This window comes from Caretta caretta, chromosome 13, assembly GCF_965140235.1.
Source record: "Caretta caretta isolate rCarCar2 chromosome 13, rCarCar1.hap1, whole genome shotgun sequence".
In the NCBI taxonomy this organism is placed as follows: domain Eukaryota; kingdom Metazoa; phylum Chordata; order Testudines; family Cheloniidae; genus Caretta; species Caretta caretta.
This window is the reverse complement of record NC_134218.1, coordinates 42,345,972-42,413,011: the sequence shown is the minus strand read 5'-3', so window position 1 is coordinate 42,413,011 and position 67,040 is coordinate 42,345,972. Positions and strand designations below refer to the sequence as shown.

Here is a 67,040-nt window from a genome sequence, read left to right as displayed (position 1 = left end):
ATGATAATTTCTGAAAATCTGATTTCATCATATAAAATAAAAGGTTCTCACAATCCCAAAGGATCAGCCACACACACACAGGTCAAAATATAACTTGGATCTTACCCAAAATACACGCTTATAACCAATCCTTATTAACTAAACTAAAATGTATTTAAAAAGAAAAGAGATTTAGTGTTGGTTAAAAGATCAATATACATACAGACTTGAGTTTAATTCCTGAGTTTCAGATACATAGAGTCGTTGAGTTTTGTAGATGCAAACAATTCTTTTCAGATCAGTACAGAGCTATTAAGTCAATGTCCATTATGGGGCACCAGGAATTCTGGGATCTCATTCTTTGTGGCTTGCAGCTTTCCCCATGAGCATCCAAGCAGATATGAGACGAACAAAGATCCTGTCCCAGCGTCTTTATACTTTTCCAGAAGCCTCTTGACCATTCAGTTGTGGGTAAAATACTCTTTTGATGTGACTCCTTATTTTCCTAACATCGCTGGCAATTAGCATAGGGTAATCTATCCATTAAACAGTTCATATACAGATTAACACAACCTCAAAGAGACATATAGACAATAATACTATTTCAATAAAATGTCAACATAAATGTTAATATGCCTTTTGGATCTCAAGTCAAAGCAATAGTAACAGGCAAGAATTGTTTGTTTACATCACAAGACCTGAGTAAACACCTACACCATTCCACTGCTCTAACAATGCAGGTTTGCACTTCAAAGTTCTATTCTAACTAGCATTGACAGGTTTCATCATTGAATAATTCCAATGATCACTTGCATACTATTCTCACATGCTTTTACAGGTCAACTCAGGGTCAGTTAGCCTGCAGGATTTTGCTTAGCCCTTTGATGGCCATGTGTTATACTTTCAATGAGATATTATGTTATACTCATAACGTCACAGGTTTCAGAGGAACAGCCGTGTTAGTCTGTATTCGCAAAAAGAAAAGGAGTACTTGTGGCACCTTAGAGACTAACCAATTTATTTGAGCATGAGCTTTCGTGAGCTACAGCTCACCTCACGAAAGCTCATGCTCAAATAAATTGGTTAGTCTCTAAGGTGCCACAAGTACTCCTTTTCTCATAACGTCACAGTCCCTCCTTCCTCCTCACAGCTGGTGCTGTTCAGATATTCCCAAGGAATCGCCTCATGCCGGGTACATTTGTCTATGCTGTGTTTGCACAGCTCCGAGAAGGCAGTTGAGGTCAGCAAGCTGAGGCATCTACAGGATCCTAGGCTGGTGTGTGTGTCACAAGCTGTGTCTGAGCATAACAAAAAATCAGGCTGAGATGAGCCAGGCACCCACTGCATCTCAGAGTCTGGTTGCTATCGGTGTCAGAAATTCACCTCACCCCCCGAGAATCATGAAGCTGCAAGTCCCCTGGGCCTTTCTTCATTTGTACTGTAAGTTTCTGCTCAGAACACTTTGGGCTCTTCCAAGCCAGCTGCTTTGCTTGTCGGACATTGAACTAGGAATTACTGGAGATGTATTTGATTCAGTTCCCAGCTCTGTCTGATTCAGAGTTACAGCATGGGAGGGGACTGCCAATGGGACCCAACTCTGTCTCTGATCTACTTACATAGTCATATTGCCTTGGTGTTTTTTTATAGCATTTCTTGCCTCTTTTCAAGACTGGGGAAGATTCTAGGTAGAGAGATACTGTGCATGGGACAATGGATGGATGGAAAGGTGCTTCACAGGGAAGGATAGGGAGATAGCACATAGGGAAGAATGGTCAGATAGGTAGACAGGCAAAGTAACTGGCAATTTGTTTCCCTCCAGTCTCTTGCTGCAAAGCCTAAGTGGATCAGAGCCCCCAGTCACCAGTTACTAGGGAAGGGGAGGTCTGCACACTGTTCTGCACTTTCACCACCAAGTACCAAACCTTCCACTGGTACCAGCAGCTCCCTGGACGAGGCCTGACCTACCTGCTGGCTGTGAGCCCTCAGGAGAACGCTATCGAGCAGCGGTTCGTGGGGCAGCCCCTGGAAGATGGGAAATGCAGCTCTCTGCACATCACTGACTCCCAGTTGGGGGCTCAGGCAGCTAACTCTGTGCAGTGAGTGCAGAGTGACACAGGCAGAGTTGGGCTCAGGAGAAAAAACCCTCATCCTTTGACAGGCAGCTCGGCTGAAGAGCTGCAGCAGGGATGGATCCCCAGCTGGTTTAAAGTGACTGTTCATAGAATCATAGAATATCAGGGTTGGAAGGGACCTCAGGAGGTCATCTAGTCCAACCCCCTTGCTCAAAGCAGGACCAATCCCCAACTAAATCATCCCAGCCAGGGCTTTGTCAAGCCTGACTTTAAAAACCTATAAGGAAGGAGATTCCACCACCTCCCTAGGTAACGCATTCCTGTGCTTCACCACCCTCCTAGTAAAAAAGTTTTTCCTAATATCCAACCTAAACCTCACCCACTGCAACTTGAGATCATTACCCCTTGTTCTGTTATCCGCTACCACTGAGAACAGTCTAGAGCCATCCTCTTTGGAACGCCCCTTCAGGTAGTTGAAAGCAGCTATCAAATCCCGCCTCATTCTTCTCTTCTGCAGACTAAATAATCCCAGTTCCCTCAGCCTCTCCTCATAAATCATATGCTCCAGCCCCTTAATCATTTTGTTGCCCTCCGCTGGACTCTTTCCAATTTTTTCACATCCTTCTTGTACTGTGGGGCCCAAAACTGGACACAGTACTCCAGATGAGGCCTCACCAATGCCAAATAGAGGGGAATGATCACGTCCCTCGATCTGCTGGCAATGCCCCTACTTATATAGCCCAAAAATGCCTTTGCCCTTCTTGGCAACAAGGGCACACTATTGACTCATATCCAGCTTCTTGTCCACCGTAACCCCTAGGTCCTTTTCTGAAGAACTGCTGCTTAGCCACTCGATCATTAGTCTGTAGCAGTGGATGGGATTCTTCCATCCTAAGTGCAGGACTCTGCACTTGTCCTTGTTGAATCTCATCAGATTTCTTTTGGCCCAATCCACTAATTTGTCTAGGTCCCTCTGTATCCTATCCCTACCCTCCAGCATATCTACCACTGCTCACAGTTTAGTGTCATCTGCAAACTTGCTGAGGGTGCAATCCACGCCATCCTCCAGATCATTCATGAAGATATTGAACAAAACTGGCCCCAGGACTGACCCTTGGGGCACTCCGCTTGATACCGGATCCATTGATCACTACCCGTTGAGCCTGAAAATCTAGCTAGCTTTCTATCCACTGTGATGGACTCATACCAGAAGGATATAAGAGAGTGGTGGAAGGCAGGTATATCAGCCTCAGAATGAGCAGGTCCCTGTTCCCTGGATAGCCATACAAAGGATCTGAGTTACTACAGAGAATTCTTTCCTGGGTATCTGGCTGGTGAATCTTGCCCATATGCAACGGGTTCAGCTGATCACCATATTTGGGGTTGGGAAGGAATTTTCCTCCAGAGCAGATTGGAAGAGGCCCTGGAGGTTTTTCGCCTTCCTCTGTAGCATGGGGCACGGGTCACTTGCTGGAGGAGTCTCTGCTCCTTGAAGTCTTTAAACCATTATTTGAGGACTTCAATAGCTCAGACATAGGTGAGAGGTTTATCGCAGAAGTGGGTGGGTGAGATTTCTGTGGTCTGCATTGTGCAGGAGGTCAGACTAGATAGTCATAATGGTCCCTTCTAACCTTAATATCTATGAATCTATGAATCTACTCCAGGCCAGTCAAGACACCTGAAGCCAATTAACCGGTTAAGGACATTAGGCTAAATAGAGACAGCTGGAACCAATTAAGGTCCCACTCTTACTGCTTAAAAGTTCTCCTTTCCAGTTCTCTGTAGAGACAGCCCAGGTGAAGGGAGCTGGAGGAGAAGAAGAGGCATCGCTGAATCCTGAGGTAAGGGTGAAGCTGGAAAAAGGGGACCATGGGGAAGTGGCCCAGGGAATCAAAGCAGTGTCAGTGGTGAAGGGAAAGCCGCCAGCTGCTGCTACCATTAGGGTCCCTGGGCTGGAACCCGGAGTAGAGGGCGGGCCTGGGTTCCCTTCTTTCTCCCCATATTCTACAGAGCTCCCCTTGAGAGGGGAAGCAGGACTCGGTCCAGGCAGGAGGCCAAGCTGAGCACACTGAGCTCTACGGAGCAACAGAGACTGCGGGGTAATCCCCCTTTCCATCTCCCATACTGGCCTGTGATGAAAGTAACTCAGTACTCTGTGACTCTTACCACTACACTGAGAAAGGGAGGTCACACTGGGGACTTACAGAGTTTCTGAGGCCACTGAATCTGCCCAAAAGCACAGGACCCACCAATACAGGCTCAGAACTTTGTCACACCACCTTATAGTCCATTCATCCAGCCCATACTTCTTTAACTTGCTGGCAAGAATACTGTGAGAAACCATATCAAAAGCTTTGCTAAAGTCAAGGAGTAACACATCCACTGCTTTCCCCTCATCCACAGAGCCAGTTATCTCGTCATAGAAGACATTAGATTAGTCAGGCATGACTTGCCCTTGGTGAATCCATGCTGATTGTTCCTGATCACTTTCCTCTCCTCGAAGTGCTTCAGAATTGATTCCTTGAGGACCTGCTCCATGATTTTTCCAGGGACTGAGTTGAGGCTGACTGGCCTGTAGTTACCCGGATCCTCCTTCTTCCCTTTTTAAAAGATGGGCACTACATTTGCCTTTTTCCAGTCGTCCAGGACCTCGCCCGATTGCCATGAGTTTTCAAAGATACTGGCCAATGGCTCTGCAATCACATGACTCAGAGACACTGAATCAGACCCCCAGGTGGTGCAAATCAGCAATATCTTCATTTACATCTCTGGGCCAAATCCTGATCATGTGCGACTCAGACGCTCTCTATTGTAGCTAATGGGGCAGGTCCTCAGGGGGTGTAAATCAGCGGTAACTCCATTGGAGTAAAGGGGTGAAGTGGTGCGTGGTTCTGAATCATTCCTACCATCTTCGAGCTGGGATTCCCCTGAAGCCAAGAATTTCACGCGCTCCCTTCTCTAACCGGACAGTAGATGGCGCTAGAAGGCTCACCCTCCTCCCCTGCAGACCCTGGTTAATTCCCGCAGCCTGAGGTCCGGGCTGTCCTCAATGTCCCCAGCCCAGCCCAGGTCACAGAGCTGCCGTTCCTCCCCGGGGCACACAATGAAACGGCAGCCTCTGTAGGCGGAGAATCCTTCCCCTTGAGAAGGCTGAAACCTGAGGGGAGGGAGAATTCTCATTTCCACTGGGATCCTGAAGACCTTCCTCGGATTAACTCTGCCTCGGTATATTCCTCTGCAAAGGAGAGGAGAAACAGAGCTCACCATGGGCTCAGAGAGTGGAGCTGATCTGTGGAGCCTTCTCCTCACCTTTGCTTTTCTCTGTGAGTGAAACAATATTTTCTCCTTCTACAGGGCAAAACGATGCAGATTCTTAGACGTCAGTGATGGGCAAGATCTCTTATCTCTCCACCTCTCTATCTATCTAAGAGCTACTGCACCTGTAAAGAGAGAAGGGTCTTCCAAGGGGACATATCTCAGCCTCTGATCTATTTGAACAGTAATATTGTTTTGGAGTTATTTATTAGCATTTCTTGTCCTGCTTTATAAGGATTAAGGAAGAGTACAGAAAGAAAGAAATAGATGTTGATGGAAAGGTCTATTTCTACCTGTATCAATATACAGACATGCAGATATAGATACCGGGGATGGAACAATAAAATGATGGATGGACGGAGGCTGCAGAGAGAAGGCTGGATAGATAGAGGCATAGATAAACAGGCAATGCAATACAATCTTATATTCCTCATGATAACTGCTGTTATATTGTTTCCCTCCAGGCTCCTGCTGCAAAGCCCAAGTGGTTCAGAGCCCTGAGTCGCTGGTTACTGGGGAAGGGAAGGTCTCCACAATGTCCTGCTCTTACACCAGAACTTTCCAAGCCTTCCAGTGGTACCAGCAGCTCCCTGGGCAAGGGCCGACTCACCTGTTGACCACAAGCTCTAATAACAATGTCACTGTGGGGCGATTCATAGGCGAGCGCCTGGAAAGTGGGAAACGCAGCTCTCTGCACATCACCCACTCCCAGCTGGGGGACTCAGGCAGCTACCTCTGTGCCGTGGATGCACAGTGACGCAGGCAGAGCTGGGCTCAGGGCAAAAACCCTCAGTCTCTGACAGGCAGCTTAGTGGAGGAGATGCAGGGACAAATCTCCAGATGGTGTAAAGCAGCACAATTCCATTGCAGTCAGTCACAGAATAACAGAAATGTAGAACTGGAAGGGACACTAATTGGTTGTATAATCCAGTCTCCTTCATTGAAGTAGGATTGAGTATTATCTAGACCATCTCTGACAGGTGTTTGTCTTACCTGTTCTTAAAAACCTTCAATGATGAAGATTCCAACAACCTACCTAGACAATTTGTTACAATGCTTAACCACCCTGACAGAAAGCTTTTCCTGATGTCTAAACTAAATCTTCCTTGCTGGAATTTAAACTCATTACTTCTTGTCCTGTCCTCACTGCTTATCACCTTCCTCTTTATAACAACCTTTTACCTACTTGAAGACTGTTATCATGTCTCCCCTCCTTCTCTTCTCCAGATGAAACATACACAGTTTTTTCTATCTTTCCCTATGGATCATGTGTTCTAGAACTTTAATAATGTTTGTTACTGCCCCCTGGACTTTGTTCACATTTTTCCTGAAGTGCGGTACCCAGAACTGTTCACGATACTCCAGTGGAGGCCTTATCAGTGCTGAGTGGAGTAGAAGAAATACTTGTCTTATCTAAAACACTCCAGCTAACACATCCCAGAATGATATTCACTTTTTCTGCAACCATATTATGTTGCTGACTAATATTTAGTTTGTAAGCTACTATAACTCCCAGATCTTTTTCTGCAGTACTCCTGTCTAGGCCGTCATTTCCCATTTTGTGTTTGTGCAATTGATTTGTAAGTGGAGTATTTTGTATTTGTTCTTACTGAATTTCATCCTACTAATGCTGACCATTTCTCCAGTTTGTCAAAATCATTCTGAATTCTAATTCTGTCCTCCAAAATGCTTGTAATCACTCCCAGTTTGGTATCCTTTGCAGACTTTACAAGTGTAATCTCTGTGCCATTATCCAAACCATCTATGAAGATATTGAATAGAACGAGACGCGGGACAGATCCCTGCAGGATCCCGTTCAATATGTCCTTGTAACTCAACTGTGAACCATTGATATCTATTGTATGAGTACAGTTTTCCAGCCAGTTGTGCACCTGCCTTATAGTAGGTTTGTCTAGGTGATATGTCTCTGGTTTGTTTATGAGAACGTTATGTGAGACAGTATCAGAACTCTTACTACAGTTGAGACATATCACATCTACTGCTTCTCCCCCATCCACAAGGCTTGTTATCCTATCAAAGAAGGATACTACTTTGGTTTGACATGATTTGTTATTAACAAGTCTATGTTGACTGCTACTTATTGCCTTATTTTCTCCAGGTGCTTACAAATTGCTTGTTTGATTATTTGTTCCATTATCTTTGCAGATACTGAAGTTAAGATGACTGGTTTATAATTCCCCAGGTTGCCCTTATTCCACTTTTTATAGATGGGCACTAGATTTGCCCATCTCCAGTCCTCTGGTATCTCTCCCATCCTCCACAAGTTCTCAGAAATAATCACTGATGGCTCAGAGATCTTTTCAGCCAGTTCCTTAAGTATTCTAGAATGTATTTCATCTGGCCTTGCCAACTTGAAGACATTTAACTTGTCTAAGTAATTCTTAATTTGTTCTTTTCCTATTTTAATGTCAGATCCTGCCCCATTTACACTGATGCTCACTATGTTAATGGCCCAATCACTTAACTTTTTTGGGGGTGAAAACTGAAAGGCATTTAACACTTCAGCTATTGCTGCATTTTCTGTTATTCTTGTCTATCTCTCCTTACTGAGTAATGGGCCTACCCTGTGTCCTTGGTCTTGCTTCTTATATATTTGTAAAATACTTTGTTACTCTTTATGACCCTACCAATTTTATTCTCATTTTCTGCCTTGGCCTTTCTAATTTGCTCCCTACATGCTTGTTTTTTTTTTCTTTTTAATATTTATCATTTGTGATTTAACCCAGTTTCTACTTTTTGCCTGACTTGCTTTTTGAGTTTCAGGTCATTGAAAACCTCCTAGTTGAGCAGGAGTGGCCTCTGACCATACTTCCTAATCTTCCTATACCTTGGGATAGTTTGCTCTTGTGCCCTTCATAATATCGCTCTAAAAAACTGCCAACTCTCCTAAATTCTTTCCCCCCATAGATTTGCTTTCCGGGGGATTTTACCTACCAATTCTCTGAGTTTTCAAGGGGACAGATCCTCAGCTCTTGTAAATTGGCATAGATCCATTGGAGTAAATGGGTGGTGAAGCTGTGAATGGATGGCTGTGTATCATTCCCATGACCTTCTACCGAGGATTCCCCTGAAGCAAAGAATTTCTTCCCACCCCCTCTCTGTCCCAGGGCAGAAGATGGCGCTAGAGGGCTCACCCTCCTACGCTGCAAACCCTGGTTAATTCCCACAGCCTGAGGTCCGGGCTGTCCTCAATGTCCCCAGCCCAACCCAGTTCACAGAGCTGCTGTTCCTCCCCGGGGCACACAATGAAACAGCAGCCTCTGTAGGCGGGGAATCCTTCCTCTTGAGAAGGCTGAAACCTGAGGGGAGGGAGAATTCTCATTTCCACTGGTCTCCTGAAAATCTTCCTCGGTTTGACTCTACCTCGGTATATTCCTCTGGAAGGGAGAGAAGAAACTGAGCTTACCATGGGCTCAGAGAGTGGAACTGCTCTTTGGAGCCTTCTCCTCACCTTTGTTTTTCTCTGTGAGTGAAACAATATTTTCTCATTCTAAAGGTAAAAAGATGCAGATTCTTAGAAGTCAGTGTGGGGCAAGATCTCCTAGCTCTTCTTCATTTCCTTGCCAGTAGGGATGGATGGATGGATGGATGGATGGATGGATGGATGGATGGATGGATGGATGGATGGATGGATGGATGGATCTATCTATCTATCTATCTATCTATCTATCTATCTATCTATCTATCTATCTATCTATCTATCTATCTATCTATCTATCTATCTATCTATCGCACCTGTAAGGAGAGAGGGGCCTGCCAATGGGACATATCTCAGCCTCTGATCTATTTGAACTGTAAAATCCTTTGGAGTTCTTTGTTAGCATTTCTTGTCCTGCTTTTTTTTAAGATTTGAGGAGTGAACAGAGAAAAATAAAGAGATGTTGATGGAAAGATCTGTATTTTGAATCTGTACAAATGTACAAAAAGGCAGATATAGGGGAGGAAAACAGAATGATGGATGGAGGCTGAAGAAAGAAAGAGGGATATAGCCATAGATCAGGGGTTCTCAAACTGGGGTTCAGGACCTCTCAGGGGATAAAGAGGTTATTACATGGGGGGAGAGGGGGAGGTGGTCACGAGCTGTCGGCCTCCACCCCAAACTCCACTTTGCCTCCAACATTTATAATGGTGTTAAATATACAAAAAAGTGTTTTTAATTTTTAAGGGGGGTCGCACTCAGAGGCTTGCTACGTGAAAGGGGTCACCACCACAAAAGTTTGAGAACCATTTCCATAGGTAAACAGGCAATATAACACTGTCATAACCTTCATGTTAACTCCTATTATTTTGTTTCCCTCCAGTCTCCTGCTGCAAAGCCCAAGTGGTTCAGAGCCCCGAGTGGCTGGTTACTGGGGAAGGGAAGGTCTCCACCATGTTCTGCTCTTTCACCAGCGCTTACCAAACCTTCCAGTGGTACCAGCAGCTCCCTGGGCAAGGGCCGACTCACCTGCTGACCACGAGCTCTAATGACAATGTCACTGTGGGGCGGTTCATAGGCGAGCGCCTGGAAAGTGGGAAACGCAGCTCTCTGCACATCACCGACTCCCATCTGCGGGACTCAGGCAGATATCTCTGCGCGGTGAATGCACAGTGACGCAGGCAGAGCTGGGCTCAGGGCAAAAACCCTCAGCCTCTGATAGGCAGCTTGGCGGAGGAGATGCAGGGGCAGATCCCCAGCAGGTGAAAAGCACCGTAACTCCATGGTAGCCAAGGGGACTCATCCTCAGCTGTTATAAATGGGCAGCGCACCAGTGGAGTCAATGGGGCCATATCGTAAGGCGAGGGGGACTGGAACCCAGGTCTGCAGATCCTGGGACAGCTGTGTGAATAGCAGCGTAAATCCGGAGTCGCTCCACATGTGTTTATTGAGGTGTCTAGATTACAAGAAATACGAGACACAAATTCATTTTCTTTCCTTTTCTTAGCATGGGATACTTTCTAAAGGACAAAGAAAAGGAGTACTTGTGGCACCTTAGAGACTAAATAATTTATTTGAGCATAAGCTTTCTTGAACTGTAGCTCAGGAAAGCGCATGCTCAAATAAATTGGTTAGTCTCTAAGGTGCCACAAGTACTCCTTTTCTGTTTACGAATACAGACTAACACGGCTGTTACTCTGAAAGCTTTCTAAAGGAAAGTTCATTACTAAATATTTCCGGTAGGAAAACATGTTCCCTTAAGGGAGCCGAATGCAAAATATCTCTGGCTTCAAAGCTGTAAAATCATCCTCGTTTCTATGGCAACAATAAACAAACAAAACTAACCTAGCCCCTGCCCCCACTCTCCTTCCTTCAGAAACCGCGACTCCTCTAGGAAAGTCGGAACAAAGTTTGCTGCTCCGACCGGAACGCTCCAGAAACGAGCGTGCTGTCTGGTGTTTCTGGACATCTAGTTCTCTCCCTCCCTCCCCCCGCTCAAGCCGCCCCCCCGCCCCCGCCCCCTCCCGGACCCTGCGAGACTTTCTAGCAGCTCAGCGGAAAGGCAGCTACCAACCAAGCTCGGAGAGATTTGATGCTTGACGCCAAGAATCACAATTTAATTCGGAGCGGAAGCAGCGTTCCCGGATTCCTTCAGCCCTCAGAAGACAGAGGTCGGCTTCCCTCTGCGAGGAAAGGACCTAATTCGTTTCTTTAGACATTGCTGGGGGCGGGTTGGTGCCTGAGTGGAGAGAAAACGGAGCCGCTCCGAGAAGAGGCGCAGAGACACCGAATCTTCATTGAGAGGATGCTTAAAACCCTGGTCTCCATGACTGCGCTGCTCCTTGTCTCCAGTGAGTCAGATTCCCACGTGGCATTTCTGGGCATTATTCCCCTCCCCCGTATTTATTAATTTTCACCTGTGTCCAGGTGTCCTTCTAGGAGACACTTCACGCTGCTGCTTCTGCTGCTGCCAGTTTCCCTGTTTGTGTCTGGGGGATTTTTCATGCTCTGGTTTTATTTTATTCCCAGGCGGAGCGGTGGACAGGAAGGTTTCTCAGTCTGCTGCGCTGTCCTTCCTGGCGGGGGGCAGGGCTGACCTCCCCTGTAACCACAGTGTCGCTGGCTACGAGAGAATTTTTTGGTACTCTCAGCGCCCCGGAGCTGCCCCTCGAGCTGTGATCTCTGGCTACAAGTCCGCGGAGACATCGGAGCGGTTTGAACTGTCGATTGACCCCCCCCCCCGGCCGGTCCGCCCCGCTGCGCATCACCGAGGTGGCGGTGGAGGACTCGGGGGTGTATTACTGCGCCGTGAGAGGCACAGAGAGAGGAAATGCAGGGCGAGCTGAACAAAAACCTCCCCGAGTCTGAGAGTCCTGGGCAGGAAGAGAAGGAAGCTCACACGGATAATCAAATTGCGGGCTGAGATCCTCAAAGGGGCCAGGAGAATGGACGCATGGAACTCCAGTGAGCAATAAGCGCCCAACTCCCTTAGGCTCCTTTGAAAATCTCAGCTTTGAACAATAGCATGTAGAAGTTCATGACTGTATCCAAAGTGACCCAGATAATTGCAAGCCTAATTTCTATGGTCTTCCAATTAAAAAAAGTCTCCGAAGGGTCAAATTTTCAAAGGTATTTAGGGACCTAAAGATCCAGAGAGGCACCTGGAGAGGCTTTAGGCTCCCAAATGCTGTTTTGACCAGAGCATCTAGTCAAAGTCTGGGGCCCTGTGGACCTACCTGTTGTGATAACAGGGTTATCAGGGACCATCTACTCTAACCCGCTGCCTACGTGCAGGATTTGCATGGTTGGTAACCGATATTTATTTGCTGCGTTTTTAGTGATTGACCAGGAACGTACAAATTTCTGCAGCTTTCAAAGCAGAGGGAATAAAACAGAAGGAAACAGCTTCTCTTGCTAACAGCGCGCTTCCGCCAGCGCTGGCTTTTCCCTGGAAACCGCTGTGCACACAGGCTGCTGCTTGACTTTCGCTCTCCTCTCTGTTCATGTCTGTTTCCCGTTTCTCAGAGTTCCCTCCCCCCTCCCCCGGCATCATTTCAGAGAAATTCAGGGTGGGGAGGGCTGTGTCATCAAACAGAACATTCGGTGTGATTATAGTATATCCTGCCACGACTGGGGAGGGGGAGAAATGGAGCACCTAGACCTAGGGAAACTTTTGGAGGAGGCAAGCCAAGGTTCTGGGGAAAATTGGTCCCTCTTCTCCGATCGCAAATGAGCCGCACTGAACTCCCCTCTTGTCATAAATATAAAGGGAAGGGTAAACCCCTTTGAAATCCCTCCTGGCCAGGGGAAAGCTCCTCTCACCTGTAAAGGGTTAAGAAGCTAAAGGTAACCTCGCTGGCACCTGACCAAAATGACCAATGAGGAGACAAGATACTTTCAAAAGCTGGGAGCAGGGAGAGAAACAAAAGGGTTTGGGTCTGTCTGTGTGCTGTTCTTGCCAGGGACAGAACAGGAATGGAGTCTTAGAACTTTTAGTAAGTAATCTAGCTAGGTATGTGTTAGATTATGATTTCTTTAAATGGCTGAGAAAAGCATTGTGCTGAATAGAATAACTATTTCTGTCTGTGTATCTTTTTTGTAACTTAAGGTTTTGCCTAGAGGGGTTCTCTATGTTTTTTGAATCTAATTACCCTGTAAGATATCTACCATCCTGATTTTACAGGGGGGATTTCTTTATTTCTATTTACTTCTATTTTTTATTAAAAGTCTTCTTGTAAAAACTGAATGCTTTTTCATTGTTCTCAGATCCAAGGGTTTGGGTCTGTGGTCACCTATGCAAATTGGTGAGGCTTTTTATCCAACATTTCCCAGGAAAGGGGGGGTGCAAGTGTTGGGAGGATTGTTCATTGTTCTTAAGATCCAAGGGTCTGGGTCTGTAGTCACCTAGGCAAATTGGTGAGGCTTTTTACCAAACCTTGTCCAGGAAGTGGGGTGCAAGGTTTTGGGGAAGTATTTTGGGGGGAAAGACGCGTCCAAACAGCTCTTCCCCAGTAACCAGTATTAGTTTGGTGGTGGTAGCAGCCATTCCAAGGATAACGGGTGTAATATTTTGTACCTTGGGGAAGTTTTGACCTAAGCTGGTAAAGATAAGCTTAGGAGGTTTTTCATGCAGGTCCCCACATCTGTACCCTAGAGTTCAGAGTGGGGGAGGAACCTTGACACCTCTGTTTACAATACCCAGTGGAACTCACCCCACCCCCACCTTGGGCAGATGCTATTCGGTTTTGTTTTAGGTGTGCGGTCTCTTAAGCCTTTCTTAAAACGATCTTACCTGAAGGGCACGTTCACATATCAGTTTGCACGAGGGTTTAACTCAACCCCCTAACAAGGTTTTTCCCAGTTTATAAGGACGCCGTTCCATCTTTGGAACATGGGACTTAGACTTTAAGTCATGAAGGCACTGTTGAAAATGTTACCCCCAAGCCCCAAAGGTGTAGCTGCACCTGCAGCGATGTAATTCCAGAGCAGCTCTGTTGCTGCGGCGGAGTGACTCTGGAGCTACTCCAGGTACGTGAGCGAGGGCCCAGTTTCACCCCTTTATTCTGTGTATGGCTCTCAGAAAGGGCCTTGATACAAGAACACAAGAGTGACCCTCTTCTACCCAGCCCCATCACCCACCCAACCAAAATTCTTCTTCTGCTATTATATTATTAATCGTTAGCATCCCTAAAACAAATGCACGTGAGACAAACAGAAAGGATATTAATACAACCAAAACCTCTGACCCTCCAAGCAGAACTGCTACACTTCACATGGTAAGAGCTCTGAAGTCCTCTAAGGACGTTGCTGCTGCCGCTATCCATAAGGTGTGGAAGTCATTCCCATACGAGGCGGTGGGCAGAAGCAAGATAAACCCATAAAAACAAAGAGAGAGAGAAAATATTTTAATAGCCATGTTATAGCATGGTAAATCCTTATCTCTTAATAAACTGGATTTTTTTAAAAAATATTTTTTCTAATTAATTATATTAGCCCGTTTTATAGCAATGTTGAAACCCTAATTACAGTCACTCCATGCAAATGTTCAGCTCCCCTCTCTCAGCAGTTCACCGGGTTGCCCGGCAGAGGGCACTGCGGAACCAGCAGGAATGTCCCCTGTATAGACATGATGACACACGGAGCTATTTCACCCCCCTGGCTCTTCATTCGTGAGGCCACCTGCCTCCTCGCAGGGGCGGCGAGGAAATCCTGAAGGCAGCTACGACCAAACAGAAAGGGGGGAGGGGGTAAATTGGCAGCGGGAGGCGCTCACCACCCCAGCTCCCGCGGAAGCACGGCTTCCCTACTTTTAAATCTCCGGCCCTCAGGAGAGCCAGCGTTGGTTTGCAGCTGCAAGAAAAGGAGAAAGCGGACAACTCGTGGGACTGGTCAGAGAGGAGCGAGGAAGCTCCCGGCAGACGAGGACCAGAGACCCCGAGAGGATGTTAACAATCCAGTTCTCGCTGGTTGCGATGACTTTAGTATTCAGTGAGTTGGATTTCCTATTTCATTTCTGAATGTCTCTCCCCATGATCTCGTCCTTCAAATATAAACAATAATTCTCAGCTAAAATAATCTCACTCTTTTCTCTGTCTCCGCACATCTCTTTCCACTATCCATCCATCCATGCATCCTTCCCACAGCAGCACCTCTCTCCCTCAATCTCTCCTTCCCTCTCTCTCTCTCTCCTTTTACGGTCCTAAATCCCCTACATTCCGTGAGCGTCTGAACATTTTCAAAGTCGCCTGACTTGAATCTACTCACGATGCGCCAGAATCCCTTGGGTGGCTTTGAAAAAATCTCGGCTGTCACATCCTTCACGCCAACGAGGATTTATTTTTTCCCCTCCAGAAGGGGCCACTGGAGTGTCGGTGATGCAGACGCAAGGCCCCATGACCGTGTCCGAGGGAGGAAGTTTGAGGCTCAATTGTAGCTATGATGATGCCGCAGTGTATGCCGTCTTCTGGTACGTGCAATTCCCCAGCCAGCCCCCCCGGCTCTTCCTGAGGGACCTGGGAAAGGAGGACTCGGATGAAGGGATCAGAAAATCCTTCAATGCCACCCATGAGAAAAAGCACAAATCCTTCCACCTGTGGAAACCGGCCAGTGAAGTGCGCGACTCCGCGACCTATTACTGCGCCGCGAGCGACACAGTGACACGGACCGGCAGGAAGCTGAGCAAAAACCGCGCAGGGTCTGTGCTGAGCAGCGGGAAGGAGGGCACCGGGGTCTGGGGGGGGCGGGGAAAGGGAGGAATGGTGCAACCACAGAACTTGGATCAGATCTCTCTGGTCACCGGCTAGCTCTGGGCTTCACCGGCTTGATCCAGTCCAGGGCTTCACCTTTTTTTAGACATTATACGGAATAGCATGAAACAAAATTAGCGTAACACCGATAAAGTCAGACAAACACACACACAAACGCTACCGAGATCATGAGGGGAAAGTTCATAGTCTACAGGGAAACTGGCACTTTGGGGTGGAGGAATATATAAGTGTCGAGTAGAGAAAAATCGACCCATAGACAGACAGACAGACAGCAACATCCTTCTCCGGCACTAATGCTGCGGGGGGAGCTGGTTTATTGGCCGAGCACCCCAATCTCATTCCGTTTGAATAACTCCCCACTGTTTGGCGGGAGTTGAAAGTAAATCAGTGAGATTTCGCTGCAGCGGCCTGAACGCCTGATAAAAATCGGTGATTTGCACCGTCGAGACCGGAGTTAACCTGTGTCACAGCCGGCGGTTCCCAAGCGCAGAGAGAGGAGCCACGAGCCACAGGCAAGGCATCATTGCACGACTTTGGTTTCTACCGCCCTGCCAAAGCGTCTTGGGGCTGTAGCTGAAAGGAAAAGGCCAGAGCTCCCGTCTCTCTGACTGTCTCGGGGGCTGGTGAGAGACAAAAAGGGCAGCTCCCTCCCTGCAGGCACCGTTGTTAATGTTTCGCAGTGGAGTGTGGCTTCTACATTTCGACACAGACACATCGCGGACACAGGAGGGCTGCAACAGCCCCCGTGTTAGCCACTGTGCTGATTGTTATCAGTGAGTAAAATAACAGTTTCCCTCAACCTCTGTCTTCCCCAACCCCCCTCTCTCCTCCACCCTACATCCCCCCACCTCACCAAATGCACCCCCCATCTCTCCTCATACACACTCTTCTTCTTCTGTCTCTCGATCCAGCCACACCTCTCTCTCCTTCCCCCAGCATTCTCCCCCTCACTGGCACTTCGAAACTCCCGGGGCAGCCACTGGATGGGGGCTGGCGAAAGGGGATTTAACCCTAGGGTCCCTCGGAAGTTTCGCGCCAACCGAATCAATTCTCTTGCTGGTTTTCGCTCCTAGTGGCCCCGGGGAGAGCCAAAATTCAGCAGCCGGGCTCCGCAGAAGCTTTGGAGGGAGTCGAACTGGACCGCACGTGTTCTCACCTCACCACCAAGGCGACTGACAGCACAGTCTGGTACCGGCAGCTCCCGAACACGGGACCCCAGTTTGTAGTTATCGGATACAAGGAAACCACGAAGACCCCCGAGCCGGCGGGAGCCCCGCACATCTCCGCCGACAGAGAGTGTCCAGCACCCTGGCCCTGCGCCCTGTGAGGCTGGGAGACGCTGCGGTGTATTTCTGTGCTCGGAGGGACACAGTGGGACAGTCAGGGGCGGCCCCACTACATGGCAACGGGAGAGCTTCTCCCTTCCACATAGCCACTGCCTCGTGGGAGGTGGGTTACCTGTGCCAACAGGAGAGAGCTTAGGGCACGTCTTCAGTGAAGTGCTACGGCAGCGCCGCTGCAGCCCTTTAGGTGTGGACAAGCCCAGAGGGATCAGGCTGCTGGAAACCTCTCGTTCACTGGTTCTCCACCAGGAGCCCAGGGCCCCCTGGAGGGGAGGGAGCAAGCCAGTTTCAGGGGGTGCCCATGCAGGGCAGAAACCCCAAAACCCACCGCATGGGGCTGAAGCCCCGGCCCCGGCCCTGCCACCCGGTCTGAACCTGAAGCCTGAGCAATGTAGCTTCATGGGACACCCTGAGGCCCCAAGAAAGTGCCCTGCTTGCTACCCCATAACATAGGTCCTGGGTTTATACAGAAAACGAGTTGTCGAGGCACTGGTCGGCTGTGGAGTTTTTATACGTGTGTGTGTGGGCGGGGGGAGGGACGGGGGGCTGAGAAAGAACAAGGTTGAGACCCTCTGTTCTAGTTCAGACTGGGCATGTTCAAAAGCTCACCGCCTATATCCGTACAGTCCCTCTCGCAGTGACGGTCTAATTGACATGGTCACCGCTGTACTTGTAACATTACCGCTACTTGCCTCTCCCCAGGTTGCTCTCTTCAGAGTAGACTGTACACATGAGTTATTGCCCGGCCCACATGCACAAATCCAGGTTCTCTCACCCCCTCACCCCCCTCCAAAAAACACACACACAAACTCACTATCCTGCTGGTAATAGCTCATCCAAAGTGACCACTCTCCAAGTTTAAATCCAAGTTTAACCAGAACGTCTGGGGGCGGGGGGGGGGGGGGGGAAGGAATAAACAAGGGGAAATAGGTTACTTTTTATAATGAATCAACCATTCCCAGTCTCTATTCAAGCCTAAGTTAATTGTATCCAATTTGCAAATTAATTCCAATTCAGCAGTCTCTCGTTGGAGTCTGTTTTCGAAGCTTTTTTTTGAAGGATAGTCACTTTGAGATCAAAAATCGAGTGACCAGAGAATTAAAGTGTTCTCCGACTGGTTTATGAATGTTATAATTCTTGACATCTGATTTGTGTCCATTTATTCTTTTACGTAGAGACTGTCCAGTTTGACCAATGTACATGGCAGAGGGGCATTGCTGGCACATGATGGCATATATCACATTGGTGGATGTGCAGGTGAACGAGCCTCTGATAGTGTGGCTGATGTGATTAGGCCCTGTGATGGTGTCCCCTGAATAGATATGTGGGCACAGTTGGCAAGGGGCTTTCTTGCAAGGATAGGTTCCTGGGTTAGTGGTTCTGTTGTGTGAAGTGTTACTCTTCTGTAGAAAGAAAAAGAGTGCTTGTGGCACCTTAGAGACTAACCAATTTATTTCAGAATAAGCTTTCGTGAGCTACAGCTCACTTCATCGGAGGCATTCAGTGGAAAATACAGTGGGGAGATTTATATACACAGAGAACATGAAACAATGGGTGTTACCATACACACTGTAAGGAGAGTGATCACTTAAGATAAGCTATTACCAGCAGGAGAGCAGGGAGGGGGGAGAGAAAAACTTTTGTAGTGATAATCAAGGTGGGCCATTTCCAGCAGTTAACAAGAACGTCTGAGGAACAGGTTTCAGAGTTCAGAGGAACAGCCGTGTTAGTCTGTATTCGCAAAAAGAAAAGGAGTACTTGTGGCACCTTAGAGACTAACCAATTTATTGGAGCATGAGCTTTCGTGAGCTACAGCTCACTTCATCGGATGCATACTGTGGAAACTGCAGCAGACTTTATATACACACAGAGAATATGAAACAATACCTCCTCTCACCCCACTGTCCTGCTGGTAATAGCTTATCTAAAGTGATCATCAAGTTGGGCCATTTCCAGCACAATTTACATTGGTCAAACTGGAAAGTCTCTAGGTAAAAGAATAAATGGACACAAATCAGATGTCAAGAATTATAACATTCATAAACCAGTCGGAGAACACTTCAATCTCTCTGGTCACGCAATCACAGACATGAAGGTCGCTATCTTAAAACAAAAAAACTTCAAATCCAGACTCCAGCGAGAAACTGCTGAATTGGAATTCATTTGCAAATTGGATACTATTAATTTAGGCTTAAATAGAGACTGGGAGTGGCTAAGTCATTATGCAAGGTAGCCTGTTTCCTCTTGTTTTTTCCTACCCCCCCCCCCCCCACCCCCAGACGTTCTGGTTAAACTTGGATTTAAACTTGGAGAGTGGTCACTTTGGATGAGCTATTACCAGCAGGATAGTGAGTTTGTGTGTGTGTTTTTTGGAGGGGGGTGAGGGGGTGAGAGAACCTGGATTTGTGCAGGAAATGGCCCACCTTGATTATCATGCACATTGTGTAGAGAGTTGTCACTTTGGATGGGCTATTACCAGCAGGAGAGTGAGTTTGTGTGTGGGGGGGGTGGAGGGTGAGAAAACCTGGATTTGTGCTGGAAATGGCCCAACTTGATGATCACTTTAGATAAGCTATTACCAGCAGGACAGTGGGGTGGGAGGAGGTATTGTTTCATATTCTCTGTGTATATATAAAGTCTGCTGCAGTTTCCACGGTATACATCTGATGAAGTGAGCTGAATCTCACGAAAGCTCATGCTCCAATAAATTGGTTAGTCTCTAAGGTGCCACAAGTACTCCTTTTCTTTTTGTCTGAGGAACAGTGTGGGGTGTGGGGGGGGGGGGGAATAAACATGGGGAAATAGTTTTACTTTGTGTAACGACACATCCACTCAAGGTCTGTATTCAAGCCTAAATTAATTGTATCCAGTTTGCAAATTAATTCCAATTCAACAGTCCCTGGTTGGAGTCTGTTTTTGAAGTTTTTTTTGTTGAAGAATTGTCACTTTTAGGTCTCTAATCGAGTGACCAGAGAGATTGAAATGTTCTCCGACTGGTTTTTGAATGTTATAATTCTTGACATCTGATTTGTGTCCATTTATTCTTTTACGTAGAGACTGTCCAGTTTGACCAATGTACATGGCAGAAGGGCATTGCTGGCACATGATGGCATATATCACATTGGTAGATGTACAGGTGAACGAGCCTCTGATAGTGTGGCTGATGTGATTAGGCCCTATGATGGTGTCCCCCTGAATAGATATGTGGACACAGTTGGCAACGGGCTTTGTTGCAAGAATAGGTTCCTGACTTAGTGTTTTTTTTGTGTGGTGTGTGGTTGCTGGTGAGTATTTGCTTAAAGTTGGGGGGCTGTCTGTAGGAAAGGACTGGTTTGTCTCCCAAGATCTGTGAGAGTGATGGGTTGTCCTTCAGGATAGCTTGTAGATCCTTGATGATGCGTTGGAGAGATTTTAGCTGGGCCCAACAAAGAAAATAACAGAACGCCACTAGCCATCACCTTCAGCCCCCAACTAAAACCTCTCCACTTCAATCTCTCTGGTCACTCAATTAGAGACCTAAAAGTGACAATTCTTCAACAAAAAATCTTCAAAAACAGACTCCTACGAGAGACTGCTGAATTGGAATTAATTTGCAAACTGGATACAATTAACTTAGGCTTGAATAGAGACTGGGAGTGGATGGGTCATTACACAAAGTAAAACTATTTCCCCATGTTTATTCCCCCTCCCACCCCCCACTGTTCCTCAGACGTTCCTGTTAACTGCTGGAAATGGCCCACCTTGATTATCACTACAAAAGGTTTTCTCCCCCGCTCCCCGCTCGTAATAGCTCATCTTAAGTGATCACTCTCCTTACAGTGTGTATGGTAACACCCATTCTTTCATGTTCTCTGTGCATATAAATCTCCCCACTGTATTTTCCACTGAATGCATCGGATGAAGTGAGCTGTAGCTCACGAAAGCTTATGCTGAAATAAATTGGTTAGTCTCTAAGGTGCCACTAGTCCTCCTTTTCTTTTTGCGAATACAGACTAACACGGCTGCTCCTCTGAAACCTGTCTAAATGGTCTTGCAAATTATGTGGCTTCATGCTCCATCTGAGTCTCTGATCAGAGTGTCACAGGGTGTGTGGAGAGCTGGAGCAGCGGGCCAGAAACAGAAAACAGAAAATCCAGATAACACCGATGCATAAAGAATGAAAAGGGAAATAAACTCAGACCAGAAAAGCAGACTAATGAAAGTTCAAACTAAAAACTGAGCCTAAAAATGCCATGCAAGCATACAGACAGAGAGAGAGACTAATATATAGATCAAATTATATAGATCTCAGAAATGGATACAAGGGGGAATGAAGAAAAAAGGGGTTTGCAATCATGTCACAGGGTATTCAGAGTGAAAATTAGTAAAAAAAAAATTCTGGATATCTAAAAGTGCTCATCAGCCAAGTTTGTCTTTTCCTTTCTTTTTTTTTCCCCTTCACATTTTTCTACCTTGTCCTAGTATTTCTGTTCTTTCAAAAAGAGGAGTTTATGATACATTAAAGGAGGGGAAAGGTTTATTTAAAAAGCCACTTTGCTTTCATATATCCCCAGCAAAAGGTCTCTGCTGTGCTCAACACCAAATTGCATAACAAAAACATAGACTGGCAAAAATAAATGTCTTGCTTTTAGCTGTAGCATTCACTGACAGAAAAAGAAAAAGAAAAAAGAGAAACAAGCAAGTTGTGTTGCACTTTTGTGAAAGCAACGCCCACACCCCTCTTATGTACACTCTTGCTAGCCTCATTTATCTGGGATAATCACAAGGAAGAAGAATCCCAGGGAATAATTGCTCCCCTTTGTGTGTGTATTTGTGTAAGGGTTATAGACACCTGCCTAAAAAGACTCCAGGGAATAAATTGTTAATGCCACCTATGAGGAACAGGAAAACCTGAACAAAATGTTACCTACGGTGCCCATGAAGGACATTGAAACAGTTGAAGGGGGTGGGGTAGGGTAGGACTTGTTATTTATAGTATAATATGCCCCTCGAGTATATGTTTGAGAAGTGTGTGGCTACTCAAACTAGCCACCATATTTTGTATAGTGCAAGACTGGAGCCTTTCCATTGTAGCTAGGGAGCACTTTGTTCATATGGCAGGTTGGTGCTGGATTCTCTTACCTAAGTATCTCACTCCCACGTGTGTGTGTGTGTGTGTGTGTGTGTGTGTGTGTTGGGAGCGGAAGATGGGGTACACTTCAGTGGGTGCAGGGGAAAGGGGTGACCAGGGAGAACAAAAAGAGATGAATAAAGCATTTAGGGCCAAATTTACAGAAACATCTCTGTGCACCTAATTATTTACGCGTGCGACTAGTGAGAGGTGGTACTTTGTAAAACTTCTAAGAAACACAAACTATCTTTGAAGGCCACCCTCATCTCTTGCATCGGTAAAATACTCTCTCTGTGAGAAAGGCTCGTTTACTGGCAAAGGTTTGAGACTATTTACAGCAGCCATTGCCCCTTTGTGAACACATTTTGCCACTTGGGGGCGGTGTGGTGCTAGATAAATAATACAAGTAACAGCCCATTCTTCTGTCCCCTGTTCTCTCGCCGCCCCTGGCAGCCTGGCCCCCTTTGCCTTTCAGACTTTCCCATTTCTGACAGTACCACTGAGGAGGATTGACAGAGCAGAGAGAATTTGGGTCACGCTCTTCCGACAGCTTCTGCTCAGAGACACAACATTCATTTTAAGGCACATTTTTAAGGACAGAATTTTTGCCTTCCCTAAACGGGAGCTACTAGGCACGAAGACAAATCCATTCTTGCTGGATTATGAAATTAGCTGTGTTTAGTCAAAGAACGATTAAGCCAAGGATGTCTGCAATTTGGCTCTCCGCTGTTACAGTCTTAGCTTTTCTAGGTGAGGAACGTTCTAGTTCTCATCTTCATCACATTCTGTCGGACCACGTCTGTATCCTGTCTTCATAGTTTGTTTTGTTTGAGTGCCTAAGATCACAAAGTGCTCAGCTCTGATTGTATAAAACATGCTTATACCGTCTGTAGAACGTCAATGATCTCTATTATATCTGAGCATAACTATAATGTATCTATTCTATCTGATTGCATGTGTTGTGTTTCTGTTGTCTCTGAGTGTCAATATTCTCTATTACACCCCAGTCTAAATATGATGTTGCTGATGTTATCTGATTGTTACCATTTATGTTTGCATGGTCTCTCCGTGCAGACTTTGGATTTCTGGCTTTTTGTTTGTTTGTTTATTTAGTGAAACTTCTGCGTTTCTGTGATATCTGTTTGTCATGTTCTCTCGGAGTGTCTCAGCTCCGGTTCTGGTCTATCTGAGCGTGTCTGTTTTCTGCTCTGTTCCTCCCACAGCGGGCACCGATGGAGCAGACTCAGTGACCCAACCTGAAGACACCGTTATCATCTCCCAAGGAGACCGGGTGCGTCTGAATTGTACCTATCAATTTTCTGCCAGTGTTACTGTTGTTTATCCCTTCTGGTACGTGCAGTTCCCCAGCCAGCCCCCCAGGCTCTTCTTGAGGGACCTGGGAAGGGAGGACTCGGATGAAGGGATCAGAAAAGGGTTCAATGCCACCCACGATAAAAAGCTCAAATCCTTCCACCTGTGGAAACCGTCCAGCGAAGTGAGCGACTCCGCGACCTATTACTGCGCCGCGAGCGACACAGTGATACGGACCGGCAGGGGAGCTGCGCAAAAACCGCGCAGGGTCTGTGCGGAGCAGCGGGGAGGCGGGCACCCGGATCTGGCGGCGACTCGGGAACAGAAGGGGGAATTCTTCAAACACTGAACTTAAAGCAGAAATCTCTCTCTCTCTCTCTCGCTCTCACACACACACCCCCACATTCACACACTCCTTCGGGCTATGTGTTTTCCATTTTTGCCCTATCCCGGAGTTTGACCGTCTCAGAAATGATGGTGAATGTCATGAATCAGCCATTAAAATCAGGAAAGACCAGAAGACATCCAGAGCAACTCTGGGAAAAGCTTCCCCCCGCCCCGTTCCGAAAGGAAAGTGTAACCAGACCGTTCAATGTCATTGAAACTAAATCAATAAACACACGGACTCTGCCAGGATCACGGCGGAGAAGTTCCTATTCCGAAGGGAAAAAATGGTACTGAACAGCTGAGGAATCTCCCCTGCCTAGTATGTGGCTGAACATACAGAGAGTGACTCGCTGTCTTCCCTCACTCTCTCTGCAAGGAAGGCGGATTTGCAGGCAAGGGTGTGAGAATATCTGCGGCACGCATTCCCGATGTGTGAACACAATTTGCCGCTTGGGGGCGGTGTGGTGCTAGATAAATCATACAAGTAGCAGCATGTTTCTGTCCCCTGCTCTCTGCCCGCCCCTGCCATCAGCCTGGCCCCCTTTGCCTTTCAGAGGTTCCCATTTCTGACAGTACCGGTGAGGAGGATTGACAGAGCAGAGGGAATCACTCCTGTGAAGTTAGGTTCACGCTCTTCCGACAGCTCCTGCTCAGAAATACAACATCAATTGTTCAGACACATGTTATAGGGTAGAATTCCTGCCTTCCCTAAACGGGAGAGAGTAGACACGGACGGAGACAAATTAATTCTTGCGGGATTAGGAAATTAGCTCTATTTAGCCGAAGAATCATTAACCCAAGGATGCCTCCAGCGTTCTCTGTCTCAGCTTTGCTACATTCGATCGAACTACGTCTGCATCCTGCCTTCCTCATCCAGTTTCTTTCAATGCCTGATATCTCGAAGTGCCATACCAGATTGTATCTGTTATGTTTATACTGTTTATAGTATCAGTACTCTCTTTATCATATCTCAGCATAAATATTGTATATCTATTATAACTGACTGCGTGTGTTGTGTTTGTGTTTTCTCCGAGTGTCAATATTCTCTATTATATCCGTGTCTAAATATGGTTGTTGTTGTATCTGATTGTATCCGTTTATGTTCGCTTGGTCTCTCCGTGCAGACTTTGGATTTCTGTTACGTTTTAGTGAATCTACCACGTTTCTACTAGATCTGTGTTTATCGGTCATGTTTTCTCTGTGTTGTTGGTATCTGTTACATGGATGTTATCTCGGAGTGTCTCAGCTCCGGTTGGTTCTGTTCTATCTGAGTGGGTCTCTTCTGCTCTGTTCCTCCCACAGAAGACACCTATGGAGCAGACTCAGTGACCCAAACTGAAGGCACCGTTATCATCTCCCAAGTGGATCCAGTGCGTCTGAATTGTACCTATCAATTTTCTGCCTCTGCTACTCCTTACCCCTTCTGGTACGTGCAGTTCCCCAACCAGCCCCCCAGGCTCTTCCTGAGGGACCTGGGAAGGGAGGACTCGGATGAAGGGATCAGAAAAGGGTTCAATGCCACCCACGACAAAAAGCACAAATCCTTCCACCTGTGGAAAGCGGCCAGCGAACTGAGCGACTCCGCCACCTATTACTGCGCCGCGAGCGACACAGTGACACGGACCAGCGTGGGAGCTGAGCAAAAACAGCGGAGGGTCAGTGCAGAGCAGCGAGGATCCGGGAACCAGGGTCTGGGAGCTACTCGGGGGCAGAAGGGCGGAAGACTGCAAGAATTTAACTCGGAACAGAAATCTCTCTCTTTTTCTCACTCACACACATTTTAGCTCTCTGTTTTTTCCTTCTTTGCCCTAATCCGGAGTGCTACCATCTCAGAAACGATGGTGAATGTCATGAATCACCAACTAAAGTAAAATCAGGAAAGACCAGAACAAATGAACCCACTCATGAGCAATCCTAGTGAAAGGTGCCGCCAGCCCTATTCTTGAAGGCAAGTGCAACCAGACAGTTCAATATCACTAAAAGTAAACCAATAAAAGCACCGGAAATCTGCCTTGATCACAGTGGAGAAGTTCATATTCTGTAGGAAAACTGATGCTGAGAAGTTGAAGAAACTTCAGCTGCCCAGGGCACACAGATAGATAAATAGAGAGAGAGTGAGTCTTTACCAGACCATCCCACCTCATGTATAAGAAAAATACCTGCTCTGTGAAAAAGGCTGATTTACTGGCAAAGGTGTGAGAATACCTGCTGCAACCATTGCCCAACTGTGAACACATTTTGCCACTCGGGTGCGGTGTGGCGCTAAATGAATAACAATAGAAGTAACAGCCAGTTCTTCTCTCATGCTCTCTGTCTTCCCCTGACAACAACCGAGCCCTCTTTGCCCTTCAGAAATTGACAGTACCATTGAGAAGCATTTACAAAGCAGAGAGAACTTGTGGCACCTTAGAGACTAACCAATTTATTTGAGCATGAGCTTTCGTGAGCTCAAATAAATTGGTTAGTCTCTAAGGTGCCACAAGTACTCCTTTTCTTTTTGCGAATACAGACTAACACGGCTGTTCCTCTGAAACAAAGCAGAGAGAATCCCTCCTGTGAAGCTGGGTTCATGCTGTTCCGACAGCTGCTGCTCAAAGATACAACATTCATTTTAAGGCACACTTTTAAGGACAGAATTCTTGCCTTCCCCAACCGCAGGATGCTTCTAACTTGGCTCTCCACTGTTATAGTCATGTCTATTCTAAGTAATAACTTTCCATTTCTCAGCTGGGTTATATTTTGTCGAACCATGTCTTTATCCTGTCTTCATAATTTAGTTTGTTTCAAAGCTTAAGATCACGAAGTGCTTATATTATATCCTATTGTATCTTTTATGTTTGTATTGTCTATGAGAGTCAATGCTCTCTTTGTATGAAATCCACTCATATTATGTTTCTGTTTTACCTGATTGCACGTATTGTGTGTCCGTTGTGTCTGAGTGTCAATATTCTCTATGACCGCATATTCGAGTCTATTATATTGCTGTTGTATCTGATTGTATCCATTTATGTGTTCACGGTCTCTCAGTGCAGACTTTGCCTTGCTATTATGTCCTAGTGAATCTGCCACATTTCTATTGTATCTGTGTTTATCTATGATGTTTGTGCTGAATTGTTTCTAACTGTTACATGGAAGTTGTCTCGGAGTGTCTGGTCTCTGGTTCTGTTATATCTGAGTGTGTCTGTTCTGCTCTGTTCCTCCCACAGAGGGCACCTATGGAGCAGACTCAGTGACTCAAACTGAAGGCACCGTTACCATCTCCCAAAGTGAACGTGTGCGTCTGAATTGTACCTATCAATTTTCTGTCACTCCTTATCCCCTCTGGTACGTGTACGTTCCCCAGCCAGGCCCTCACACTATTCCTGAGGGATGTTGGACGGGAGGACTTGGATGAGGGGATCAGAAAAGGGTTTGATGCCACCCATGATAAAAAGGACAAATCCTTCTACCTCTGGAAGCCATCCAGCAAACAGAGTGACTCCGCGAGCGACACAGTGACACCGACCGGCAGGAAGCTGAGCAAAAACCGCGCAGGGTCTGTGCAGAGCAGCGGGAAGGAGGGTACCGGGGTCTCGGAGGGGAAGGGAGGAATGGTGCAACCACAGAACTTGGATCAGATCTCTCTGGTCACCGGCTAGCTCTGGGCTTCACCGGCTTGATCCAGTCCAGGGCTTCACCTTTTTTTAGACATTATACGGAATAGCATGAAACAAAATTAGCGTAACACCAATAAAGTCAAACAAACACACACACAAACGCTACCGAGATCATGAGGGGAAAGTTCATAGTCTACAGGGAAACTGGCACTTTGGGGTGGAGGAATATATAAGTGTCGAGTAGAGAAAAATCGACCCATAGACAGACAGACAGACAGCAACATCCTTCTCCGGCACTAATGCTGCGGGGGGAGCTGGTTTATTGGCCGAGCACCCCAATCTCATTCCGTTTGAATAACTCCCCACTGTTTGGCGGGAGTTGAAAGTAAATCAGTGAGATTTCGCTGCAGCGGCCTGAACGCCTGATAAAAATCGGTGATTTGCACCGTCGAGGCGGGAGTTAACCTGTGTCACAGCCGATGGTTCCCAAGCGCAGAGAGAGGAGCCACGAGCCACAGGCAAGGCATCATTGCACGACTTTGGTTTCTACCGCCCTGCCAAAGCGTCTTGGGGCTGTAGCTGAAAGGAAAAGGCCAGAGCTCCCGTCTCTCTGACTGTCTCGGGGGCTGGTGAGAGAGCAAAAGGGCAGCTCCCTCCCTGCAGGCACCGTTGTTAATGTTTCGCAGTGGAGTGTGGCTTCTACATTTCGACACAGACACATCGCGGACACAGGAGGGCTGCAACAGCCCCCGTGTTAGCCACTGTGCTGATTGTTATCAGTGAGTAAAATAACAGTTTCCCTCAACCTCTGTCTTCCCCAACCCCCCTCTCTCCTCCACCCTACATCCCCCCACCTCACCAAATGCACCCCCCATCTCTCCTCATACACACTCTTCTTCTTCTGTCTCTCGATCCAGCCACGCCTCTCTCTCCTTCCCCCAGCATTCTCCCCCTTCCTGGCACTTCGAAACTCCCGGGGCAGCCACTGGATGGGGGCTGGCGAAAGGGGATTTAACCCTAGGGTCCCTCGGAAGTTTCAGGCCCACCGAATCAATTCTCTTGCTGGTTTTCGCTCCTAGTGGCCCCGGGGAGAGCCAAGATTCAGCAGCCGGGCTCCGCAGAAGCTTTGGAGGGAGTCGAACTGGACCGCACGTGTTCTCGCCTCACCACCAAGGCGACTGACAGCACAGTCTGGTACCGGCAGCTCCCGAACACGGGACCCCAGTTTGTAGTTATCGGATACAAGGAAACCACGAAGACCCCCGAGCCGGCGGGAGCCCCGCACATCTCCGCCGACAGAGAGTGTCCAGCACCCTGGCCCTGCGCCCTGTGAGGCTGGGAGACGCTGCGGTGTATTTCTGTGCTGGGACGGACACAGTGGGACAGTCAGGGGTGGCCCCACTACATGGCAACGGGAGAGCTTCTCCCTTCCACATAGCCACTGCCTCGTGGGAGGTGGGTTACCTGTGCCAACAGGAGAGAGCTTAGGGCACGTCTTCAGTGAAGTGCTACGGCAGCGCCGCTGCAGCCCTTTAGGTGTGGACAAGCCCAGAGGGATCAGGCTGCTGGAAACCTCTCGTTCACTGGTTCTCCACCAGGAGCCCAGGCCCCCTGGAGGGGAGGGAGCAAGCCAGTTTCAGGGGGTGCCCATGCAGGGCAGAAACCCCAAAACCCACCGCATGGGGCTGAAGCCCCGGCCCAGGCCCTGCCACCCGGTCTGAACCTGAAGCCTGAGCAATGTAGCTTCATGGGACACCCTGAGGCCCCAAGAAAGTGCCCTGATTGCTACCCCATAACACAGGTCCTGGGTTTATACAGAAAACGAGTTGTCGAGGCACTGGTCGGCTGTGGAGTTTTTATACGTGTGTGTGTGTGTGGGCGGGGGGAGGGACGGGGGGCTGAGAAAGAACAAGGTTGAGACCCTCTGTTCTAGTTCAGACTGGGCATGTTCAAAAGCTCACCGCCTATATCCGTACAGTCCCTCTCGCAGTGACGGTCTAATTGACATGGTCACCGCTGTACTTGTAACATTACCGCTGCTCTCTTCTGAGTAGACTGTACACATGAGTTATTGCCCGGCCCACATGTTCAAAAACCACCTAGATGGGCTCAAAAACCTTCAGATATTAAAATAATCAAGGTGGGTGCTTCCTCCTCCCCCGCCCCCCCCCCCGTCTTTTGATCCTTTAAGGTACTATTCAGGTTACATATTCAAGGTTGTCGCTTCAGGCATGAAGGCTAGAAACTTTTGTTTTATTTATTTATTGAATGAACACTGAGATTCTCCTGTAATCATTTTCTCCAGGAGCAGGGAATCTAAATTGAACATCAGAGCTGGTAACACTGCAAATGTTACTGAGCAAGATCAGCATATCATGGCCTAAACAGGGACTTTGAGAACTGATGGTGCAAAGGTGTTTTGCCTGTGCCCAGGCACAAAAAGGGCCAGATCTTCCATTGGTATCAGTCAGCCTAAATCCATTCACTTCAGTGGAGCTGCACCAATTTACACCACCTGAGGACCTGGGTTAGAAAGTTCACAGCACACTTACATGCACACTAGGAAGCTGTACCAACTTCTGAACTGCCATGGATTTGAATCAATGTTCACTTTCCACAGAGTCACAGTTACAGGGCTAGCTGCAGCTCTTAGCCCATCCTCTCAGGTATGAAGACTCTTTCCTTTACCTCCCTAGGGTGGAACCCTTATCCTGTGAGTCTTCTACTCTTAGACCAAGTCCTGGCCTATGGTGCCTTGTGGATCCACCGTGCTTACCCCAACAGGTCCAAGTGGGTTTGGACACCTGAAGTTCTTCAGAAGCTTGCAGTCAGCAGTGAAATCAGTGACCTATAACAGCCTTCTCAAACCAAATTTAGGAACCAAACATAACTTAAGAGAAAAAATATATGAAAACAATAAAAGATCTACATACATGTCTGGCTTATCTATAGTCCTAAATTGGCCTATCTTATCCCAGATCCCCATCCTCTGGGGGTCTGGGTCTCTGTCTGTATCACTTAATTACCATTTATATCTCTCCCCTACCCTTCAGGAAATACCTCTCAATCATCCAAAGTCCTTGGTTCTCCTATGCTTTCTGAGACAGGTTAAACCAGTTCAGGAAGCTCAGAAGGACTTGGGAGCAACATTCAAGTCAAGTGTTTGCTGAGACGCTGGGCTATTGTCCTCCCCTTTCTGCCCGGATGCATTTCCTGACGATCCTGCAGTAGAATTAACTCTATATATGCACACAGCTAACATTACAGTAACCCAGTCAAGATTCAGTATTCATAACTTACTACAGGGCACTCCAAATCCATCATACATCAAGCAATTTCTTCTAAACATGAAACCAGTAACAAAGTAAAGGAGTACTTGTGGCACCTTAGAGACTAACCAATTTATTTGAGCATGAGCTTTCGTGAGCTACAGCTCACTTCATCGGATGCATACTGTGGAAAATACAGAAGATGTTTTTATACACACAGATCATGAAAAAATGGGTGTTTATCACTACATAAGGTTTTCTCTCCCCCCACCCCACTCTCCTGCTCCTAATAGCTTATCTAAAGTGATCACTCTCCTTACAATGTGTATGATAATCAAGGTGGGCCATTTCCAGCACAAATCCAGGGTTTAACAAGAACGTCTGCGGAAATGTGTGGGGGGGGGGGGAGAGGAACAAACAAGGGGAAATAGGTTACTTTTTTATAATGAATCAACCATTCCCAGTCTCTATTCGAGCCTAAGTTAATTGTATCCAGTTTGCAAATTAATTCCAATTCAGCAGTCTCTGGTTGGAGTCTGGATTTGAAGTTTTTTTGTTGAAGAACTGTCACTTTTAGGACTCTAATAAAGTGACCAGAGATATTGAATTGTTCTCCGACTGGTTTTTGAACGTTATAATTATTGATGTCTGATTTGTGTCCATTTATTCTTTTACGTAGAGACTGTCCAGTTTGACCAATGTACATGGCAGAGGGGCATTGCTGGCACATGATGGCATCTATCACATTGGTGGATGTGCAGGTGAAGGAGCCTCTGATAGTGTGGTTGATGTGATTCAGCCCTATGATGGTGTCCCCTGAATAGATATGTGGACACAGTTGGCAACGGGCTTTGTTGCAAGGATAGGTTCCTGAGTTAGTGTTTTTGTTGTGTGGTGTGTGGTTGCTGGTGAGTATTTGCTTAAGGTTTGGGGGCTGTCTGTAGGCAAGGACTGGTCTGTCTCCCGAGATCTGTGAGAGTGATGGGTCCTCCTTCAGGATAGGTTGTAGATCCTTGATGATGCGTTGGAGAGATTTTAGTTGGGCCCAACAAAGAAAATAACTGAACACCACTAGCCATCACCTTCAGCCCCCAACTAAAACCTCTCCACTTCAATCTCTCTGGTCACTCGATTAGAGACCTAAAAGTGACAATTATTCAACAAAAAATCTTCAAAATCAGACTCCAACGAGAGACTGCTGAATTGGAATTAATTTGCAAACTGGATACAATTAACTTAGGCTTGAATAGAGACTGGGAGTGGATGGGTCATAACACAAAGTAAAACTATTTCCCCATGTTTATTCCCCCCTACCCCGCACTGTTCCTCAGACGTTCCTGTTAACTACTGGAAATGGCCCACCTTGATTATCACTACAAAAGTTTTTCACCCCCTCCTCCCCGCTCTCCTGCTGGTAATAGCTCATCTTAAGTGATCAACACCAAATTGTATAACAAAAACATAGACTGGCAAAAATAAATGTCTTGCTTTTAGCTGTAGCATTCACTGACAGAAAAAGAAAAAGAAAAAAGAGAAACAAGCAAGTTGTGTTGCACTTTTGTGAAAGCAACGCCCACACCCCTCTTATGTACGCTCTTGCTAGCCTCATTTATCTGGGATAATCACAAGGAAGAAGAATTCCAGGGAATAATTGCTCCCCTTTGTGTGTGTATTTGTGTAAGGGTTATAGACACCTGCCTAAAAAGACTCCAGGGAGTAAATTGTTAATGCCACCTATGAGGAACAGGAAAACCTGAACAAAATGTTACCTACGGTGCCCATGAAGGACATTGAAACAGTTGCAGGGGGGGGGGGTGGGGTAGGACTTGTTGTTATTTATAGTATAATATGCCCCTCGAGTATATGTTTGAGAAGTGTGTGGCTACTCAAACTAGCCACCATATTTTGTATAGTGCAAGACTGGAGCCTTTCCATTGTAGCTAGGGAGCACTTTGTTCATATGGCAGGTTGGTGCTGGATTCTCTTACCTAAGTATCTCACTCCCACGTGTGTGTGTGTGTGTGTGTGTGTGTGTGTGTGTGTGTGTGTTGGGAGCGGAAGATGGGGTACACTTCAGTGGGTGCAGGGGAAAGGGGTGACCAGGGAGAACAAAAAGAGATGAATAAAGCATTTAGGGCCAAATTTACACAAACATCTCTGTGCACCTAATTATTTACGCGTGCGACTAGTGAGAGGTGGTACTTTGTAAAACTTCTAAGAAACACAAACTATCTTTGAAGGCCACCCTCATCTCTTGCATCGGTAAAATACTCTCTCTGTGAGAAAGGCTCGTTTACTGGCAAAGGTTTGAGACTATTTACAGCAGCCATTGCCCCTTTGTGAACACATTTTGCCACTTGGGGGCGGTGTGGTGCTAGATAAATAATACAAGTAACAGCCCATTCTTCTGTCCCCTGTTCTCTCGCCGCCCCTGGCAGCCTGGCCCCCTTTGCCTTTCAGACTTTCCCATTTCTGACAGTACCACTGAGGAGGATTGACAGAGCAGAGAGAATTTGGGTCACGCTCTTCCGACAGCTTCTGCTCAGAGACACAACATTCATTTTAAGGCACATTTTTAAGGACAGAATTTTTGCCTTCCCTAAACGGGAGCTACTAGGCACGAAGACAAATCCATTCTTCCTGGAAATTAACGGTGTTTAGTCAAAGAATGATTAAGCCAAGGATGTCTGCAATTTGGCTCTCCGCTGTTACAGTCTTAGCTTTTCTAGGTGAGGAACGTTCTAGTTCTCATCTTCATCACATTCTGTCGGACCACGTCTGTATCCTGTCTTCATAGTTTGTTTTGTTTGAGTGCCTAAGATCACAAAGTGCTCAGCTCTGATTGTATAAAACATGCTTATACCGTCTGTAGAACGTCAATGATCTCTATTATATCTGAGTATAACTATAATGTATCTATTCTATCTGATTGCATGTGTTGTGTTTCTGTTGTCTCTGAGTGTCAATATTCTCTATTACATCCCAGTCTAAATATGATGTTGATGATGTTATCTGATTGTTACCATGTATGTTTGCATGGTCTCTCCGTGCAGACTTTGGATTTCTGGTTTTTTTGTTTGTTTGTTTATTTAGTGAAACTTCTGCGTTTCTGTAATATCTGTTTGTCATGTTCTCTCGGAGTGTCTCAGCTCCGGTTCTGGTCTATCTGAGCGTGTCTGTTTTCTGCTCTGTTCCTCCCACAGCGGGCACCGATGGAGCAGACTCAGTGACCCAACCTGAAGGCACCGTTATCATCTCCCAAGGGGACCGGGTGCGTCTGAATTGTACCTATCAATTTTCTGCCAGTGTTGCTGTTGTTTATCCCTTCTGGTACGTGCAGTTCCCCAGCCAGCCCCCCAGGCTCTTCCTGAGGGACCTGGGAAGGGAGGACTCGGATGAAGGGATCAGAAAAGGGTTCAATGCCACCCACGATAAAAAGCTCAAATCCTTCCACCTGTGGAAACCGTCCAGCGAAGTGAGCGACTCCGCGACCTATTACTGCGCCGCGAGCGACACAGTGATACGGACCGGCAGGGGAGCTGCGCAAAAACCGCGCAGGGTCTGTGCGGAGCAGCGGGGAGGCGGGCACCCGGATCTGGCGGCGACTCGGGAACAGAAGGGGGAATTCTTCAAACACTGAACTTAAAGCAGAAATCTCTCTCTCTCTCTCTCGCTCTCACACACACACCCCCACATTCACACACTCCTTCGGGCTATGTGTTTTCCATTTTTGCCCTATCCCGGAGTTTGACCGTCTCAGAAATGATGGTGAATGTCATGAATCAGCCATTAAAATCAGGAAAGACCAGAAGACATCCAGAGCAACTCTGGGAAAAGCTTCCCCCCGCCCCGTTCCGAAAGGAAAGTGTAACCAGACCGTTCAATGTCACTGAAACTAAATCAATAAACACACGGACTCTGCCAGGATCACGGCGGAGAAGTTCCTATTCCGAAGGGAAAAAATGGTACTGAAGAGCTGAGGAATCCTCAACAGACAGAGAGTGACTCGCTGTCTTCCCTCACTCTCTCTGCGAGGAAGGCGGATTTGCAGGCAAAGGTGTGAGAATATCTGCGGCACGCATTCCCGATGTGTGAACACAATTTACCGCTTGGCGGCGGTGTGGTGCTAGATAAATCATACAAGTAGCAGCATGTTTCTGTCCCCTGCTCTCTGCCCGCCCCTGCCATCAGCCTGGCCCCCTTTGCCTTTCAGAGGTTCCCATTTCTGACAGTACCGGTGAGGAGGATTGACAGAGCAGAGGGAATCACTCCTGTGAAGTTAGGTTCACGCTCTTCCGACAGCTCCTGCTCAGAAATACAACATCAATTGTTCAGACACATGTTATAGGGTAGAATTCCTGCCTTCCCTAAACGGGAGAGAGTAGACACGGACGGAGACAAATTAATTCTTGCGGGATTAGGAAATTAGCTCTATTTAGCCGAAGAATCATTAACCCAAGGATGCCTCCAGCGTTCTCTGTCTCAGCTTTGCTACATTCGATCGAACTACGTCTGCATCCTGCCTTCCTCATCCAGTTTCTTTCAATGCCTGATATCTCGAAGTGCCATACCAGATTGTATCTGTTATGTTTATACTGTTTATAGTATCAGTACTCTCTTTATCATATCTCAGCATAAATATTGTATATCTATTATAACTGACTGCGTGTGTTGTGTTTGTGTTTTCTCCGAGTGTCAATATTCTCTATTATATCCGTGTCTAAATATGGTTGTTGTTGTATCTGATTGTATCCGTTTATGTTCGCTTGGTCTCTCCGTGCAGACTTTGGATTTCTGTTACGTTTTAGTGAATCTACCACGTTTCTACTAGATCTGTGTTTATCGGTCATGTTTTCTCTGTGTTGTTGGTATCTGTTACATGGATGTTATCTCGGAGTGTCTCAGCTCCGGTTGGTTCTGTTCTATCTGAGTGGGTCTCTTCTGCTCTGTTCCTCCCACAGAAGACACCTATGGAGCAGACTCAGTGACCCAAACTGAAGGCACCGTTATCATCTCCCAAGTGGATCCAGTGCGTCTGAATTGTACCTATCAATTTTCTGCCTCTGCTACTCCTTACCCCTTCTGGTACGTGCAGTTCCCCAACCAGCCCCCCAGGCTCTTCCTGAGGGACCTGGGAAGGGAGGACTCGGATGAAGGGATCAGAAAAGGGTTCAATGCCACCCACGACAAAAAGCACAAATCCTTCCACCTGTGGAAAGCGGCCAGCGAACTGAGCGACTCCGCCACCTATTACTGCGCCGCGAGCGACACAGTGACACGGACCAGCGTGGGAGCTGAGCAAAAACAGCGGAGGGTCAGTGCAGAGCAGCGGGGATCCGGGAACCAGGGTCTGGGTGCTACTCGGGGGCAGAAGGGCGGAAGACTGCAAGAATTTAACTCGGAACAGAAATCTCTCTCTTTTTCTCACTCACACACATTTTAGCTCTCTGTTTTCTCCTTCCTTGCCCTAATCCGGAGTGCTACCATCTCAGAAACGATGGTGAATGTCATGAATCACCAACTAAAGTAAAATCAGGAAAGACCAGAACAAATGAACCCACTCATGAGCAACCCGAGTGAAAGGTGCCGCCACCCTATGGTCTTGAAGACAAGTGCAACCAATATCACTGAAACTAAACCAATAAAAGCACCGGAAATCTGCCTTGATCACAGTGGAGAAGTTCATATTCTGTAGGAAAACTGATGCTGATAAGTTGAGGGAACTTCAGCTGCCCAGGGCACACGGACCGATAAATAGAGAGAGAGAGAGAGAGTCTTTACCATCCCACCTCATGCATAAGAAAAATACCTTCTCTGTGGGAAAGGCTGATTTACAGGCAAAGGTGTGAGAATACCTGCTGCAACCATTGCCCAACTGTGAACACATTTTGCCACTCGGGTGCGGTGTGGCGCTAAATGAATAACAATAGAAGTAACAGCCCGTTCTCCCATGCTCTCTGTCTTCCCCTGACAACAACCGAGCCCTCTTTGCCCTTCAGAAGTTGACAGTACCATTGAGAAGCATTTACAAAGCAGAGAGAATCCCTCCTGTGAAGTTGGGTTCATGCTGTTCCGACAGCTGCTGCTCAAAGATACAACATTCATTTTAAGGCACATTTTTAAGGACAGAATTCTTGCCTTCCCCAACCGAAGGATGCGTCTAACTTGGCTCTCCACTGTGATAGTCATGTCTATTCTAAGTAATAACTTTCCATTTCTCAGCTGGGTTATATTTTGTCCAACCATGTCTTTATCCTGTCTTCATAATTTAGTTTGTTTCAAAGCTTAAGATCACGAAGTGCTTATATTATATCCTATTGTATCTTTTATGTTTGTATTGTCTATGTGCGTCAATGCTCTCTTTGTATTAAATCCGCTCATATTATGTTTCTGTTTTACCTGATTGCATGTATTGTGTGTCTGGTGTGTCTGAGTGTCAATATTCTCTATGACTGTATATTCGAGTCTATTATATTGCCGTTGTATCTGATTGTATCCATTTATGTGTTCACGGTCTCTCAGTGCAGACTTTGTGTTGCCATTATGTCCTAGTGAATCTGCCACATTTCTATTGTGTTTGTGTTTATCTATCATTTTTGTGCTTAATTGTTTGTATCTTTTACATGAAAGTTGTCTAGGAGTGTCTAATCGCTGGTTCTGTTATATCTCAGTGTATCTGTTTTGCTCTTTTCCTCCCACAGAAGGCACCTATGGAGCAGACTCAGTGACCCAAACTGAAGGAAGCGTTATCATCTACCAAGGGGAACCTGTGCTTCTGAATTGTACCTATCAATTTCCTATGCTCCTCCTTATGCATTCTGGTACGTGCAGTACCACAACCCCCCTCCACCCCCATACTCTTCTTGAGGGACCTGAGAAGGGAGTGTGACATTGCACCCTATAATGCTTTATAGAAATATGCTTATGAATGTAAATATGACATAACTAGAATATGTTCTATGCTACTGTCATAAATATAAAGGGAAGGGTAAACACCTTTAAAATCCCTCCTGGCTGGGGGGAAAACCCTTTCACCTGTAAAGAGTTAAGAAGCTAGGATAACCTCCCTGGCACCTGATCAAAATGACCATTGAGGAGACAAGATACTTTCAGAAGCTGGGAGGAGGCAGAAACAAAGCCTCTCTCTCTCTCTGTCTGTGTGATGCTTTTGCCAGGGACAGAAAAGGAAAGGAGTCTTAGAACTTAGTAAGTAATCTAGCTAGATATGCGTTAGATTATGATTTCTTTAAATGGCTGAGAAAATAAGCTGTGATGAATGGAATGGATAGTCCTGTTTTTGTGTCTTTTGGTAACTTAAGGATTTGCCTAGAGGGATTCTCTATGTTTTGAATCTGATTACCCTGTAAGGTATTTACCATCCTGATTTTACAGAGGTGATTCTTTTTACTTTTTCTTCTATTAAAATTCTTCTTTTAAGAACGGAATGCTTTTTCATTGTTCTTAAGATCCAAGGGTTTGGGTCTGTGGTCACCTATGCAAATTGGTGAGGATTTTTATCAAACCTTCCCCAGGAAAGGGGGTTTAACGTCTGGGAGGATTTTTTGGGGGGAAAGATGTTTCCAAACCGACTCTTTCCAAATTATATCTCTGTTAGATGTTCTGTGGTGGCAGCGATAAGTCCAAGGGCAAAAGGTAAAATAGTTTGTACCTTGGGGAAGTTTTAACCTAAGCTGGTGAAAGTAAGCTTAGGGGTTTTTTCATGCAGGTCCCCACATCTGTACCCTGGAGTTCGGAGTGGGGAAGGAACCTTGACAGCTACATATGCCAAGTAACTTATCTTTGCAAAGGTTATGATCTACTGAGTGTTTTCATCCTATTTGTATGCATGCATCATTTTTATATCTCAAGTTATGAGCGTTGGCTCTATGCTTGTATTTAAAGTGTTTGCTGGAGGAAGCACATAAAACTCATTTGGTCAACGTAGTGTGAAGGGGTTATTCAAATAATTGGGAGTACTTGGCTAACAATGAACATTGAAAGGGGCCAACCCACATCCGAACTTTCCTGGGAATGTTCAAACTAACATGTGGGCAATGGAGTTGGCCTGTAGAGAGCTGAGTCATGCATGGACATATGACTTGCTCATGTGACTCCTCAACTCCACCTTGTAGCTGTGATTCTACACAGGGGGAGAGAGAGGTTTCCACCCACAAGAGAGAAAGACTATATAAGCCCCTGGAAAAGCCTCCATTTTGTCTGCAGCTGGCTCAAGAGATAGCCTGTCCAAAGAGATGCCTGAAAGAAATTGGAACAAAGGACCATAACTACAGGGGTGTGAATGATTGCTGGACCCAGACTAGGAAGGAATCTAGTCTGTAACAGAAGCTTATTGGAACATCTCTGAGGGTGAGATTTACCTGCATTTAGTTTCTTACTGCATTAGGCTTAGACTTCCATATTTTTGTTTTATTTTGATTGGTAATTTACTTTGTTCTGTCTGTTATTACTTGGAACCACTTAAATCCTACTTTTTATATTTAATAAAATCACTTTTTACTTATGAATTAACCCAGAGCAAGTATTAATACCTGGGGGAGCAAACAGCTGTGCATATCTCTCTATCAGTGTTATAGAGGGCTAACAATTTATGAGTTTACCCTGTATACTCTTTATACAGAGTAAAATGGATTTATTTGGGGTTTGGATCCCATTGGGAACTGGGGTATCTCGGTGTTGGAGACAGGAGCACTTCTTAAGCTGTTTTCAGCTAAGCCTGCAGCTTTTGGGGGATGTGGTTCAGACCTGGGTCTGTGTTTGTAGCAGACTAGAGTGTCCAGCACAACCAGGCAAGGTACTGAAGTCCCAAACTGCCTGGGAAAATGGACTCAGAGGTAGTCCCAGCACATCAGGTGGCTGTCCCAAGGGGGTTTCTGTGACCCAACCTGTCACAGTGGGGACTCGAATGAAGGGATCAGAAAAGGGTTCCATGCCACCCACGATAAAAAGCACAAATCTTTCCACCTGTGGAAACCGTCCAGCGAATTGAGTGATTCCACAACCTGTTACTATGCCGTGAGCAACATAGAGACACTGGGGAGAAGGGGAGCTGAGCAAAAACCGTGCAGGATCTCTGCAGAGCAGTCGGGGGGCGGGCACCGGGGTCGACTCTGGGGCAGAAAGAGGGGGGGGGAAGTCTGCAAACTTGGAACAGAAACATCTCTCTTTCTGTTCCTCTCTCAGATACTTTATCTCCCTGTGTTTTCCATCTGTTCCCTAATCTGGAGTGTTCCATTTCAGCAATGATGGTGAATGTCATGAATCATCAAGTAAGGTAAAAATCAGGAAAGAGCAGAACACATCAACCCTCTCATGAGCAACTCTGGTGAAAGCTGCCCCTAGCCCTGTTCTCGAAGGAAAGTGCAACCAGACAGTTCAATGTCACTGAATCTTAAAACACATGAACTCGAGTTTGATCACGGGTGAGAGATCCATATTCTATAGGAAAACTGACACTGTTCAGTTGAGGGATTCTCGCCCCACCACTAAGGCGAATGACAGCACAGTCTGGTACTGGCAGCTCCCGAACCCGGGACCTCAGTTTGTAGTTAGCAGATACAAGGAAACCACTAAGAGCCCCAAGCTAGTGGGAGCCCCGCACATCTCCGACAACAGAGAGTGTCCAGCACCCTGGCCCTGCATCGTGTGAGCCTGGGAGACGCTGTGGTGTATTTCTGTGCTCGGAGGGACACAGTGGGACAGCCAGGGGCTGCCCCCCTTTAATAAACCTTCTGGTGTAAGCAGAAGGTGGGGAACGCTTCAGTGGGTGCCTGGGAGAGGGGCGACCAGGGAGAACGAAAAGAGAGGAATAAAGCATGTAGGGCCAAATTTACAAAAAACATCTCTGTGCACCTAATTATTTACCCATGTGACTGATGAGAGGTGGTACTTTGGAAAACTTCTAAGAAAGTCTCTTTCAGAGGGAATTAAGAAGAACAGTAAAGGGAAGGGTAAAACCATGGAAGTAAATAAACCCTTCCAAGACCTCCGCAAGCACTTCACTCAGCGCATCCATCAACCTTTTCCATAGGATGTTGTGATGGCCAAGACCATGACAGGGTGGAGGATAGGTCCATCAATGGCTATTAGCCCGGATGGTGTCCCTAGCCTCTCTTTGCCAGAAACTGGGAATGGGTGACAGGGGATGGATCACTTGATGATTCCATGTTCTGTTCATTCCCTCTGGGGCACCTGGCATTGGCCACTGTCGGGAGACAGGATACTGGGCTAGATGGACCTTCGGTCTGACACAGTAGGGCCATTCTTATCTATCCATCCCAGATCTATCTCTCCATCCATCTATCACCACCAGGCGTCCCTGCAGTAGAAGCAAAAGATGGTCCCTATATAGACATAATGACACCTGTGTCTACTACTTGGCCTGGCTTTTCACGAAGTCGACCGAGTTCCCCTGCCCCCATCCCGAGCCCGCGCCTGCCTCCTGAGAGACGCAGCTTTGGAGGCTCAGATGAAAAGCAGCTCAAAGAGAGAGAGAGGGAGGGAGGGAGGGAGAAACGTGTTTATGCCCTCTTCCCTCACTCACACCTCCAGCTCCGGCAGGAGCATCTTTGCCTGTTATTTAGTCGTCACCTCTGTAGGAAACGGGCAACTCTTCCCCCTTGCCCATTTCCACAGGGACAAGGCAGCGAGACCAGGGGCTGATCCCTGGGGAGGAGCAGAGACACCGAGATTCCCCTGTGACCATGGTACCAATGCTGGGCTCAGCGCTTGTGCTGATTTTTGTTTCAAGTGAGTAAGATTACAAATTTTCCAGTCTCTCTCTCGCCTTGCGCGTTCTCCCTTCTGAGCTCTTTTAATCACACCTGGCAGTCACAGGGAAAGGATGGGGTTTGGCGACTTAACACCTCTAAAATTTTCATGCCCACTAGATTAATTCTCTGCGGCGTTCTCTCCCCTAGGCGCCCCGGGCAGAGCCGAGATCCGGCAGCCGGGCTCCGCGGAAGCCTTGGAGGGAGCGGAACTGAACTTCACCTGCTCTCACGGTTCCATCACCACTGAAACTATAGCTTGGTACAGGCAGCTCCCGACCCGAGGACCCCAGTTTATAGTCTCTGGATACCAGGGAATCGTTAACAGCATGGACCCAGAGGGAGCTTTATACATCCATCAAGACAGAAAATCCAGCACATTGGCCCTGCGTAGAGTGCGGCTGGCAGACTCAGCGGTGTATTACTGCGCTCTGAGAGACACAGTGTGAGAGCTAGGAGCTGCCCCGTACAATAAGTATCTCACTCCGGGGTGGGGGGGGGGAATGCGGGGGGGGGGAAGCAAGGGTGATCAGAGAAGAAAAAAATAAATTAATAAAACAATTAGGACCAAATCTACAAATGTCTCTGTGCGCCTAATTACGAACCTAGGCGACTGGTGAGATCTGATACTTTGGAAAAGAAAATCCTCTTCGGAGAGAAATCGGAAGCCCAGTAAAAGGTAAAACCATGGCCCCAAACAACCAAAAACCCGTCTCATTTCAGCTGCAAGGACAATATCTTATATAGCAACACGTTGCAACATTTTTGTTTTCTTCCACCTGGCCAAAAATATTACCTGGGAGGAAACTCCAATTATTGCGCAATTAATTAGTCAATCCCATTCTGCTTTAATAATCTCTCACGATTTAGCGGGAATTCCGGGTAAATTAGTACTGCGCTGGGACTGCCTGACAACACCCGCCCTTTGCAAACCATCCGTGTGTGCTGCAGAAGTGTACTCCCTTGGGAAAGTTATGGGGGGGGGGGGAGGGTTCTGTTGAACACTTCTACAGTTGTCCGGCAGAGGGCGCCGCAGTCCAAGCAGAAGCGCTCCGTGTAGACGCGATGACCCGTGGGTCTATCCCACCCCTTGGCTTTTTCGTGCCGTCGAGCTCCCATGTCATCCCTCTGAGCCCGCCTCCTGGCAGACACAGGGCACTTACCAAGCGGAGACACAGAGAGAGGGCTTTGTGTGGTTGGCACCACAGTGACACACCCCAGAATAAAACAGCAGCATCACTGCATGCGTCTCTCTCCCTCGAGTGTGCACCGGTATCCCCTACAGTGCCTGTCCTCGGGGCTGAAGAGAGAGGCAAGGGGCTGACCCCTGCAGAAGAGCAGAGACACCCAGATTTTTTTCTGATGATGGGAACTATCAGGGGCTCAGCGATTGTGCTGGTTCTTGTTTTGAGTAAGATTTCGTGTTTCCGATATCCATCCATCCATCCATCCATCCATCTAACCCAATACACCCCCTCTATCTCCCCCTTCCCTCCTTCATTCTCTCTTCCTAGAGGTTTAAGCAGGCATGACAGTCCCAGGAAGGATGGGGATTGGGGAGGGGGAATTTACCCTAAAGTTCCTTAGAAATTTAATTTCCACTAACTTAATTCTCTGTCTGGTTTTCTTGCCGAGGCGCCAGGGGCAGAGCCGAAATCCAGCAGCCGGTCTCAGCAGAAGCTTTGGAGGGAGCTGAACTGAACCTCACCTGCTCTCACCCCTCAGCCAGCCGTGATAATATAGCCTGGTACCGGCAGTTTCCGAACCGAGGACCCGAATTTATAGTGACTGGATTCAGTGGAACCGCTCATAGCCCCGACCCAGAGGGAACCTTGCATATCTCCAAAGATAAAGAAAACAGCACCTTCGCCCTGCGCAGGCTGAGGCTGGCAGACGCAGCGGTGTATTACTGTGCTCGGAGAGACACAGTGTGACAGACAGGGGCGGCCCCGTACAATAAATCCCCTACTGGGTATTTGTGTGTGTAGGTGGGGAGGGAGACAAGCGGGGTGGGGAGAGGAGAAGGTAAGAAGCCAGAAAGGAGGAACTGAACATTTTAGAGGGGGTTCTAAAGAAGTCTAGAAAAAGACATCCTTCAGCGGCATTAGGGCGCCTAACCATAGGTGAAAAGAACAGGAGGACTTGTGGCACCTTAGAGACTAACAAATTTATTTGAGCATAAGCTTTGGTGAGCTACAGCTCACTTCATCGGACGCATTCACGAAAGCTTATGCTCAAATAAATTTGTTAGTCTCTAAGGTGCCACAAGTCCTCCTTTTCTTTTTGGGAATACAGACTAACACGGCTGCTACTCTGAAACCCCTTCCTGATGTTTCCCAGTTCTTGCTCTCCACCGGTGTCCCTTTTCCCATCTCTCTCTCTCTCTGCTGCCCACCTCCTGGTGGCTCTGTTTAGCACCCGCTCCCAGCCACGCACTCAAAGCAGCTCTGTCTCCCCCCAGCCCCAGCCCCGCCCCCTGCGGCCAGCCCAGAAGGTGCCCACCCCGAGCCAGAGAGAGACATTTAATTCAACAGCCCAGCACGGAAACGACCCGTTCCTTCATCCTGCTGTGTGGCGAGGCTGTGTCGCTCCAGCTCCTCGCAGTCCCCGGGGCTGCAGCCCACCCCCGACTCCCTCACACACTCTGCAACCTTTGTGGCAGGGGAGCCCCTGGGGGGGCCATGGCCAAAGGCGGAGGAATGGGGGGACGGACGGTTGCTTCCTCCACCGGCTGCAGCTCAGGTGTCCCAAGGTGGAGCGAGGCAGCGGCTCCTGACATGTCGCTGGTACGGGGGTGTGGATGCAAGGGAAGGAATCCCCGGGAGCTGCGGGGGGGCGAGGGCAGGAATAGCTCCAGGGGAAGGGAATCAATCCTTCCTGACGCGGGGAGGAGGGGAAGCTGATTGGCGGGGGAGGGGATAATCTTCTTCTCTGGGAGGAAAAGCCCCTCAGGCAGGCTTGATCTGGGCTTGGGGGCGGGGGAGACAGCTTTGCGCTAGGCAAGAGTTACTTTGCCAGGCGTGAGAGCCCGCCCTGGAGAAGAGCCCGCGGGGAGGATGCGGCTAGAAGTACCGGTGGTGTGTTGCCCCCTCCTGTCCCCCCACGCACGGGGGAAGGGATGCGGAGCCCCGGGACCTGGTCAGAACCATAGGGGTTGGGAGCCCCCAGAGCCGGGCACAGGCCGGGCCCGGGCTGGGGGAGGCTGCTCATTTGCACCTAGGGCTGCAGTGAAGCCCCTCTCACCTTTGGCCATGGCTAGGCGCACCCGACTGGCTGGATGGAGCCCGGGGAGGGGGTGAGCTGCTGGCCCCAGCCTAAGCTCACTCATCAGACACAAGAGCAAACTTTTCTTAAAGGAGCCATGTCTTTTGGTTTGTCCCCTTGCCCAGCACTAAGGGGGTCCACAGCTGGTTTCTCCTGGCTGGAGCGGGGCACAGATCCTGGGGGAGACACCAAGGTGGGCTGAGAATGGCTGGCTCCGTCCTTGAGAAACCCCCCGGCCCGTACTCTCCCCAGCAGCCTCCTGGGGCCAGCAGAGAAGCTGCCCGCCCAACTCCCCCCAGCCCCCTGCCGAGGGGCTGCCCCCAACTCCCCCACCCCTCTGCTGTTACCCCAGAGGCTGCCGTGCCCTGGAAATTAAAAGGCCTCACACCTGCCTGCGGTGAGAGCCCCCTGGGAACTTCAGCAGCTGCAGGGGAAACAGCTGACAGGCGGGGACTTGGCGCCAAACAGCTGATTGGCCGCAGCCAGCCAAAGAGCTGATGCGGGCCGCTGCGCATGCTCAAGCGCTGATTGGCCGTTGCCAACAGCGGATCTTCCCGGTGGGTGCAGAGCACCCACCAATTTTTTTCCATGGGTGCTCCAGCCCCGGAGCAACCAGAGAGTCGGCGCCAATGCGCCTAACTCCCCCAGGCTCCTTAGAATATCCGAATTTAGGGCCTGAGGACAGACTCATGTTGAGGTCAATGTGTTTTGGGTCACGCTGTGAGTTTCCCTCTCAAGTGGAACCTCCACTGGTTTATCCTACCCGGCCCGTTATCTATCCATCCATCCACCCACCCATCTATCATCATTTTTATAATGTTCCCCATCACCTTAATGTTTTAGCAACTATGTCCTGTAGGCAAACCATGTAAAATAGCCTCCTCTTTTAAAATAAGAAACTACTAATCTCTCTTGCCTTACCACACCACCCAGGGATTGACTGTTCCTTCAACGTGAGAAAGTTGGACTCTTAGGCAGTATTATAAGGTAACCAAATTCAGAAAAGAAAAAAAAGATGAAGCAGGTTTAAAGGTGAAACCAGGAAAGTAACCACAATATTCCCAGATGCTTCGATGTTTGTGTGATTAGGGGTCAATAGATGGACAGACAGATAAACCTTATAGCACCAGCCTCCACTGCATTTGTGAAGTAACCATAGATATAACAAGCCTTGTGGATGGGGGGGGGGAGATGCAGCATATGTGGTATATCTAGACTTTAGAATGGCTTTTGATACAGTCTCGCATGACCTTCTCATTAAGAAAATATAGGGAAATACAACCTAGATGGAGCTACTATAAGGCGGGGGTGCATAACTGGTTAGAAAACGGCTCCCAGAGAGTAGTTCTCAATGGTTCACAGTTCGAGTGGAAGGGCCTAACGAGTGGGGTTCTGCAGGGATCAGTTCTGGGTCTGGTTTTTTTCAATGTCTTCATCAATGATTTATATAGTGGCATAGAGAGTATGCTTATTAAGTTTACAGATGATACCAAGCTGGGAGGGGTTGTGAGTACTTTGAAGGATAGGATGAAAATTCAAAATGATCTGGAAAAACTGGAGAAATGGGCTGAGGTAAAGAGGATGAAATTCAATAAGGACAAATGCAGGATGGGAAATGACTGCCTAGGAAGGGGTACTGTGGAAAGGGATCTAGGGGTCAGAGTGAATCACAAGCTAAATGAGTCCACAGTGCAACACTGTTGCAAAAAAGCAAACATCATTCTGGGATGTATTAGGACGAGTGTTGTAAGCAAGACAGAGAAGTAGTTCTTCCACTTTACTCTGCACTGATTAGACCTCAACTGGAGTATTGTCGAACCAGCTGAGCAGGGGGGGACAGCAGAGCAGCACACAGCAGGAGTTTGCCTGGGATTGGTGAGTATCAGAGTGCAGTGCCTGTTTGCTGAGTAAGTATCCCAGCGTGTGTTTGCTGGGAGGGCAGTGTGAGAGCCTGAGCGAGTGTCTGATTGGCTGGTAGCCTGCAGGGGGCGGGCAGTGGGGCTGTCTGTTTGTTTCAGGGAAGCCTGGCTGTTTAAAAATAGCCGGAGCTTCGCTAACCAGCTGAGCAGCGGGGGACAGCAGAGCAGCACACAGCAGGAGTTTGCCTGGGAGTTCGCCTGGAGTGAGCCCAGTGAGGCTTACATCTTGCCAACTTCTCTGAGGAAGCTCATAGTAAGAAGGTGGTATGGAAGGGAGGGGTTTAGCTATTGTGACCTGCACTGGATGTGCCATGTTTGTCTTTCTTCCACAGGACAGAAGCGACTTTGTGTGTACAAAGTGCAAGCTGGTCTCCATACTGGAAGAGAAGATTGAAGGTCTGGAGCAACAGATAATGACCCTGTGTTGCATACGAGAAAGGGAGGATTTTCTGGACAAAAGTCAGGATATGCTTCTACGAGGACAAAGCTCTAAAGATTTAGAGCAGGTTGCACAGCGGAGCCAAGTGGCCAGTGAAGAAGCTTGGCAACATGTGACCTCCAGAAGAAGGGGGAATGTCTGGGTTCCAGCAATGCGGACACAGGTAACTAACCGCTTTCATGTTCTCTCCACAGGTACCGTTGCGGAGAGTGGACCAGATGATACGTCTGGGGCGAGAAAGCAGGAGACGACTCCGCTGGTTGGAAGGCATGAGATGCGCTGTCCTGAGATGGGGGGTTCCACGACCACCACTCCCAAGAGAAGGAGGTGGGTGGTGGTGGTCGGGGACTCTCTCCTCAGGGGGACTGAGTCATCTATCTGCTGCCCTGACCGGGAAAACCGAGAACTCTGCTGCTTGCCGGGGGCTAAGATTTGCGATGTGATGGAGAGACTGCCGAGACTCATCAAGCCCTCTGATCGCTACCCCTTCCTGCTTCTCCACGTGGGCACCAAATGATACTGCCAAGAATGACCTTGGAGCAGATCACTGCGGACTACGTGGCTCTGGGAAGAAGGATAAAGGAGTTTGAGGCACAGGTGGTGTTCTCGTCCATCCTCCCCGTGGAAGGAAAAGGCCTGGGTAGGGACCGCCAAATAGTGGAAGTCAACGAATGGCTACGCAGGTGTCTGAGAGAAGGCTTTGGATTCTTTGATCATGGGATGGTGTTCCATGAAGGAGGAGTGCTGGGCAGAGACGGGCTCCACCTTACGAAGAGAGGTAAGAGCATCTTTGTGAGCAGGCTAGCTAACCTAGTGAGGAGGGCTTTAAACTAGGTTCACCGGGGGAAGGAGACCAAAGCCCTGAGGTAAGTGGGAAAGCGGGATACCGGGAGGAAGCACAGGCAGGAACGTCTGTGAGGGGAGGGCTCCTGCCTCATACTGGGAATGAGGGGCGATCAGCAGGTTATCTCAAGTGCTTATATATGAATGCACAAAGCCTTGGAAACAAACAGGGAGAACTGGAGGTCCTGGTGATGTCAAGGAATTATGACGTGATTGGAATAACAGAGACTTGGTGGGATAACTCACATGACTGGAGTACTGTCATGGATGGTTATAAACTGTTCAGGAAGGACAGGCAGGGCAGAGGAGGTGGGGGAGTAGCACTGTATGTAAGGGAGCAGTATGACTGCTCAGAGCTCCGGTACGATACTGCAGAAAAACCTGAGTGTCTCTGGATTAAGTTTAGAAGTGTGAGCAACAGGAGTGATGTAGTGGTGGGAGTCTGCTATAGACCACCGGACCAGGGGGAATGAGGTGGATGAGGCTTTCTTCCGGCAGCTCATGGAAGCTACTAGATCGCATGCCCTGATTCTCATGGGTGACTTTAATTTTCCTGATATCTGCTGGGAGAGCAATACAGCGGTGCATAGACAATCCAGGAAGTTTTTGGAAAGCGTAGGGGACAATTTCCTGGTGCAAGTGCTAGAGGAGCCAACTAGGGGGGGAGCTTTTCTTTACCTGCTGCTCACAAACCGGGAAGAATTAGTAGGGGAAGCAAAAGTGGATGGGAATCTGGGAGGCAGTGACCATGAGTTGGTTGAGTTCAGGATCCTGACACAGGGAAGAAAGGTAAGCAGCAGGATACGGACCCTGGACTTCAGGAAAGCAGACTTCGACTCCCTCAGGGAACGGATGGGTAGGATCCCCTGGGGGACTAACATGAAGGAGAAAGGAGCCCAGGAGAGCTGGCTGTATTTCAAGGAATCCCTGTTGAGGTTACAGGGACAAACCATCCTGATGTGTCGAAAGAATAGTAAATATGGCAGGCGACCAGCTTGGCTTAACGGTGAAATCCTAGCGGATCTTAAGCATAAAAAAGAAGCTTACAAGAAGTGGAAGGTTGGGCATATGACCAGGGAAGAGTATAAAAATATTGCTTGGGCATTTAGGAATGAAATTAGGAGGGCCAAATCACACCTGGAGCTGCAGCTAGCGAGAGATGTCAAGAGTAACAAGAAGGGTTTCTTCAGGTATGTTGGCAACAAGAAGAAAGCCAAGGAAAGTGTGGGCCCCTTAATGAATGAGGGAGGCAACCTAGTGATGGAGGATGTGGAAAAAGCTAATGTACTCAATGCTTTTTTTGCCTCTGTCTTCACGAACAAGGTCAGCTCCCAGACTGCTGCGCTGCGCATCACAACATGGGGAATAGATGGCCAGCCCTCTGTGGAGAAAGAGGTGGTTAGGGACTATTTAGAAAAACTGGACGTGCACAAGTCCATGGGGCTGGATGAGTTGCATCCGAGAGTGCTAAAGGAACTGGTGGCTGTGATTGCAGAGCCATTGGCCATTATCTTTGAAAACTTGTGGCGAACGGGGGAAGTCCCGGATGACTGGAAAAAGGCTAATGTAGTGCCAATCTTTAAAAGAGGGAAGAAGGAGGATCCTGGGAACTACAGGCCAGTCAGCCTCACTTCAGTCCCCGGAAAAATCATGGAGCAGGTCCTCAAAGAATCAATCCTGAAGCACTTACATGAGAGGAAAGTGATCAGGAACAGCCAGCATGGATTCACCAAGGGAAGGTCATGCCTGACTAATCTAATCGCCTTCTAGGATGAGATTACTGGTTCTGTGGATGAAGGGAAAGCAGTGGATGTATTGTATCTTGACTTTAGCAAAGCTTTTGACATGGTCTCCCACAGTATTCTTGTCAGCAAGTTAAGGAAGTATGGGCTGGATGAATGCACCATAAGGTGGGTAGAAAGTTGGCTAGATTGTCGGGCTCAACGGGTAGTGATCAATGGCTCCATGTCTAGTTGGCAGCTGGTGTCAAGTGGAGTGCCCCAAGGGTCGGTCCTGGGGCCGGTTTTGTTCAATATCTTCATAAATGATCTGGAGGATGGTGTGGATTGCACTCTCAGCAAATTTGTGGATGATACTAAACTGGGAGGAGTGGTAGATATGCTGGAGGGCAGGGATAGGATATAGAGGGACCTAGACAAATTGGAGGATTGGGCCAAAAGAAATCTGATGAGGTTCAATAAGGTAAGTGCAGGGTCCTGCACTTAGGACGGAAGAACCCAATGCACAGCTACAGACTAGGGACCGAATGGCTAGGCAGCAGTTCTGCGGAAAAGGACCTAGGGGTGACAGTGGACGAGAAGCTGGATATGAGCCAGCAGTGTGCCCTTGTTGCCAAGAAGGCCAATGGCATTTTGGGATGTATAAGTAGGGACATAGCGAGCAGATCGAGGGACGTGATCGTCCCCATCTATTCAACATTGGTGAGGCCTCATCTGGAGTACTGTGTCCAGTTTTGGGCCCCACGCTACAAGAAGGATGTGGATAAGTTGGAGAGAGTCCAGTGAAGGGCAACAAAAATGATTAGGGGTCTGAAACACATGACTTCTGAGGAGAGGCTGAGGGAACTGGGATTGTTTAGTCTGCAGAAGAGAAGAATGAGGGGGGATTTGATAGCTGCTTTCAACTACCTGAGAGGTAGTTCCAGAGAGGATGGTTCTAGACTATTCTCAGTGGTGGAAGAGGACAGGACAAGGAGTAATGGTCTCAAGTTGCAGTGGGGGAGGTTTAGATTGGATATTAGGAAAAACTTTTTCACTAGGAGGGTGATGAAACACTGGAATGCGTTGCCTAGGGAGGTGGTGGAATCTCCTTCCTTAGAAGTTTTTAAGGTCAGGCTTGACAAAGCCCTGGCTGGGGTGATTTAATTGGAGATGGATCCTGCTTTTGAGCAGGGGATTGGACTAGATGACCTCCTGAGGTCCCTTCCAACCCAGATATTCTATGATTCTATGATTGTGTCCAGTTCTGGCCACCACATTTCAGGAAAGATGTGGACAAATTGGAGGAAGTCCAGAGAAGAGTGACACAAATGATTAAAGGTCTAGAAAACATGACCTATGAGGGAAGATAGAAATAAATGGTTTGTTTAGTCTGAAAAAGAGAAGACTGATAGGGGACGTGATAACAGTTTTCAAATATCTAAAAGTTTCTTACAAGGAGGAGGGAGAAAAATTGTTCTCCTTAACCTCTGAGGATAGGACAAGAAGCAATGGGCTTAAATTGCAGCAAGGGAGGTTTATGAAAAAAATCCTAACTTTCATGGTGGTTAGGCACTGGAATAAATTGCCTAGGGGGGTTGTGGAATCTCCATCATTGGAGATTTTTAAAAGCAGGTTGGACAAACACCTGTCAGGGATGGTCTAGATGGTGCTGGTCCTGCCATGAGTGCAAGGGACTGGACAAGATGACCTCTTGAGGACCCTTCCACTTCTATGACTCTACCAAAAACTACAATATTCCCAGATACTTTGATGTTTATGTGATGAGGGATCGATAGATGGACAGACAGATAAAATTGTGAAGTGACCATAGATAGTGCTAGAAAAAAAAATGATTCACGAATGTAGCATATCACCTTCTGCGAAACGAAACTCCCCCCATTTAGCGAGTATTGAGTCTAAATAAATAAGATTTCACTTCACCGCCTGGTAACACCAGTCTTTTGCAATTGATAATTAAATGTACAGTAGGGATTAACTCTTTTGGGAAAGGTTTCAGAGGAGTAGCCATGTTAGTCTATATCAGCAAAAACAAGGAGTCCTGTTGCACCTTAGAGACTAACAAATTTATTTGGGCAAAAGGTTTCATGGGCTAAAACCCACTTCATTAGATGCATGGAGTGACAAATACAGTAGGCAGGTATAAATATTGAGCACATGAAAAGATGGGAGTTGCCTGACCAAGTGAGGGGTCAGTGCTAATGAGGCCCATTCATTTCAGGGTGGATGTGGCCCATTCCCAAGAGTTGACAAGAAGGTGTGAGTATTAACAGAGGGAAAATTACTTTTTGTAATGAACCATCCACTCCCAGTCTTTATTCAGGCCTAATTTGATGGTGTCAAGTTTGCAAATTAATTCCAGTTCTGCAATTTCTCCTTGAAGTCTTTTTCTGAAATTTTTGTTGTTGAAGAATGGTGACTTTTAAGTCTGTTATTTAGTGTCCAGGGAGATTGAAGTGTTCTCCTACTGGTTTTTGAATGTTACAATTCTTGATGTCTGATTTGTGGACATTTTGCGTAGAGACTGTCTGGTTTGGCCAATATACATGGCAGAGGGGCATTGCTGGTACATGATGGCATATATCACATTGGTAGATGTGCAGGTGAATGAGCCTCTGAAAGTGTGGCTGATCTGGTTCGTTCCTATGATGGTGTCTCTTGAAAAGATACCTGGACAGATTTGGCAACGGGCTTTGTTGCAAGGATAGGTTATGGGTTAGTGGTTCTGTTGTGTGGTGTGTAATTGCTGGTGAGTATTTGCTTCAGGTTGGGGGGCTGTCTGTGAGTGAGGACTGGCCTGTCTCCCAAGGTCTGGGAGAGTGAGGGATAATTTTCCAGGATAGGCTGTCGATCACTGATGTGCGGGAGAGATTTCAGCTGTGGTCTGTATGTGATGGTCAGTGGTGTTCTGTTATTTCCCTTGTTGGGCCTGTCCTGTAGTAGGTGACTTCTGGGTACCCTTCTGGCTCTGTCAATATGTTTCTTCACTTCATCAGGTGGATATTGTAGTTTTAAGAACACTTGATAGGAAACTGTAAGTGTTTGTCTCTGTCTGAGGCATTGGAGTACATGTGGTTGTATCTTAGAGCTTGGCTGTAGACAATGGATCATGTGATGTGGTCTGGATGAAAGCTGGAGGCATATAGGTAAGTACAGTGGCCAGTAGGTTTCTAATATAGGGTGGTATTTATGTGACCATCACTTATTTCCACTGTAGTGTCCAGAAAGTGGATCTCTTGTGTGGACTGGTCCAGGCTGAGGTTGATGGTGGGGTGGAAATTGTTGAAATCCAGATGGAATTCTTCAAAGGCTTCTTTACCATAGGTCCATATGATGAAGATGTCATCAATGTAGCATAAGAAGAGGAGGGACACTAGGGGATGAGAGCGGAGGGTTAGTGTGCTGTTCAGTGGTGTGGTGGAAATGTGCCATGTTCTTGGGTCTGGTGGGGCAAACGGAGGCACAGAGATAGGACAGGCTCTTCTGCTGAGCTAAGAGTCTAGCTGGATAGATTAACAATATTGCTGGGTGAGTTAAGGGTACCACTGTTATGGCCCCTTGTGGAACGTAGGAGTTTAGATAGTTTGACCTTTTTCCTCTGTAGAGAAGCAAAGTGTGTGTTATAAATGGTTTGTCTAGTTTTTGTAAAGTCCAGCCACGAGGAAGTTTGTGTGGAAGGTTGGGATTTTTTATGAGAGTCTCCAGTTTTGAGACCTCATTCTTGATCTTCTCCTGTTTGCTGTAGAGGATGTTGATCAGGTGGTTCTTCAGTTTCTTTGAGAGTGTGTGGCACAATCTCTCACCATAGTCTGAGTGGTATGTTGATTGTAATGGATTTTTTTACCTTCAGTCCTCTTGGTATTATGTCCATCTGTTTGCATTTGGAAAAGAAGATGATGTCTGTCTATATCTGCACGATTTTTTTCATGAAGTTGATGGATTTCCACTTCATATGGCTAAATTCAGTGCCTTGCATGGTGACAGGTTTCAGAGTGGTAGCCATGTTAGTCTGTATCAGCAAAAACAATGAGGAGTCCTTGTGGCACCTTAGAGACTAGCCCCATACAATAAATACTACACTCCAGGCTATGTGTGTAGGCGATGGGGCAGGGGGATATGGGGTGTGCTTCCATGTTGTGGAGAGGAGAGGGGAGATCAGGGAAGAAAAGAGATGACTAAACCGTTTGGGGCCAAATTTACAAAGGTCTCTGTGTGACTAATTGTTTACCTAGGTGACAAGTAAGATTTGATCCTTCAGAAAAAGTTCTAGGAAAATCCCCTTCAGAGGGAACCATGAAGCACAATACGAGGTTAAAAAAATCCATGAATATAAACCAACTTTTCCTATGAGATCAGCACCTCTGTTGTATTATTTGAATGTGACTATTATTGGCATGTGAAAAGGAAAAAATAAAGAAAGAATACAACCAGATTATTTATAAGACAATCACTGTGTTGCTACAGCAACACAACTCTGCACTGCCTACCGAGGGATAGATAGATGAGGGGAAAGTCCTCTCTGTGTTGGGATAGATGTGTGTACAGAAAGTTGCCTGACCCGCAAAGTTATCAGAACCCCCCCTTTGATACCATGATTTTCCTCCCCTGCAGACGCTTTGTTCCTAGGGGGCACAGCGGAGTCTAAGAAATAATAAAAAATGACAATATTTTCCCATCCCACGGGTTCTGTTCTCTTCTGCCACCTACCTACCTGCCCCTAAGCCCTCAAGCTCGAGCATCTGTGGCAGCACCAACCAGAACCAGAACAAATCCAGGTTCTCTCACATCCCCCCCACCCCCATACACACACAAACTCACTCTCCTGCTGGTAATAGCTCATCCAAACTGACCACTCTCCAAGTTTAAATCCAAGTTAAACCAGAACATCTGGGGGGGGGGGGTAGGAAAAAACAAGGGGAAATAGGCTACCTTGCATAATGACTTAGCCACTCCCAGTCTCTATTTAAGCCTAAATTAATAGTATCCAATTTGCAAATGAATTCCAATTCAGCAGTTTCTCGCTGGAGTCTGGATTTGAAGTTTTTTTGTTTTAAGATAGCGACCTTCATGTCTGTGATTGCGTGACCAGAGAGATTGAAGTGTTCTCTGACTGGTTTATGAATGTGATAATTCTTGACATCTGATTTGTGTCCATTTATTCTTTTATGTAGAGACTGTCCAGTTTGACCAATGTACATGGCAGAGGGGCATTGCTGGCACATGATGCCATGTATCACATGTATCACATGTATCACATGTATCACAATGCCCCTCTGCCATGTACATTGGTCAAACTGGACAGTCTCTACATAAAAGAATAAATGGACACAAATCAGATGTCAAGAATTATAACATTCATAAACCAGTCGGAGAACACTTCAATCTCTCTGGTCACGCAATCACAGACATGAAGGTCGCTATCTTAAAACAAAAAAACTTCAAATCCAGACTCCAGCGAGAAACTGCTGAATTGGAATTCATTTGCAAATTGGATACTATTAATTTAGGCTTAAATAGAGACTGGGAGTGGCTAAGTCATTATGCAAGGTAGCCTGTTTCCCCTTGTTTTTTCCTACCCCCCCCCCCCCAGATGTTCTGGTTTAACTTGGATTTAAACTTGGAGAGTGGTCAGTTTGGATGAGCTATTACCAGCAGGAGAGTGAGTTTGTGTGTGTATGGGGGTGGGGGGGGGGATGTGAGAGAACCTGGATTTGTGCTGGAAATGGCCCACCTTGATTATCATGCACATTGTAGGGAGAATGGTCACTTTAGATGAGCTATTACCAGCAGGATAGAGAGTTTGTGTGTGTGGTTTTTGGGAGGGGGGTGAGGGGGTGAGAGAACCTGGATTTGTGCAGGAAATGGCCCAACTTGATTATCATGCACATTGTGTAAAGAGTTGTCACTTTGGATGGGCTATCACCAGCAGGAGAGTGAATTTGTGTGTGGGGGGGGTGGAGGGTGAGAAAACCTGGATTTGTGCTGGAAATGGCCCAACCTGATGATCACTTTAGATAAGCTATTACCAGCAGGACAGTGGGGTGGGAGGAGGTATTGTTTCATATTCTCTGTGTGTATATAAAGTCTGCTGCAGTTTCCACGGTATGCATCCGATGAAGTGAGCTGTAGCTCACGAAATCTCATGCTCAAATAAATTGGTTAGTCTCTAAGGTGCCACAAGTACTCCTTTTCTTTTTGCGAATACAGACTAACACGGCTGTTACTCTGAAACCTGAGAAAAAAGTATTTTCTTCAATGAGATAACCCTGTCTCTATCACTGCATTTGTCTCAAAGCCTAAATTCTGGTCTGTGGTCATTGTCTCTGAGTTTATCTATCCTGTGTCCAATATTTGTGTGCATCCAGGATGTGTGTAATATATCTGCATATATATGTTATGTTCATATTGTCTGAGTATACGTATTGTGTTTTATTTGTGTCTATCTAGAATGTTTCTAATATTTAAGTCTGTATCTATTATATTTCAATGATATTAGTGTCTGTATTATGTTTCGAATATATATGTGTGTATCCATTATATGTAGGTTGCACCTGAGTGTATCTATTAAGTTTCTGTGAAATCTGAGTGTCTTTATTATGTATGGTTGCAGAGTAGCAGCCGTGTTAGTCTGTATCCGCAAAAAGAAAAGGAGGACTTGTGGCACCTTAGAGACTAACCAATTTATTTGAGCATGAGCTTTCGTGAGCCACAGCTCACTTCATCGGATGCATAGAATGGAACCTAGAGTAAGAAGATATATATCTTATATACATACAGAGAAGGTGGAAGTAGCCATACAAACTGTCATTAGCCACCTTCTCTGTATGTATATAAGATATATATATTCTTACTCTAGGTTCCATTCTATGCATCCGATGAAGTGGCTGTAGCCCATGAAAGCTCATGCTCAAATAAATTGGTTAGTCTCTAAGGTGCCACAAGTCCTCCTGTTCTATTATGTATCGAATATATTTGTATCTACTATGTGTGCGTTACACCTGAATATATCTATTATGTGTTTATTATGTGAGTATAATGGCTATGTTTCTATTATATCATTATATATTTCATGTTTCCATTACCTATGTATGTATCGATTATGTTTCTAGTAGCTGTGTCTGTACTATATATCTGTTATGAGTATCAAGTTTATAGTATATTGGAATGCAAATATTATGTATCTCATATCTGAGAGTATCTATGATGTTTCTATTGTTTCTGAGTGAAGGTGTTATGTATCTATTATCTGTATATTATGTCTAAGTATATCTATTATGTTTCTATTCTATCTTTGTCTACCTATTATGATTCTATTTGCTCTGTGTCCATCTATTTTGTTATCTCCGAGTGTCTATTTTGCGTCCCTTGACACTACGCTCACTCTGTGTTGCTTCTTTCCCCGCACAGAAGGGACCTATGAAGACCCAGTGACTCAAACAAGGCAGCGTTATAATCTCGTAAGAAGACAGTATGTTTCTCAGACACCACCTACAAGTCTGTTTCTTCCTATCCCTTCTGGTAGGCGCAGTACCCCAGCCAGCCCTCCGGGCTGCTCCCGAGGTACATTGCAAGGGAGGACCCGGATGAAGGGATAGGGAGAGAGTTCAGAGTTACACAGGATGAGAAGCAAAAATCCTTCCCCTTTCGGGAAACCCTCCAATAAAGCCAGCGACCCGCTACCTATTACTGCGCCGTGGGAGACACAGAGAAACAGATCAGGGGAGCAACGGAGCAAAAACCGCGCACAGGAACCTGCGGGCTGGGATCTGAGAGCGATTGGGAAGTCATGGGGACTGGGGGTATTTTCTATAAAAGGATTAAGAATAACATTTCTCTCCGTCTCTGCTCATAGTCGGCCCTGTGATTTCCCTTAAAGTGGGTGTACGATTTCTGGCATTATGGGGAATAAGACGCAACACAATTTAACTTAAAAGCAGGAACATATCTAAACAGAAGGTCCCCCTGTGGTACGCATAATAGATACACAAACACAGCCACACATTATACATGCATGGGCTTTTTAGTTTATACAAAAAGAAAAGGAGTACTTGTGGCACCTTAGAGACTAACCAATTTATTTGAGCATGAGCTCATGCTCAAATAAATTGGTTAGTCTCTAAGGTGCCACAAGTACTCCTTTTCTTTTTGCGAATACAGACTAACACGGCTGTTCCTCTGAAACCTTAGTTTATACAGTGTATATACACACACTCACAGAGTAATCTGATAATTAGATAGATTTTGCATAAACCCACCCTTACCATGCCGGAGAAAATACCCCCTGACACCCTAGAAAAGGCTGCTTTACTGGCTGCAAAGATATGAGAAACTTCGCTTCTGCTACTAAAATTTCTCAACAGTGAAATTATATTTGCCACATGAGGGCGATGTTGCCCCGGACAACAGAACAGACTACACTGTATTTTCCTGGCCGGGGAGTTCGCTTCTCTCTTACCACGGTCCCTCCCACCATCGCCCCTTGTAATCCTCAAACAGCTTCCATCTCCAGAAGTACCATTTCTGAAGCACTTCAGAGAGTAGAGACAGCCAGTCCTGTGCGGCTATTCAAACGAGAGGCGCTCCACCAAAGAGACACAATCGGTTCTTCTAAACCATCATCTAAAGGGCAACATTCTTCCCTTCGCTCCTCTACAGAAACCACGATCAAAAGAGAAACCAGTTCTTGCTGTCGGTGGCACCAGCTCTCCCTCCCTCCCTCTCTCTGTCTCTCTCGGTCCCACATTCCAGGAAGACCCAAGGATGCCTTTAGCTTGGGCCGCAGCTGTGCTGATGCTGTCTGTTCTAAGTGGGTGAGATTCCATCCCTCAGCCTGTTCCCATTGTATTCTTCCAGCTGATAACAGTGTCTAAAATCTTGTGTGTGTTTATATGTCTGTATTATGCATGGAAATACAACGCACTATATCTGTGCTTATACAGTATGTCTGTGTTATGCATGCATTGTATTTCCATTATATCTCAGTGCATCTGTGATGTCTACATGATGTCTGTATCTACCGTATGACTATTAGAAAGGAGTTGAACCAGTATATTCCTATTATGTCTTCTCAGATCTGTTACGTTTCTGTTATATCTGAATGTATGTACAGTATGTTTGTATCACGTCTCTCTCCATCAATGGTATTTATTTTATCTGAGCGCACGTATTATGTATTTATTGTGCCTCCTTGTATCTAATCTGTTTCTATGTACTATTTCTGTTATGTTACTTTCTTTCAACATGTTACTGTTATATCGGAATGTGCCTAATACGTTTATATTATATCTGTGTCTGTTGTCTTTCTGTTATCTCTGAACATCTACAATGTTCTTATTCCTATCTACTCTGTTTCTATTACATCTCAGTGTAACTATTATATTATTATATCTCTATATATTCAGCGTGTTTCCATGATGTGTCTGTTACATGTATATTAACTTGTGTATCATTAAGCTGCTGTTATATCTCTCCGTATATACGGTGCTTCTACTCCGAGTGTTTATATTATTCTGTTTTTATTGTGTCTGTGTATCTATTTTGTTGCTGTTACATTCAGTGCACACAATACGCTATTTTCTCCGCGCAGGACAGACCAATGGAGACTCAGTCACCCAAACCAAAGGCAGCGTCCTGATCTCCCGAGGAGAATCTGTGGTTGTTAACTGCACCTATGAGGCTGTTTCTCCCTATCTCTTCTGGTACGTGCAGTTCCCCAACCAGCCCCCCAGGCTCTTCCTGAAGGACCTGGGAAGGGAGGACTCGGATGAAGGGATCACCAAAGGGTTCAATGCCACCCATGACAAAAAGTACAAATCCTTCCACCTGTGGAAACCGTCCAGCGAACTGAGCGACTCCGGGACCTATTACTGCGCCCTGAGCGACACAGTGACACGGACCGGCAGGGGAGTTGAGCAAAAACCTCCCAGGGGCTGTGGCAGGAATCCCAGGCTCCTAGGAGCGACTGGGGGTGGAGGGAGGAGGAATTCTGTAGCTCAGGAAAGCTTATGCTCAAATAAATTTGTTAGTTTCTAATGTGCCACAAGTCCTCCTTTTCTTTTTGCGGATACAGACTAACAGGCTGCTACTCTGAAACCTGCACTGGACTGTCTCTCAGGAAACCAGCATGAAATCGCCTCTTTCTTCTCCGGCCCAGGATTTTAGGACATGTCAGAGCAAAATTCACCATCAGCTCAGGAAAAAGGGGAAAAATGAACGGAGCTGCGTAATCTGCCTAGGAAATGAAAAATAATAACTCCCCCCATCCCAGGTTGGGAGGGGGGTTGAGAGCCGCTGGTCGAAACAAGCAAGACAGACACAGCGCGGGGGAGGGGTATAACACAGACACACTAATATTTACCGTCTGTGCGCTCACTTTGCCACGTGGGGGGGGGGAGGGTGTTGCGTTAGAAAAATAATAGAAAGGACCGTATTCTTCTGCCTCTGGCGCTCTGCCTTCCCTTGAACAGCCACCAGGGTGAAAGTAATTTAAAGGATTTCAGGGTATGCCCCGAAGTCCTGAGCAGGGGCTGGGCCTCAACCAGAAGAGGTGCGGTCTTTAAATCAAGATTTAAAGGGCCAGGGGGACTCGGGCTGTGGTGGCGGCTGGGAGCCCCCTGCCCTTTAAATCACCCCCGGGAGCTACCAGCTGCAGAGGTGCCTGGGAACTCCCGAGCTGCCCAGGCTCCAGCGGCGATTTAAAGGGCCCGGGACTCCCCGCAGCGGCTGGAGCCCCAGGCCCTGTAAATCGCCTCCGGGGTAGCAGTGGTAGCTGGGGCCTCCAGCGGTGATTTAAAGGGCCATTTAAAGGGGCTCTGGCAGCCTGGCTCTGGTGGCATTTTAAAGGGCCCGGGGCTCCGGCTGCTGCGCGGAGCCCCCCAGGCCCTTTAAATCGCTGGCCTGGGGAAGCCGGTCCAGTACAGCAGGCCATACCAGATCTTGCTGGTAAGCCCTACCAGACCTACTGGCTTACTTTCATCTCTGACAGCCACCCACCCCAGTCTCTGCCCTTCACACCAGACCACCCTCGGGCAGCCTCCTACAGAGAAGAGACACTCACGGCTGTGCAGTCCACTCTGCGGGTGATCCCGGCGGGTGGCAGCTTCAAGACAAAAGACACAAGGGTTTTTTCTTTAAATAATTTTCTGTTCTCTGGAGCTGCGGGATAGAGACAGTCCTGTTCGCCCTAGCTGGGTCTGAGGCCCAGCCCAGTGGTGTTCCAGCCTCCCTGAAAACCTCACCATGCTGTCACGCTGGATAGCAACTGCCTTAACGGTGTTTGCTCTAAGTGAGTGAGGTTTCCTCCCCAGCCCGGTCCCAATTCACTAATCCGGATTAGAATCTTGCCTCCTTACAATGCGGTTGGGGCGGGGGAGGGGGAGGGAGAATGCAATTGAGTGATTGGCCCCTAAGGGTTGTATGTGGGTGAATTCGGTGCCAACTTCTCTTTCCCAGGTGGCCCCGGGCAGTACAGAAATCCGGCAGCCAGTCCCTGCAGGAGCTTCGGAGGGAGCTAGGTGGAACCTCACCTGCTCTCATCTCTCCATGAGAAGTGAGTGGATATTCTGGTGCCGGCAACTCCCCAGCCAGGGGCCCGACTTCATCTTTGAAGGACTCAAAGTCCCGGCTTCCAGCACTGAGCCGGAGGGGACTTTATTCGTAAAGGAGTCGGGGGCTAGAGCTGTTACTCCATACAGGAGACCATATAGGTGTATCCGCTGGGATCTACGATTCCATTGTTTGCTCTAATCCAGGATTTTTCCTGCTAGACAATTATGGGGAACGCAATGAAACACAGCTTTCACTGCAAAGTATGAAACAATCCGAAGCACAAAACTCCCATTCACTCTGATAAAAGCTGGGGACGCCTGTGTTCTGGGAGGAAAAATGTACTATGCAGAAAAGGCAGGTAAGCCTCTAAAGAGAAAAGGGTTTGTGTGTGTGGGGGGGGGATGTTACAGTGAAAAGGACATATACACAGAGACAAATGTGGGTGAGTTAATATACTACATAGATATAAAGCATTTGTCTGTCTATGTAACACCAGGCATTGCCTTGCGCCAGTTATAACCACCATTGTTCCTCCGGAGATTCTGACAGCAAACTATCAGGCAATCCGATTCTGCTAAAATATTTCTCACTGGTTTATGCAGAGTAGCTGTAGCCCTGTCAGTCCCAGGATATCAGCGAGACAAGATGGGTGAGGTAAAGATATTCTACTGGACCAACTTCTGTGGGTGAGACAGCAGGTCTCGAAAGCTTGTCTCTCTTTCATCCACAGAAGTCGGTACAATACAAGGTGTTACCTCACCCACCTTGTCTCCTACTAGTTTAGGCGTTTTGCCATGCGGAGGCAGAGTTGATCTGGAAAAACACACCAATGAGATGATCCGATTCTGTTCCTCCCCTGAGTAGTCTCCTGCCAGCAACCCCTCCCCCAAACTCTGCCCCTCAACCGCTCCCATCTCCAGACTACACCATCCAGAAGCATTTACAGAGCAGACTCACTTCTGTGAAGTTAGGTCCATGTTAATCAGCTAAATGGCAGCTCCAGCACAGAGATACCGGGTATATTTCTAAGGCACCTTCTAGAGTATAAAATTCTCGCCTTCCCTAAATTGAAGTAACAAGACCCGAATAAATAAATTGATATTGGTTTCGGAATTAGCTCTGTTTCCTCGAAGAATCTTTCGGTCCAAGCATGACTCTACCTTGGCTCTCAGCTGTGATAATCGTGTCTGTTCTAAGTGAGTAAGATTGTATTCCTCAGATTTCTCACATTTTATGACCCCCCGTCTTTATCCTGTCTTTACCATTCAATTTGTTTCAATGCTTATAATATATAATGCTTAAATTATGTCTAATTATATCTATTGTTTGTATTATCTCTGAAGTCATTTGTTCTCTATTATATCCGAGTTTAAATATTGTTTCTATGATATCTGATTGTATCTGTGTTTGTATTGACTGAGTGTCAGTGTGCTGTTTCTGCTATATCCGAATTAAATTATGTTGCTAGTGTGTCTAATATGTTTATATTGTCTCTCTGTGCTTTCCTTAGGTTTCTATTATAACTAAGGGAATCTACTACGTTTGTATTTGTATATCTATCATGTAATGTTGCGCTGTTTCAATCTGTTAGAAGTGCATGTTATCTGGGAGCACAGATGCTGGAATTAGGGGTTCTGCCGCATCCCACGGCTGGAAGTACTCATAACAACCCAAATACATGGCTTCCGCCTTCAACACCCACACTATGAAAAACTGTTCCAGCAACACTGTCTGGGAGTGTATCTGAGTGTGTTTGTTCCGCTCTGTCCCTCCCACAGAAGGCACCCATGAGGCAGACTCAGTGATCCAGACTGAAGGCAGCGTTATCATCCCCCAAGGGCACCCGGTGCGTCTGAATTGTACCTATCAATTTTCTCTCTCTACTAATGTTGATCCCTTCTGGTACCTGCAGTCCCCCAGCCAGCCCCCCAGGCTCTTCCTGAGGGACCTGGGAAGGGAGGACTCGGATGAAGGGATCAGAAAAGAGTTCGATGCCACCCACGAGAAAAAGCACAAATCCTTCCACCTGTGGAAACCGGCCAGCGAACTGAGCGACTCCGGGACCTATTACTGCGCCGTGAGAGACACAGTGACAGGGACCGGCAGGGGAGCTGAACAAAAACCACGCAGAGTCTGTGCGGAACAGCAGGGAGGCGGGCACTGGGGCCTGGGGCCGACTGGGGGGCAGAATTTGGAACAGAAATCACACACGCTTTAGCTCTCTGTTTCCTTCTTTGCCCTAATCTGGAGTGTTCCCATGTCAGAAATTATGGTGAATGTCAAATATCATGAATCACCAAGTAAGGTACAATTAGGAAAGACCAGGACACATCATAGGGATATAAGAACGGGCATACTGGGTCAGACCAAAGGTCCATCAAGCCCACTATCTTGTCCTCTGACAGTGGCTAATGGCAGGTGCCCCAAAGAGAATGAACAGACAAGTTATCATCAAGTGATCCATGCCCTGTCACCCAATCCCAGCTTCTGCCAAACAGAGACTAGGGGCTCCATTCCTGCCTATCCTGGCTAATAGCCATTGATGGACCTATCTTCCACGAGTCTATCTAGCTCCCTTTTGAACCCCATTATAGTCCTGACCTCCACAACACCCTCTGGCAAGGCATTCCAGAGGTTGACAGTGCATTGCATGAAATAAATACTTTGTGTTTGTTTTAAACCTGATACCTATTAATTTCCTTTGGTGGCCCCTTGTTCTTGTGTTATGAGAAGGAGTAAATAACACTTCCTTATTTACTTTCTCTATACCACTCATGAATTTATAGACCTCTATCCTATACCCCCTTAGTCGCTTCTTTTCCAAGCTGAAAAGTCCCAGTCTTATTAATCTCTCCTCATACGGAAGCCGTTCTATACCCGTAATAATTTTTGTTGCCCTTTTCTAAACCTTTTCCAATTCCAATAGATGTTTTTTGAGATGGGGCGACCACATCTGCCTGCAGTATTCAAGGTGTGGGTGTACCATGGATTGATATAGAGGCAATATGATATTTTCTGTCTTATCTGTCCCTTTCTTGATGATTTGCCACATTCTGTTCGCTTTTTTGCCTTCCGCTGCACATTGGGTGGATGATTTCAGAGAACTATCCACAATGACTCCAAGATCTCTTTCTTGAGTGGTAACAGATAATTTAGACCCCATCATTGTATATGTACAGTTAGGATTATGTTTTCCAATGTGCATTACTTTGCATTTATCAACACGAAATTTAATTTGCCTTTTTGTTGTCCAGTCACCCAATTTTGTGAAATCCTTTTGTAGCTCTTTGCAGTCTGCCTAGGACTTAACTATCTTGAGTAGTTTTGTATCATCTGCAAATTTTGCCACCTCACTGTTTACCCCTTTTTCCTGATCATTTATGAATACATTGAATAGGACTGGGCCCAGTACAGATCCCTGGGGGACACCACTATTTACCTCTCTCCATTCTGAAAACTGACCATTTATCCCTACCCTTTGTTTCCTATCTTTTAACCAGTTACCAATCCATGAGAGAACCTTCCCTCTTATCCCATGATGTCCTCCCTCTCATGAGCAACTCTAGTGAAAGCTGCCCCAGGCCAGTCCTGTTCTTCAAGGAAAGTGACACCAGACAGTTCAATATCACAAAGACTAAACAAATAAAAACACACAAACTCTACCACGATCACAGTGGAGGAAGTCAGGTTCTGTGGGAAAACTGCATCTGAGCAGCTGAGGAATCTTCCCCTGCCCAGGATACATGGATGAATAGATAGTGAGTCACTGTCTTATGCTCACTCTCTCTGTGAGAATGCCAGTAAAATCAGCCTAAGGAGGCTCAGGTGTAAGAATCTCTGCAGCACCCATTTCCCATTTGTGAACACACTTTGCCACTTGGTGTTAGAAGATCAATACAACAAGTACTGGGACAGAAGAATGTTTGTTACATGTTCTCTGCACTCCTCTGGGACCAGTCTGGACTTTTTGCCCTTCAGACGTTCCCATTTCTGACAGTAGCACTGAGAAGGATTTACAGAGCAGAGAGAATCACTCCTGGGAATTTGGGTCAAGCTGTTCCTGAAGCTCCTGCTCAGAGACACAACATAGATTTTAAGGTTCCCTGTATAGGACAGATTTTTTGCCTTCCCTAATTTGGAACTACTAGCCCAGAAGACAAATCAATTCTTGCGGGATTAGGAAATTAGCTCTGTTTAGTGAAAGAATCATCAACCCAAGGATGGCTCCATCTTGGCTCCCTGCTGTTACAGTCACAGCTGCTCCGAGTCACATCCTACGTCTCAGCTTTGTTACATTCTATGGAACCATGCCTTCGTCCTGCCTTCACAATTTAGTTTGTTTCAAGGCCGAAAATCACGAAGTTCTTATATTATATCCAATTGTATCAATTATGCTTATACTGTCTATAGAGTGTGAATGATTTATTTCTATTATATGTCATCATAAATATTATATTTGGATTATATCTGATTGCATACGCTGTCTGTATTGCCCCTGACTGTCAATATTCTCTGTTTATATCCGAGTCTATATATTATGTCGCTGTTGTATCTGATTGCACCCTTTTTGCTTGCATGGTCTCTCAGTGCAGACTTTGTTTCTGTTGTGTCTTAGTGAAACCACCACGTTTCTACTGTATCTGTGTTTATCATGTTTTTGCTGCACTGTTCGTATCTGTTACACTCATTTATTACAGATTCAGAGCTGATACATGGATGTTGTCTCGGAGTGTATCTATTCTGTGCTGTTCTTCCCACAGAAGGCACCTATGAAGCAGACTCAGTGACCCAAACTGTAGGCAGCGTTACCATCTCCCAAAGGGAACCTGTGCATCTGAATTGTGCCTACCAGATTTCTGGGTCTCCTTATCCCTTCTGGTACGTGCAGTCCCCCAGCCAGCCCCCCAGGCTCTTCCTGGGGGATCTGGGACGGGAGGACTCGGAAGAAGGGATCAGAAAAGCGTTCGATGCCACCCGCGATAAAAAGCTCAAATCCTTCCACCTCTGGAAACCGTCCAGAGAACTGAGAGACTCTGTGACCCATCATCTCAGGCATTGGCACCCTGACAGCAGGATTGTCTGGCTATGTAGACTCCCTCCTCAGGCCCTACGCTACCAGCACTCCCAGCTACCTTCGAGACACCACTGACTTCCTGAGGAAACTTCAATCCATCGGTGATCTTCCTGATAACACCATCCTGGCCACGATGGATGTAGAAGCCCTCTACACCAACATTCCACACAAAGATGGACTACAAGCCGTCAAGAACACTATCCCCGATAATGTCACGGCTAACCTGGTGGCTGAACTTTGTGACTTTGTCCTTACCCATAACTATTTCACATTTGGGGACAATGTATACCTTCAGATCAGCGGCAATGCTATGGGTACCCGCATGGCCCCACAGTATGCCAACATTTTTATGGCTGATTTAGAACAACGCTTCCTCAGCTCTCGTCCCCTAAAGCCCCTAGTCTACTTGCGCTATATTGATGACATCTTCATCATCTGGACCCATGGAAAAGAAGCCCTTGAGGAATTCCACCATGATTTCAACAATTTCCATCCCACCACCAACCTCAGCCTGGTCCAGTCCACACAAGAGATCCACTTCCTGGACACTACAGTGCTAATAAACAATGGCCACATAAACACCACCCTATACCGGAAACCTACTGACCGCTACTCCTACCTGCATGCCTCCAGCTTTCACCCTGACCACACCACACGATCCATCGTCTACAGCCAAGCTCTGCGATACAACTGCATTTGCTCCAACCCCTCAGACAGAGACAAACACCTACAAGATCTCTGTCAAGCTTTCTTACAACTACAATACCCACCTGCAGAAGTAAAGAAACAGATTGATAGAGCCAGAAGAGTTCCCAGAAGTTACCTACTACAGGACAGGCC

The 67,040-nt window shown here is 46.9% G+C and overlaps 3 long non-coding RNA genes across 5 annotated transcripts; all 3 read left to right on the top strand.

The window, feature by feature from the left end:
* The first annotated feature begins 10,453 nt into the window (after positions 1-10,453).
* LOC125629056 (uncharacterized) lies at positions 10,454-12,210 on the top strand. Its single transcript, XR_012664788.1, has 2 exons — positions 10,454-11,156; positions 11,335-12,210. It is a non-coding gene; the product is annotated as an uncharacterized LOC125629056 (long non-coding RNA).
* A 20,727-nt stretch (positions 12,211-32,937) lies between these two features.
* LOC142068855 (uncharacterized) lies at positions 32,938-41,611 on the top strand. Of its 3 annotated transcripts, none has more exons than XR_012664776.1 (4): positions 32,938-33,317; positions 33,792-33,859; positions 37,290-38,955; positions 41,526-41,611. It is a non-coding gene; the product is annotated as an uncharacterized LOC142068855 (long non-coding RNA). The 3 variants fall into 3 exon arrangements; XR_012664775.1 differs by lacking the exon at positions 41,526-41,611 and adding an exon at positions 39,790-40,030; XR_012664774.1 differs by lacking the exon at positions 41,526-41,611 and having other exon boundaries at positions 37,290-39,071.
* A 16,709-nt stretch (positions 41,612-58,320) lies between these two features.
* LOC125629054 (uncharacterized) lies at positions 58,321-59,887 on the top strand. Its single transcript, XR_012664645.1, has 3 exons — positions 58,321-58,389; positions 59,166-59,277; positions 59,649-59,887. It is a non-coding gene; the product is annotated as an uncharacterized LOC125629054 (long non-coding RNA).
* The last annotated feature ends 7,153 nt before the right edge of the window (positions 59,888-67,040 follow it).